Source organism: Mytilus californianus, unplaced genomic scaffold (assembly GCF_021869535.1).
Source record: "Mytilus californianus isolate M0D057914Y unplaced genomic scaffold, xbMytCali1.0.p SCAF_6, whole genome shotgun sequence".
NCBI lineage: Eukaryota > Metazoa > Mollusca > Bivalvia > Mytilida > Mytilidae > Mytilus > Mytilus californianus.
Genome location: NW_026262712.1, coordinates 12,035,605 through 12,107,693, shown reverse-complemented (window position 1 = coordinate 12,107,693; position 72,089 = coordinate 12,035,605). Strand labels below are relative to the sequence as shown.

General features: G+C 33.0%; 1 protein-coding gene across 1 annotated transcript; it reads left to right on the top strand.

The window, feature by feature from the left end:
- Nucleotides 1-34,606: 34,606 nt before the first annotated feature.
- LOC127704909 (probable serine/threonine-protein kinase roco5) lies at nucleotides 34,607-47,616 on the top strand. The gene is made up of 7 exons (XM_052209142.1): nucleotides 34,607-35,077; nucleotides 37,654-37,760; nucleotides 38,255-39,499; nucleotides 41,416-41,449; nucleotides 44,810-45,081; nucleotides 45,996-46,023; nucleotides 47,428-47,616. The coding sequence occupies exons 1-3, from the start codon at nucleotides 34,666-34,668 to the stop codon at nucleotides 38,813-38,815; spliced, it is 1,080 nt and encodes a 359-aa protein (XP_052065102.1). The 5' UTR covers nucleotides 34,607-34,665; the 3' UTR covers nucleotides 38,816-39,499; nucleotides 41,416-41,449; nucleotides 44,810-45,081; nucleotides 45,996-46,023; nucleotides 47,428-47,616.
- The last annotated feature ends 24,473 nt before the right edge of the window (nucleotides 47,617-72,089 follow it).

The window sequence follows — 72,089 nt, the reverse complement described above, 5'->3', positions numbered from 1 at the left end:
GGATGGATTGTATAAAACAAATGATAGCAATATTGGACCACAATGACTACAAAATTTTGTTCGCATCAATTGAGAGTGCCAAAATGTCCTGTTTTTATTCAAAATATTGAATCGTAAACAAATATCAGTAGTTTTCATACCTCAGACTGACTTGTATAACAAAATTATTTGTCTGCATCAACCAAAACTGACCTAATTTGCTCTTTTTTATGTAAATCTTATAGTTGCATAGTAAATCAGTTATATTTTTATGTAAGGATGGATTGTACAAAACAAATAATAGCAATATTGGACCACAAGGACTACAAAATTTTGTTCGCATGAATTGAGAAAGCCGAAATGTCCTGTTTTTATTCAAAATATTGAATCGTAAACAAATATCAGTAGTTTTCATACCTCAGACTGACTCATATAACAAAATTACTTGTCCGCATCAACCAAAACTGACCTAATTTGCTCTTTTTTATGTAAATCTTATTGTTGCATAGTCAATCAGTTATTACTGTATGTAAGGATGGATTGTATAAAACAAATGATAGCAATATTGGACCACAATGACTACAAAATTTTATTCGCATCAATTGAGAGTGCCAAAATGTCCTGTTTTTATTCAAAATATTGAATCGTAAACAAATATCAGTAGTTTTTATACCTCAGACTGACTTGTATAACAAAATTATTTGTCTGCATCAACCAAAACTGACCTAATTTGCTCTTTTTTATGTAAATCTTATAGTTGCATAGTAAATCAGTTATATTTTTATGTAAGGATGGATTGTACAAAACAAATAATAGCAATATTGGACCACAAGGACTACAAAATTTTGTTCGCATGAATTGAGAAAGCCGAAATGTCCTGTTTTTATTCAAAATATTGAATCGTAAACAAATATCAGTAGTTTTCATACCTCAGACTGACTCATATAACAAAATTACTTGTCCGCATCAACCAAAACTGACCTAATTTGCTCTTTTATATGTAAATCTTATAGTTGCATAGTAAGTCAGTTATATTTGTATGTAAGGATGGATTGTATAAAACAAATGATAGCAATATTGGACCACAATGACTACAAAATTTTGTTCGCATCAATTGAGAGTGCCAAAATGTCCTGCTTTTATTCAAAATATTGAATCGTAAACAAATATCAGTAGTTTTCATACCTCAGACTGACTCGTATAACAAAATTATTTGTCTGCATCAACCAAAACTGACCTAATTTGCTCTTTTTTATGTAAATCTTATAGTTGCATAGTAAATCAGTTATATTTTTATGTAATGATGGATTGTACAAAACAAATGATAGCAATATTGGACCACAATGACTACAAAATTTTGTTAGCATGAATTGAGAAAGCCAAAATGTCCTGTTTTTATTCAAAATATTGAATCGTAAACAAATATCAGTAGTTTTCATACCTCAAACTGACTCGTATAATAACATTACTTGTCCGCATCAACCAAAACTGACCTAATTTGCTCTTTTTTATGTAAATCTTATAGTTGAATAGTAAATCAGTTATATTTTTATGTAAGGATGGATTGTATGAAACAAATGATAGCAATATTGGACCACAATGACTACAAAATTTTGTTCGCATCAATTGAGAGTGCCAAAATGTCCTGCTTTTATTCTAAATATTGAATCAAAAACAAATATCAGTAGTTTTCATACCTCAGACTGACTCGTATAACAAAATTATTTGTCTGCATCAACCAAAACTGACCTAATTTGCTCTTTTTTATGTAAATCTTATAGTTGCATAGTAAATCAGTTATATTTTTATGTAATGATGGATTGTACAAAACAAATGATAGCAATATTGGACCACAATGACTACAAAATTTTGTTAGCATGAATTGAGAAAGCCGAAATGTCCTGTTTTTATTCAAAATATTGAATCGTAAACAAATATCAGTAGTTTTCATACCTCAAACTGACTCGTATAATAACATTACTTGTCCGCATCAACCAAAACTGACCTTATTTGCTCTTATTTATGTAAATCTTATAGTTGCATAGTAAATCAGTTATATTTGTATGAAAGGATGAATTGTATAAAACAAATGATAGCAATATTGGACCACAATGACTACAAAATTTTGTTTGCATCAATTGAGAAAGCCAAAATGACATGTTTTAATTCAAAATATTGATTCGTAAACAAATATCAGTAGTTTTCATACCTCATTCTGACTCATATAACAAAATTATTTTTCCACATCAACTAAAACTGACCTAATTTGCTCTTTTTTATGTTAATCTTATAGTCGCATACTAAATCAGTAATAATTCTATATCAGTATGGATTGTATAATACAAATGACAGCAATATTGGACCACAATAACTAAAAAATTTGGTTCGCATCAATTTATAGTGCCAGCATGTCCTGTTTTTATTCAAAATATCTAATCGTAAATAAATATCAGTAGTTTTCATACCTAAGACTGATTCGTATAACAAAATTATTTGTCTGCATCAACCAAAACTGACCATATTTGCACTTTTTCAAGTCAATCTTTATAGCTGCACAGTAATTCAGTTATATTTTTAGGTCAGGAGGGACTGTATAATACAAATTACAGAAATATTGGACCACAATGACTAAAAAATTTGGTTAGCATCAATTTATAGTGCCAAAATGTCCTGTTTTTATTGAAAATATTGAATCGTAAACAAATATCAGTAGTTTTCATACCTCAGACTGACTCGTATAACAAAAATACTTGTCCGCATCAACCAAAACTGACCTAATGTGCTCTTTTTTATGTAAATCTTATAGTTGCATAGTAAATCAGTTATATTTTTATGTAAGGATGGATTGTATGAAACAAATGATAGCAATATTGGACCACAATGACTACAAAATTTTGTTCGCATCAATTGAGAGTGCAAAAATGTCCTGTTTTTATTCAAAATATTGAATCGTAAACAAATATCAGTAGTTTTCATACCTCAGACTGACTCGTATAACAAAATTACTTGTCCGCATCAACCAAAACTGACCTAATTTGCTCTTTTTTATGTAAATCTTATAGTTGCATAGTAAATCAGATATATTTGTATGTAAAGATGGATTGTATAAAACAAATGATAGCAATATTGGACAAGAATGACTAAAAAATTTGGTTCGCATCAATTTATAGTGCCAGCATGTCCTGTTTTTATTCAAAATATTGAATCATAAGGAAATATCAGTAGTTTTCATACTTCAGACTAACTGGTATAAGAAAATAATTGGTCCGCATCAACCAAAACTTACTATATTTGCACTATATCATGCTAATCTATATAGCTGCATAGTAAACTAGTTATATTTTTAGGTCAGGAGGAACTGTATAAAACAAATGACAGTAATATTAGAAAACAATGACTACACAATTTTGTTCGCATCAAGTTATAGTGCCAGCATGTCCTCTTTTTATTCAAAATATTGAATCGTTAACAAATTTTAGTGTTTTCATACCTTAAACTGACTCATATAACAAAATTATTTGTCAGCATCAACCAAAACTGACCATATTTGCACTTTATTATGGAAATCTTTATAGTTGCATAATGAACTGTCACTAAAGTAAGTAGTTCGGGATGGTTTGTATTTAAAACAAAACTATAATATTTAACGGCATCATCCAACACTGACATGACTGATTAAAGTAATTTATAATGAAAAGTACGAGTTGACATGTATTCAAAGTATGAGAAGTTCTCTTCTTGGAAAAGTGTACTGTAAATATATTATGGCGGCTGATTGATTGCGTTTGTAGCCTAACGTCCAGGGGCAAATATTTTTTTTCATGTTCAGAACGAGTATATTTTTCGGACGTCCCAGATATCATTTATAATCGTTATGGATAAGTCTGTCTAAATTGACGAGATGGTACAAATGTACATACTTATACAACACCAGATCAATATCCCTATATATACACTGAACAATTTTCGATCGAACATTTGGCAAAACAGAATTTTAAATCATGTAAATCCAAGGCAAACAAGGTGAATTACGATTAAAAATCCATGTATTAAATGCATAGAGTTATATTTAGGAAGAGACTGTTAAAAATGGGGAACGAAGCAACGTAAACCATGATGTTTATATCCCATCATATACAAATATTTTTCCGATGTGTTGGATAACCTTTCTATTTGCCTCGATATTTGTACATATAACTTTTGAAAAGAAAATATAGAAAATCTGCTACTCGGGAAAATTATTGGAACTGATTTTTTGTAATTAATAAAAGTTAATATTTCGAATTAAAAGTGTTTTTGAATTGTTCTGGTTTGAAACACTTGTACATAAAATATTAAGATACAAATCGTTTTAATTAAAAATAAATGTACAAATGAACACGAAGTTTATTTCTTAATTTACACAATCAGTTAACGCGAAAAGTAAACGCGCGTTTACTTTCACGTGCACGTAGAAATACACTTGTGAAATCTGTAGTAAACGCCCGTTTACTTTTAAGTGCACTTAAAAATAAACTTGTGAAATCTGAAGTAAACGCCCGTTTACTACTGACTAAACGGACACATAGTAAACGCCCGTTTACTCGGGTAGACATTAGAAATTTCCATTTTGACCGCGTTAACGTAATTATAGTAAACGCGCGTTTACTAGTAAACGCGAAAATTGAAGTTAACTAACGAAATATGTGCACGCGGCGTTAACTTGCGTTTACTTTATGTAATGCTTGGTCTGCACCCAACTGTAGGTGTATTTGCGTCTATATTGGGTTTACAGACTATAATATACATGGGAACAGAATCGAAAAATGGACAACAAGCTGTGTGCCAGAAATATCGACTTTTAATTGTAGCCAACAAAAGACACAAATCAATAATAAAATTTAACAAGATTAATTATACAGTAGTTTACAAGAAGTATTACACAAAAAGAAATGTCAACTTAACTGTCAAAATATGAGTCCAATCTTTTATCTTTTCTTTATCCGGAAATCTTCACGGGAATCCACAGAATATTACGTCCAATAGGGCACAATTTAGTATGATGTTGTTAGTAAATAAAAGTGTCAATCCAACTGCTGAGAATGTTGATGTCAATCGATGTCTAAGTCTATGTCTATATCTGTGTTTAACTTCAGGGTCTGTATTTAAATACTTGTAACGGAAAGTTCTAGATAACTGTAGATGTTTAAATTACGCATCTTTTGTAATGATCATTCTGGAAACGTTATGTAAGTGAAATAGAAAATTCTAATCATTCCATGAGTATCAATGGATTGTTCCAGTTATTTCTAAACTGCATAGTTGTATCACAATGTGTATTATTTTGTACACAATGTAAACATATATAATAGGCCACACAAAACAAATAAGGCCAACTAAATAAATATGATAGTTACAATATTATAACACCTCCCCCCTGAAAAAAAGTTTGAGTGTAACACAAACTTTTCATGAATAATATGTACAAAAATACATAGTATATACACAGTGTTTTAATAAGTTCTAGATAAAGCATCTGCTATTACATTATCTTTACCTTTAATATGTTTTACAATAACATCATATTCCTGTAACAATAAACTCCACCTAGTCAATCTCTGGTTCTTGTTTCTCATTTTATGTATGAAAGTGAGGGGATTATGATCAGTATAAACAAGAATAGGATGGACAGTGGGATTTAAATATATATCAAAATGTTGAAGTGCAGACAACAGTGCAAAACACTCTTTTTCAATAGTTGAATAATTTTTCTGATGTTTATCTAATTTCTTAGAAAAATATGATATAGGTTTCTCAACATTATCATCTGTCTCTTGATATAAAACAGCTCCAACTCATACATCGCTTGCATCAACGGCAAGTTTAAATTGTTTTTCAAAGTCTGGAGTGATCAGAACTGGACTATTAATTAAAAGTGATTTGCTATTTTCAAAAGCGTTTTGACAATTTTCACTCCAGATGTATTAAGAATCTTTCCGTAAAAGATGAGTCAATGGTTGAACAACAGTAGCAAAATTTGAACAAAATTTTCTGTAAAAACCAATCATGCCTAAATATCGCATAAGTTGTTTTTTATTTGTAGGAGGAGGAATTTAGTAATTGCGTCCACTTTAGCCGTAATAGGATTCACTTGACCTTGGCCAACTGTATGCCCTAAATAATCAACAGTGGCCTGGCAAAATTCACTTTTACCAAGATTAACAGTCAAATTTTATTGTGACAATCTATCAAAAGTATCATATAAATGTGTTAAATGCTCTTCCCAGCTATCACTACATATAATAAGATCATCAATATAATCATAACAACAGTCTTAATCTTTTATAACATTATTGATCATTCTTTGAAATGTAGCTGGAGCACTTTTCATGCCAAACGGCATTACAGTATATTGAAATAAGCCATCTGGTGTGAAAAAAGCTGATATTTCTCGAGCTCTCTGTGTCAATAGGACTTGCCAGTAACCTTTCAATAAATCAAATTTGCTCACAAATTGTGCTTTTACAATGTTATCAATGCAGTCGTCTATCCTTGGAATCGGATAGGAATCAGATTTTGAAACAGAATTTACTTTTCTGAAATCAGTTACGAAACAAAAGGTTTTATCTGGTTTGGGCACAAGGAGACAAGGAGGACTCCATTCACTGTTACTCGGCTCAATAATATCATTGTCAAGCATACATTTAATTTCTTGTCTCAAAATTCAAGTTTGAGTGGATTGAGCCGGTAAGGATGTTGCTTAATTGGAGAAGCATCACCTACATCGACATCATGACAAACATCAGTGGTTTTGTTTGGCACATCTGGAAAAAGATTTTTAAAAGAAAATACCAAAGTTTTTAATTTTTCTCTTCGATCAAAAGTCAGATGTGCAAGTTTTTAGTCTAAATTTGACAAAATTTCTGAATTTTTCAATCTAACTGTCTCTTCCATAGTTTTAGAACTAAAAGGTGGTTCAAATACATCCGGCTTGTCATGATTGTTCTCCAATTTAACCATGGCTAAAGTGGCAACTGGTTTACTCTCACCTTCAGTAGTACGCTCAAATATGGTTTTAACATATTAATGTGACACACTCTTTTTTGTTTACGCCGACCTGGTGTTTTTACAATATAATTCAAATCATTGATTTTACTCTCTATGGTATAAGGACCACAATATTTAGCTTGTAATGGATGTCCAGGAACTGGCAAAAATACAAGTACCTTATCACCTGGCTCAATATATCTGTCCCTGGCATCTTTATCATACCATATTTTCATCTTATTCTGAACAGTTTTCAAATTGTTCTGAGCAATTTGACAAGCAGTATACCATTTTTCTTTAAATCTAGATACATAGTCTAGAAAATTCAAGTCAGTCTTAAAATCTAGATACATAGTTTAGAAGATTCAAGTCAGTGTGTTCAGTAAGCCATTTTTCCTTAATCAATTTTAAAAGTTCCCTTACAGTGTGACCAAATACCAACTCAAAGGGACTAAAACCAAGGGATTCTTGAATAGCCTCTCGGACCGCAAAAAGTAAAAAGTGAACACCATCATGCCAGTCCCTGTCAAATTGAAGAAAAAAGTTCTAATCATGTTCTTCAATGTTTGATGAAAACGTTCTAAGGCACCTTGAGATTCTGGATGATAAGCACTTGACCTATACTGAGCAATCCCTAACTGGTACACGACTTGCTGAAATAAACCTGACATGAAATTTGAACCATGGTCGGACTGTATAGACTTTGGAAGTCCTACTAGGATCAGAGCCTTGACAATAGTAGGTGTCTTGATATTCCTTAACGGAATAGCCTCAGGAAAACAAGTGGAGGTACACATGATTGTCAATAAATAAGCATTTCCGGTCTTGGTCTTCGGTAAAAGTCCAACGCAATCAATTAGTACTCTGCTGAAAGGTTCTTCAAAGGCTGGAATAGGCAGAAGTGGTGCTGGTGGTATTTTCTGGTTTGGCTTACCAACAACCTAGCATATATGGCATGATTTGCAGTATTCTGCGACATCACTTCTAAGTTTTGGCCAGTAGAAATGCTGTAAGATCTTAAGGCAAGTCTTCCTTATACCTAAGTGTCCAGCCAAGGGGGTGTCATCGGCAAGACCAATAATGTCTTGCCTATAGACTTTAGGCACCACCACTTGGTATACCACTCTCCATTCCTCCTCTGGGGTAGCATCAGGGGGCCTCCACTTTCTCATTAAAATGCCGCCTTGATGGTAATAGCATTCGTCCACTTTGTCTGCTTCTTCCTGTGGTTGAGCCCTCTTGCAGAGCTGAAGAATCTCAGGTTCTTTAGTTTGTTCTTCGACAAATTTCCTTCGGTCTAATGAATGGCTGTTTACGTCTGGCCATGGCATAACCACATTCTTGCTAATACTAGGTGGTCTTACCGGAACCTTCACTGTCGGCTAGAAAGGTGTCAGAAGGTCCATGTAATCAAACTGGTCTTCTTGCAAATCCTCATTTTGTTGTTTTCTAGCCATCGCCCTAGTAACGACACAAGATGGATACAGTTCAGCATCATCTTCAGGTGATTTGACATCCACCATCGGTTCACTGGTAACAGTTGGTTCAGCAACCACTTTGTTCCTAGCTAGATCATTTCCTAGCAATAATAAAACACCCTCAACAGGGAGATTAGGACGAACACCGACAACAAGTGGTCCAGTAATCAAATCTGACTTCAGATAAATACGATGGAAGGGAACGTCTATACAACCTAACTCCACACCTTGTAACAAAACGGAGGCACCAACACATGCAACAGAAGTCCACTTGGACAAAGGCAGCACACCATCTAACAATACAGACTGAGAAGCTCCAGTGTCCCGTAAAATCTTAATAGGCTGAGGAGTAGTATTATCAACAATAGAAACAAACCCATCAGACATAAAAGGTTTATCATCCTCCATGTAATCACAAAAACTGGACTTTAAAGCCTGACTCGCAGGACATTCCAACGTATTGGTAACACGGGGTGTCGTACAAGCAGTGGTCTTGGGCTTATTATCTCTTTCATTCTTCTTCTGGAGTCTAAAACAATCAGCCATCAGGTGACCATTCTTCTTACAATAAGCACAAGTCAGTGACTTCTTCTCAAAAGTATCAAATTTTGGACTAGACATATTATAACTAGACTGACTATTATTCTGTGCAACAGGCTTACTATCAGTACGCTCAGTGCTTTGATTCTTGTAATTTCCACTCGAAGTATTAAAATTTTGACCTTTGAAACTTCTTTTATGTGAAAGAGTATAATTATCCGATATAATAGCTGTATCTTGTAATGTCTCAACAGTTTTGTCATCTAAATGTGTTTTTAATTCTAAATGAACACACTGCTTGAACTCTTTCAATAACATCAATTGTCTTAAATTATCAAAATGTTTATCTATTTTCTTTGACGTAAGCCGTTTATCAAATAGATCTTCTTTTTCCCTAGCAAATTCAACATAGGTTTGTGTATCAAACTTTTCATAAGACCTCAATTTCTGTTTATATGCTTCTGGCACTAGCTCATAAGCTTTCAAAACTTCCTTTTTAACCGTGTCATTATCAGAACTTCGTTTGGATGAAAGTACTGAGTAAATTTCAGCGGCCTCGCCCTCAAAAACACTTTGCAGCATCGTAGTCCAATAAGGCTTTGTCCATTTCAAATTATGAGCAATTTTCTCAAACTGTGGAAAATATTTATCGACTGTTTTTTCACAAAATCTGGGAATCAAACGTATATGTTTTGCTGCATCAAAATGTTCTGATTTAGATACTACTTTAGTGTTGCTTTCTACTTTGACCATTTCAATTTTTATTTTCTCCATCTCTAACCTTTCCCTCATTTCAGGCTCTGCCTGTTTTAATTTAAAGTCATCTTCTTTTTCTTTCTCTTTTTCTTCCATCTTCTCCATCTCTAACTGTTCCTTCATTTGAAGTTCTGCCTGTCTTTCTTCTTTTTCCAATTGTTTTATTTTGAGTTCATTTTCTAATTCAAGCTGTTTTAATTTGATAGCGTCAACATTTTCGACTTCAAGAGCCTCTTCACCTAAAATTTCTGCGTCAACTAATTTGTCTATTACCAAATTTGTTATAAATTGTTTTCTCATAGATACTCTACAGTCTAATTTCAGATGTTTAGCAAGCAACACTAATTCCTCTTTCTTTAAGTTATCAAATCCTCCAGGTCTGGCGTTTTCAAAAATTTACCGGCATCAAATGCCATTTTGTAGAATTTTGTTGGCTAGTTCTAATAAAAATACTGAATTTTTTTTTAATAAGATATTAACGTTATCGTTATCCCCGACACGAGCCCCCAATTTCTGTTACGCAAGAAATATTGACTTAATTGTTGCCAACAAGACACAAATCAATAATAAAATTTAACAAGATTTATTATACACTAGTTTAAAAGAAGTATTACACAAAAAGAAATGTCAACTTAACTGTCAAAATATGAGTCCAATCTTTTATCTTTTCTTTATCCGGAAATCTTCACGGGAATCCACAGAATATTACGTCCAATAGGTCACAATTTAGTATGATGTTGTTAGTAAATAAAAGTGTCAATCCAACTGCTGAAAATGTTGATGTCAATCGATGTCTAAGTTTATGTCTATATCTGTGTCTAACTTCAGGGTCTGCATTTAAATACTTGTAACGGAAACTATTAGATAACTATTAATGTTTAAATTACGCATCTTGTGTTATGATAATTCTGGAAACGTTATGTAAGTGAAATAGAAAGTTCTAATCATTCCATGAGTATCAATGGATTCTTCCAGTTATTTCTGAATTGCATAGTTGTAACACAATGTGTATTATTTTGTACACAATGTAAACATATATAATAGGCCACACAAAACAAATAAAGCCAACTAAATAAATATGATAGTTACAATATCATAACAGCTGTAGTATATGTTTACAGAAGAAACGAATTTAAATATTAAATGTAATGCAGAATATCCTCTATTATTGCTTATTAATGTATTTAATTTCTTTCACGGCACAAAGTGAGAAGAAGAAACCAAGCCGATGCATCTGTGAAAATTGTGACAAACTTAACCATATGTTCCAAATCGGGTTCTAATTGCTTAGTTTTAATTAAGTATTTGTGTGTTATTCTTTGTTCCTTATTTGTCATTTGAATTTAAGTCATATTATTCTTTCGCTGTTATATTTTGAGTTTCATTTTTGTTATTTTCTTACTTTTTTGGAAATTAGCCAATTTTTATCTCAATAGAATGTGGAAGTCATTGCAAGTTTTGCACACCATTTAATATGACCTTCAAGCTTCTATCTGAACGTGCATGTTAATGTAAATATTCAAACGCACGCCAATATCAAATAATTTGATACCTTTAGCTCGGAAATAATGATCTTTGACCATCCTTTATTCATTAACATTTATTATAAACATGAAAATTAATAGCGCAGTAGTAACTATACAGTTGTTTTAGGTGAGTTGTTTATATCTCTTCGGCGTTTTACAATTTTTGCCGATGACGATAAAAAACAATCTAATGAAAGGCCATTGAGCGTTGATTTGTCGCTTTGTCTGACCTCTCCCTAGATTCGTTGATCATGGTAAAAAGTAAAATAACAAAAATACCGAACTCCAAGGAAAATTCAAAACGGAAAGTTCTTTATCAAATGACAAAATCAAACGCTCAAACACATCAAACGTATCGAAATCAACTGTCATATTCCTGACTTGGTACAGACATTTCCTTATGTAGAACATGACGGATTAAACTTGGTTTTATAGCTTGCTTAACCTGTCAATTATATGACAGTTGCATAGAATTCAATTAAATTGACAACAATGGGTGAGCAAAACAAACAGAAATAATAGGTACAAATGTCAAAAATTGGAGTACAACAGTCAACATTTTGTGATAATCTGAATCACTGTGAAAACAAATAACTATTTCAACATAGAAAAAACAAATTGTATATAGACATTCTATAGACAAAGTACACATTAAGCAAAAATGAAAGACAAGAATACAAAAATGACCATAGCATAATAACACAAAGTCAGAATGTATAAATACGGTTAATTGTTCCTTAAATATCATCTATCCGTTAGTCAATAACCATAATTTGTCACAAATTTAATTTTTCTTTCTCATGTGAATACAAGGATGTGAGGTCATTTATTCTTAAACTAGGCTAATGAGCAAAAGCAAGGCCTTACCATTTACTGTGACCGTTGTTTGTCAGGTTTTGAGTTATACAATGTAGCTGTCGTAACTAACATCAAATAGATATACGCTCGTACGAAATTGGTTATCTTATTCATTTTCTTTGTTTTAGTTTCGCGCCTTAGGTAAGTAAGATCGTTATGCAAATAAACAATATAACACACATTAAAATTAAACGAAAACTTTATCAATGCTGGCTAGAATAATTGATATAAGTCAGGATTTGATTAGTTTTAAAATGTTAGTTGGTCTAAATACTGTGGATACATTTGATAGCCTGAAGTGTAAGTTTTAAAGTGTATACTCATCTACTACCAAAGTACGCCATATGTTTACCAATTTTAAGGTAGAAAACAAACATTTGAAAAAGCAAAACACAAAATTTTAGGGCTTTTAAGGTGGTACCTAACACTACAGGGAGATAACTCTGTAAAAATCAGCTAAACGTTTTAATTACGTTGTATTGTTAAGGAAATATTAAGCTTCTCAATGATCAAAATTAGTGTTTGTCAAACTGCTATATAACCAATGAAATTTTTCTGATAAAGTGGTTGGTTCAAATGTTTTGAAATTTTAATATTTTGGAAGGCTTAATAGGGTTATAACACAGTACATGACGAACAGTGACAATTAGATGATTAGCCTTGCAAATCAGCTGTGTTTGTCTGTTGTAATGGATGATTATAAATGCACGTACCATGCAGTCACATCCTTATTATTTTGTGTCTATATATATTAATCCCTACCACCACAAAAATGTAAAAAAAAAACGATTAAACATTCGAAACCCAATTTAGTTGTCAGTGTGGTCTTAATAGACACAATCTTAAAAGTCAGAAAATCTGACTTTTATAACAGTCACTATAATACGAAATGCTCAAATATAGGAATGAATGCTAATGTGTATTAAGGTTTGATCGCTTTAACACTTTTAGATAAAACTGATATATGCGACAGGATACCTTAAAGAAATGTCGAGGGGATGTTTCTAAAAACAGTTTAGAATTTGAGCTTCAATATGATATGATTATTAATTATACACATATGTAATACCATAAATGTCAAGCAAAGATACGCCAATATTATTAATTTAAAGATAATCCTTTACGAGTGGTAGTATTTATCATCTTAAGCTTCCTATGATATATTAGATGAAACTAATCACTCAAATGTGGGTTATTGAGTGAAAGGACATCAACAGCATATCTGAAAATGAAACTAAAGAACTTCTCAAGACGCTTTACTTCTGTTTGAGAGGATGCTTTATGAATTCTGTATCATATGAGTACAAAGACAAGTCGGTCAGTAGACATGCATATTTAATACTCATTGGAATACCGACTGTCTATCGAAATATTAATCCACCAAAACATATACACGTTCACAATCATTAGACCCAAACAAACTGACAACGCTACGGCAACAGACAAATACGAATCTACAACACTTCCTGCTCTACGCGTGGTACTGTCGTGTTGCTCATGTAATTACAAATTCGGTGATCAGGTGACGGAATGTGGTTACTACAATTTGAACAAATCCGTGTTCATTTTTGACACATTTATTCCATGATGGCCAACCAACTAGTGATGACGTCCGTAAAACTTTCAGAAGGTTGACTTCAACGTAACCACCTAACACAGGAAATGCAAGCTCTGGACATATATATATATACTCCATATTATGCCACCGCTTAAGGAATGTTATATATTGATTTAATATTCACTGAAGTCATCTCTTTTGTCGTAAAGTTTTGGTCTCATTGTTAAACATAGTCACTACTCTGAACTATTTAAGTCAGAGGACATCATATATATAGCGGAACATGACGTTATAGAAAATGCTAGCTTCTTTTTGTTCATTACGAAACGCTACTGTATTATCATATGGATAAAAGAAGAAGAAATCGATAGGAAGAGAAGCACAGTTGTTATCCATAGGAATGCCGATTGTATCTTAAAAACATGTCCTACAAATATAGCATATTTGTTGCCAATAAAATATCTTGATGATGTAACTTCCCTTCAATCTTTTTTTACAACATATTATTCATCCCTTTACAACTAGCTATCTGTGGTCAGTTTCTTTTCGGCAAACCTTACGCAACTTTGGATCCTCAATGCTATTCATGTTCGTACTTTGTTTTGCCTTTTTAGCTATTATGATTCGATCGCCACAGATAAGTCTTTTGTTGACGAAATGCACGTATTGCGTACAAAATTTTAATCTTGGTCTGTCTTTAAGTTTATTATGGGGAATACTAGTGAAAACGGTTGAAAAGTCAAATGACAAATGTGTTTATCAATGTGTATACTATTGCAAGAAAAAAGAGCCTGAGAGTGCATATACTCTTACACATGAACGGATGTTGTAGTATCTACATCTGATGCACAGCGCTCCTAGAGTAGGTAGTTTCACAGTCTCTCTGAAAAAAAATATGCAAAAATACCGAATTTCAAGGCAAATTCACGAAAGGGGGAAGACCATAAAAACTGACAAAATCAAACACTATCGATCAACGGAGCAAATGGAAAATAACTGTTATATTCCGGACTTGGTACAGGCATTATCCAATTTGTTTGACGTTTTTTTTATAGTTTCGTTATATTGAAAAAAAATGGTTGAGTATGACTTTGATTGCAGATAAAAATTGATGTTACTAGTTTGGAAAGGAGTTTTTTGTTGAACAGACAAACAAACTAATGTTGTTTGAATGTACACTTATGTAAACTGTTACAACTAAGGAAGAACATGTTTCGTCTTTTTTAAAATACCAAAGGAATATATAACAGACCTTTATTTGTTCAGGATGTCCTCTTAGTAAGCATCGATTGAATTAATGTTGAGTAGGTTTCCTAGTGAACTACGTAATTCCTTTATCTGAACCTGAATGACCTGCTGCCATTTATACAAAAGCCGTTAGGTATTCATAAAATTCTCACAAAACTTTATTCATTACCCCTTTCAAAATTTTATTCTCTGTACAACTTATGTTTGGAAACTACTGTTACAAACCCTCATTCAAACCAATACAAACTTACAGCTATCATTTCGGATATTGCAATTCACGGACGTTTCTAACCAGTTTGCATTGGAAAAGATGAAAAGGAGAAAAGATCCTTTCTTAAACTTTCCTTTGCCAACAAAGGTCTCGATGCCATCAACTTAGGCAATATCCTTCATCATGAATCAGTTCACTCAATAATACCTCCTTATTTTAAAGATTAGTCTGTACCTATCATTTCTTGTACCTATACCAAAACCAATTGCAACTAAAATTTTCAATTACAAACACGTGTTGCAGGATCTCAATATTGACGACTTCAAGTCTAAATCTCCTATTGCACCTATGCTAGTTCCCCATTCATATATAATCCGTCTGACCACGGTATTACTGGTGACCTAAATATTGTCAATAACACTTCTCGTCTCTTATGTGTTATCCAAATGCCCAAAATATCGTGAGCCTAAATCCATCAATTGGGGGTGCAATAACCACCAAATCATAATACGTCACATCCGGTTGCATAGGAGAAAGAGTCGAAAAAAAAATATCCCCTTGAATTTGACAGTTGTAGGAAATTAATCCTTCATGTCATTGCAGTAAAACATTTCTGACTCATAAACATATATCTTGGGTGTTTCTTTTTTATTTGGTGTTTCTATTAAATATTTTTTAATGGAAACTTGACGTTACATGGTTTCTAAAGCTTGTAAATAAGAAAGGAAGGGTATGGAAATGTGATTTGTTAATTTCCAGTGATGGTTATTATCGTATATGCAATGAAATGTGATGTAAAATTTTGTCTGTAGTACTGGACAGGATAAAACTTTACTCATACTAAGTATTTCCTCATTTGAAATAAAGATAAATTCTGCACAATATTTCGAAAAGTTCAAATTTAACAAAAACTTATAGGGGAAATCAATGGTGTTATTACACCTGGAAACACAACTTCAAAATACTGATTGATTCAGTCGAGTATTAGGCCAAGCAATGGGTTAAAGCGAGAAAGAAGACGTAGATACTCTTTCCGAATGAATTTATGCTGTGAGGTCGTTGATACAAATCAGAATTAAGAAACTAAATGGGTCTATGAATACCCATGCTACATCAATCTTTAAAGACCAAAATGTTGCAAAACACTTGTCCTACCTCCATGATAAATATGTTGTTGTCCCCGCAGATAAAGCACTAAACAACATCGTTTTTGTGTGTAAATTACGATACATAAACTGCTTGATAAATGTATAAGGTATTGACAATTCACTTGGAAACTCAGCATATACCCTCATGACACTTACCAAAGAGGAAATCCTGGATAAGCATAGGTTTGTTCTATGTTCATTTGGAATTTCAACCAAAGATGAAAAACTTGATCTTCCATCGCTGTATTGGTTACCTAATCTACATAAGTGGCCTTTCAAACAACAACAATCAAAGCAGGGCTTCAACGTTATTGTGAAACTATCTATTTTAGCGGTGGCGTGAATCAGATGTGAATATTAAAAATTCCAAAGATCTTTTAGAGTACATACAATCTAAGACTATTTTATTTTGCTATAATATTTAAATATTTGACTTTTTACCACTTTATACAAGTATTCCCCATTTTAAACTACAAGACAAATTGAAAGAGTTGGTCCTTCTTTGTTTCATAAAAAAAAAGAATGGCCAAAGTAGATACAAGTACCTTGTCTTAGTGAGGGATAAATTCTTTTCTGTAAAATCACTCTGATTCAAACTAAAAATTCTCTGAAATTGACATTATCAAGATGTTTGATTTCCTAATTGATAACATATTTGTTCCGTTTGGAGGACGTATTTTTTTAACAAACAATCGGAATTCCCATGGGAACCAACTGTGCCCCTCTTTTTGCCGACTTATCCCTTTATTCATTTGAGGCTGACTTCGTACAGGAACGTCTTTGGAAGAAAGAAAAGAAGTTAGCAGTATCTTTTCACTGTTTTTCCACTATAAAGATGATGTTTTCTCACTAAATAATTCAAAATTTGGTGACTTCTGTAAACTCAGAAATTATTGCAAGGTTTTTAGTAATGCAAATAATACGACCAGTTGAGTTTCGCAATAATACATGTAAGTACTCGCTTTTTGATATATGATACAAATATCTGTATAAGGACTTTCGTGAAATGCAATAATTAATCTCGCATTTTTGTCCATTCTTTAAAAGTCGCAATAATAAATGCACTCAATGATTTCTGAATTGACATTGAACGCATCTATCCAATCGAACTTGAGATAAAGGATACAACAGATACAGTTAAGTCTTCCTCATATCTTGATTTACTTCTACAAATTGACAATGACGGTAGGTTGAAAACAAAACATTACGATAAAAGAGATAATGTCAGCTTCCCAATTGTGAACTGTCCATTTCTATGTAGCAATATTCCAGCAGCGCCTGCATACGGAGTATAAATATCCCAGCTGATACGATATTCCAGGGCTTGTATTTCCTATCATGATTTCCTTGATAGGGAGATGCTGCTCACAAGGAAGCTGTTTAACCAAGGGTTGCAAGTGGTGAAGTTGAAATCATCTCATTTTTAATTTTACGGACGGCACCACGAGTTGGTTGGCCGTTATTGAATATCTGCCTAGCAGATAATAGCGGATATGTTCCAACTGTCGTAACTACAATCCCGTCCCCTTTTCTCCGAATGTGACCCATCGAATAAGACTCATTACCGGGTTTGTATTAACATGAGCAATACGACGGGTACCGCATGTGGAGCAGGATCTGCTTACAATTTCGGAGCACCTGAGATCACCCAAGTTTTTGGTGGGGTTCGTGTTGCTCAGTCTTTAGTTTTCCATGTTGTGTTTTGTGTACTGTTGTTTGTCTGTTTGTCTTTTTTTTCTTTTTAGCCATGGCGCTGTCGGTGTATTTTCGACTTATGAGTTTGAATGTCTCTTTGGTATCGTTCGCCTCTCTTTCAGTCTGAACCTAAAATCGTTAAGTCTTGTTGAGAGTTTAATTTATTGTTTAGATATTGTCTGTTGGAAATTCAGTTCTGTTTAGACATGTTGCCTTGTAAAGAATACTGTACTGTTTAGACATGTTGCCTTCTAGAGAAAACAGTACTGTTTAGACATGATGGCTTGTAGAGAATATAGTACTTTTCAGTAACGTTCCAGACAATTTAGTATGTGTTTTGCTTGTACAGAAAAATACCAACAACTTAATAATGTGAACAGTACTGAATTTACTGGAATTGACTAGTCTGGAAATAACTGAAAGACTGAAAAATGACTGAATTATTTATTGGGAATACATCAAACTTCTAGTTCTTGGAGTTCATATTCATTTTCAAAGGGGTTCTGTTGCTTGAAGGTATACTGTGATGATTCTAACAATGTATATGTACTGGTCGTAACTGTTTAAATGTATGGCATCGATTTTCGTCCCAATTTGTTAATGATAATGTTGTCCCCGCAGATAAAGTCCTAAACAACATCATGTTTGTATGCAAATCATATTAAATTAACTGCTGGTGTATGTTCCTTTATAATTTCAACCAAAGATGAAGAACCGGGTCTTCCTTCACTCTATTAGATACCTAAATTACATAAGTGTCCTTACAAACAACGTTAAATTGCTGGGTCTTATAATTGCTCCACGAAACTTCTTCCTTGTTTATTAACATCATTTTTATCAGCAATCAAAAACGGGCTCAAATGTTATTATAAAACTACCTACTCTAGGGATGGCATGGATCAGATTAGGATACTTACAAATTCGAAAGATCTGTTACAGTATATACAATCTAAGACTCTTTCCTCTTGCAAAAGTATTAACGCATTTGACTTTTCTACCCTTTGCGTAAGCGTCCCTTATTCCAAACTTGAAGACAAATTGAAAGTATTGGTCTTACTTTGTTTCATATAAAGAATTGCCAACGTGGATACAAGTATCCTGTCTCAGTGAGGGATAACTCGTACTTTGTAAAACACACACTCTGATTAAAGCGAAAAATTCTCTGAAATTGACATTTTCAAGATGCCTGATTTCTCGATTGACAACAATCGGCATTCTATTTGGTACCAACTGTGCTCCTCTTCTTACCGACTTGTTCCTGTATTCAAATGAGAATGAATTCATACAAAAGCTTCTAAATAAGAATGAATAGAAGCTAACATTATCCTTAAATGTCGCATTCCGCTATACAGATGATGTCCTCTCACTAAATAATTCAAAGTTTGGTGACTATGTTGAGCGCAGTAATCCCATCGAACTTAAAGTAAATGATACAACAGATACAGTTAAGTCTGCCTCATATCTTGATTTACAATTGACACTGAAGAACGGTTGAGTACAAAACTTTTCGACAAAAGAGAGGATTCCACTTCCCAATCGTGATTATTCCATTTCTATGTAACAACATTCCGTCAGCACCTGCATTTCCTGTCATGATTTCCTAGAAAGAGGATTGCTGCTTACAAAGAAGCTATTAAACAAAAAGTTCCAAGTGGTGAAGCTGAAATCATCCCTTCGAAAATTTTCCGCACGCCATCACGAGCTGGTTGACCGTTATGGAATATATGTTTCAAATATGACGACGGATATATTCCAATGATCGTAACCAAAATCCCGTCCTCGTTTGCCCGAAATGTGACAATCCGGATTAGACTCATCACCGGATGTGTACTTACATGAGCAACGCAACGGGTGTCACAATGTGGAGCAGGATCTGCCTTCCCTTCCGGAGCACATCAGATAACCTCGGTTTTTGGTTTTTTGGCTGACCATCAACAGACATGTTTACGAGTTGTTTTTTACAGTTTTAAATAGTAAAACGGCACCCTCTCAATAAATAGCACTCACATTTAACTTCCCATACTGACTGGATAAGGCTGCATATTTATACATCTCAAACATTATAATGGTCTCCTTTTTAAGCATAGGTTGTATGAAATGACAATATCTATAAATCGGAAGTAATCTTCTGGTCACTGGTATCGAATAAACTGTGTTGATGAATAAGGTTTTAAGGGCAATAATAATATAATTGACACTGTCGTAGATCTATGATGTCGCTGTAAAATCTGAAATCATAAAGATAAACTCCTTCTATTTGGGTCTTTTATTAGAGTTCCAGTGTAAGTGTTTTATTCTTGCGTTAACAATCAACCTCAAATGTGCTTTTAGCTTTATAAATTATTTACAAATGAAAAGAGGCATCATGAAGATTCGGATTCAATGATGTCATAGAGGCGAACTTTGGCATGGAATTGGGGATGAGACAAATGAAACATTCTCGTGGATATTTATGATATTGTTATCTAGTCATATACTTATTCAAATGTTTAGTTACTCATATAACTTTGGCTTTCAAATTGTTGGGTTTGAGTGTTTGTGATGGCATGATTTATAACACATGTTTTTAATTCTTTGTTTATCAACCCATAAATAATTAGGAAACACTAGTAACGGTTTTTATTACTGAAACGATCATTTTAAACTGAACAACTCTTAAATGCCGGAATTTACCGCAAGGACAAATTTCAAGATCTTTTTCAGTTGTTCAGAACATGTTCAGTACACTAACTATCAAGAGCGATTAAGTACCAGTCAGTACTGGTTAAGTTAATTAAGAAAAAACGCCTTGCGTTTAATCCAGTAGTTTTAAGAACATTTAAGTACACCTCAGTTCATCGATAAAATAGTTGTTTGTGAATTTTCAGTAGCGTTCAGTACCAGGTAAATCTATCAATTTGGACATCAAATTGTTTGTGCAGATTTAAAAGGTTTGCCTCCCTTTATTTAAGCTTGTCTTTAATAATACCCTGATTTCTCAATTATATTCATCTCCTTCCGCAAACATTTGTTTGCTTTGTTCAATTGTCCAGAATAAAATATTTCTGACAGTTAAATGAGCATAATTTACAACTTAAATGAAATATGTTTTCGAAATTGCCTACAAATTTACCTAGCTTTAACGGCCGAGAGTGGCTATTGAAAAATTTTAAAACTAGCAATCATATCTTTCGGTAAAATTGGAGGTTCTTTAATTTTATAACCTTTAAAGAATTTATACTCAATTGATTAAATCGGACATGCCAATTAGACTTTGTTATTTTTTACTTCTTTTTGGAAAATTGTATTTATAAAGATTATGTTCCGTAATGACAGAAATTTTTATTCGAGGTCTGTAAAAATACTAGGCACACACTATTGTTAATATTTCGTTAGCTAGCAAGTAAAAAACATTGAAATTTATAACAAGTAACGAATATTATTTATACAGCCTAAATATAAAAGGTCTTCATCCGTTGCTGCATAGTAAGTCGCTAAAACACGACCTTTTTCAAATGAAATGTCCAAATATAGTTGTCAAATCCGTGAGTAAATACGTAAACCTTAGCAACAAATACCATTTATTGTGTATTCTATATATTTTCAAGTTAACTAATATAAAAATGTTCACCCCAAACAAAAACACAAAAAAAACATGTAAAATAGCTTTTAATTTTTTAATTGTGTATTATTTGTGTATTGGTCGACTTCGTTCTCTATTGTGTTTTCTCGTGTTTTTTTTTTTGTTTTTTTTCTTTCTCTTCACTACTGATAAATGAAGAAAGTGTCCAATATCTATAACCTTGCGTAGACAAAAATTTTGTCCCGTATAAAAGCTCAAAATCTGTTAAATTACTTTAATACACGAGTATTCAATTCATGTCCATGTCATACAAAAAAGCGCCCGGGAAATAGCAGTTTAAAAAGAGTATAAATTCGTATATGCCCGGCAAATAATGACAAATACTAAATCCAATTATTATGTGTACATGTATGTATATTGTATAATCCTCACAACTGTATATTATAATATCATTCAACAAATTTCGACAGTCCAGGTGATGTTCACAGCACGATTGACACGTTATCACTACGACCGATCGATAATATAAGTCCAATATGCGTGCCGTGTGCAGAATATCATCCCTCCTCTATCAGTGGACAAACTAATTTATATTTCGAATCAAACAACATGAAATCTCAGATTTTCTATAGAACAAAAATTAACAATAAAATTGGAGTACTACACGTATTAGGGAAAATGTCAACACACAACGATGTTTCAATTTAAGCCGTTACCGGTTAAATATGAGGGTTTGAATAGGGGACTTCAAATATTTATTTTTATCCTTTTTGTCCATAATTTGATTTCCTTTCTTTTATATTTAAGGACCATTTTAAATCTCTATTCTTTTAAGTTTAAAAAAATACAACTTCACAGGAGATTCATAAATTTCACAAACATATATGGAATTTGGTGTGACCCATAATTCTTCAATAAACTATATAGCCTTTTCTTCTTCTGTGTATCATTGTTGGTCATTTGCCCACACAAATTTAGAAAGCTCTGTATTGGCAACAATTATTTCATTAAGATTAAACAGCAAAATAGGTACACAAGGTACTAAAAAGCATTATATATATAGGTTTCCTATATAGGCTAACATTGAAGATAACACAGCAATTGTACTGTTACAATAGTTTCATTTACAACAAAAAATAAAAAGTAATTTTAGGCAAAAATAAAACCCAAACCTGTCTATTTAATGTTATTTTGTATTATATAGCGTGTATAGGGTAGGTAGAAAGGAAATTTTCTGAACTTAAAATTCTCCTTTAGGATGGTAATTTTAATATAGGTGTCTATTTGCGGGCAATCATGATTAACAACAGTAAAGTGTGCACAAAATGGTGTAGGACAGGATATTTTGGGCACCAAAAATGATTTGTAGCAAAACCTTAAGGTGTAATACCACCAAATCATAGTACGTCACATCCGGTTGCATACGAAAATAGGTCGAATAAAAATATTCCCTTGAATTTGACAGTTGTAGGTAATTGATCCTACATTTCATTGCAGTAAAACATTTCTGGGTCATAAACATATATCTTTGGTATTTCAAAGCACCTTTGTTTTTTTTATTTGGGGTTTCTTTAGAATATTTTGGAAACTTGAGGTTACATGGTTACTAAAGCTTGTACACAGGTTAAAAAAGGAGGGAACATTTGATTGGTTAACTTCCAGTGATGGTTATTTTTTATATGCAATGAAATGTTATGTGAAAATTTTTCTATAGTACTGGACAGGATAAAACTTTACTCATGCCAAGTATTTCTTTATTTGAAACAAAGATAAATTCTGCTCAATTTTCTGAAAAGACTCATAGGGGAAAATCAATGGTGGTATTACACCTTAAACAGACAAGAGTAAAGTGCAGTTTCTATACTGGTCTTTATTCTATTTTCTGTTATGCATGTTCTGTTAATCTACTAAGATTAAAAAGGGGGAGATCTACAAAAGCAAGTTTAACACCACCAAATGTCCATGTAAATGTACCTGTCCAAAGGAAGGAACCTCGCTAGACGTAGTAATATGTTATATCTTATTTTTTAACTAGTTATTTGGAGTTAAAACATACCTTTACAGAATTGAGATGATGTGGTATGATTGCCAATAATTTTATTTACAACATACATGTACATATATATTTAGATCTGTTTGCATAAAGACCTGTCAGTTGTTATGTTTGAGGTTGCCCTCTTGGGACCCATCTATTTTTGAAACATCTAGATGTCTTGGTTATTTTTCTCATTTGATTGATATCTCAGTTATATATACCCTACATATCATTTATTTCTATTCGTTATATTTGGAATTTCCCTATTCTATTTCTATCTTTAGACTTGTGGTACAAGTTTGGCTAATATGTAAATCAGAAGTGGTCTGATGTTACTGTTGTTTTCTGCACGAATATTTCGAGGGCGGTAGTACGGGTGGGGTTTTATAGGCATATATAAGTCCTGATTACGTTTGATTATTATCGATGTGCTCCAGTAACTTTGATAGACGAAGTTAACGTTAAGCTCTGCATAATATGTCCGAGGAAGGCTCCGACCATGATGAACGCCGTGCTACTACTCAACATGCTGAAAATAGTAACGAAACAGAGTTAAGTACGGACGGGGCTATTTCGCTTTTCACTTCAGCTTTAAACAATGCTTTAGAGAAGCAAAAACATTCCTTGATTAATCATTTCGAAGCTCGTTTAGGAAAAAGTGTTAAAGCAACCGGTGTCGACCAACCAGAATTTGTATTCCAAAGTGAGGGAATTAAAGTGCAACATTCGTTTAATACCGAGCGCCTGGAGAGGCTTGCTGCCGTTGAAAGTTGTATAAAGCTTGGAAACGCTTCCGAAGTTAGTGAAATTATTACCCAGGAAAAGGAAATCATCCGTAAGCGTAACAAAATTCAAAAGATAGCCGACAAGCATGGATGGGACACGGTTAAAGAGTACTTGGATAGTCCGTTGGCCGACAATAAAGAAGATGCTAGTGATTTGCGTGCTGCTATTTCCAGGGCTTCTCGTAAAAGAAGTTCCAAGCCGTACAGTAAACCAGAATCTTCCAATAGTGGTTCCGGAAAAGGAGAATTCAATTCCAGGAGTTTTTTTCGTGGCCATGGCCAAGTCAGTGATACCGAGTTCTCCAAAGCAGGCAAGTCAGAAAGTTACAAGTGTTTCTATTGTAACCAGCCCGGGCACTTTGCAAGGAACTGCCCCGAAAAAAGGATTCCTACAGCGACAGTTGGTGCACCAAAGTTCCAGGAACAGAACACAGGAAAGACCCAGTAACAAAACAGATACAGACATAGATGAAGTTGAGTATTGTTTTCAATTTGTTAACAAGTATGAGAAAAAATCTTGTCAAAATCTTATAAATGTGAAAGGAAATTTAAGAAAACATGCATTGTTTTGGAAAAATGTACTTAACGCTAATGATTTTATAATGAATGTTATTAATTTTGGTTATAGAATTCCTTTTCTGAGTGAACCACCGACTATTTTTATAAGTAATAATAGATCCGCGTTAAAACACTCAGAATTTGTGGAAAATTCTATTGAAGAACTTTTAACTAAAGAATGTATAAAAGAAGTAAATCGACCATTTGTCGTTAATCCACTTACTGTGTCGGTAAATAGTACGGGTAAAGAAAGATTAGTCTTAGATTTGAGACATGTTAATAAATTTGTCGAGAAAACTTAAGAGAGTACGTAAAACCTATGAACTTTTTTACAAAAGGTTCACAAGAAAAGAGTATATTTGCACAGAGACCTTTTAACAGTAATGTATATGTTTTGTTGTTGGATTTCTCGAAGTATTGAGATTTATGCATTGAATGTTGTATACAGACTGTAGTTGATTTAGTTTTCTGCGATGGTTATTTGCCGCAGTTATCAGATATGAGACTATATTCGTAAGAATGTTAAATTTAACATTGTGATGTTTTAACTGCAACAATTAGATATGTCATTGTTAACATTGTTGATTAATTGTTTATGAATACAGTGAGGGTTAATGCCACTGTATATATATAAGTATATGACTTTTTTAGATACTGTGAGGTTGAATGCCACAGTAAGTGTGCGAGGAAAATGCCGCATTTATTTGTTTGCGAGGAAAATGCCGCACTCATTTGTTTGCGAGGGAAATGCCGCATTCATTTGTTTGCGAGGGAAATGCCGCATTCATTTGTTTGCGAGGGAAATGCCGCACTGGGCTGTTTGCGAGGGAAATGCCGCATTCATTTATAGTAGTAATGTTAATTATATTTACTTTGTTTATAGTTATTACTTGGTATTCATTATTATATTTATTTTACAGATCAATGGAAACAATTTGAGTGTTATGCCAATGATTCGAGATTTGCCAGTATCATACGAGATTTACCCTCTTTTGTCGAATCGTCTAGATCAAATTCTACAATTAAGAAATACAAGTGCTATTTTAAAAAGTTTGAAAAATGGTGTGTTTCATGTTCACTTGAGTGTTTACCAGCGACAACTACTACGATTTCTATGTATATAGGTGGACTCATTCAACAGGGATCCAGTGTTGCGATTTTAGATGCAAGTTTTTATTCAATAAAATGGTTTCATGACTTTAATTTCAAACATAATCCTTGTTCAGACAAATTCCTTGGTCTTATTTATGAAGGAGGAAGGAGATTGCTAAGTATACCTATAAACAAAAAAGAACCTATTACGCCAGATATATTAAGGAAAATTGTTTTGAATTTCGGAGATCATAATAATCTCAAAAAATTGCGTGTAGTAGTATTGTTTCTGTTAGGATTTTCTGGATTTTTGAGGTATAGTGAATTGGCTAACATTAAGATGAATAATATTGAGTTTCAAGTCAGTCATGTTAAAATTCGCATTGATAAAAGCAAAACTGATTTATACAGAAGGGGTAATTCTGTTGTTATAGCTGCAACAGGTACAGATTTATGTCCAGTTTTTTGGTTAAATAAGTATATCAATTTAGCTGAATTGAGCAAAAATTCTGATAGCTATATTTTCAGAGCACTGTCTTTTATGAAATCGAAAGATGTTTATAAATTATGTAATATAAATAGTCCATTGTCCTATACCAGAGCGAGAGAAATTTTGTTAGAGAGTTTATCAGATATTGGTTTAGATAAGCTTAAGTTTGGGCTTCATAGTTTGAGAAGTGATGGCGCTTCTATGGGGGCTAATAGAGGAGTCTCTGATAGGTTACTTAAAGTTCACGGTAGATGGGCTTCTGATAAAGCCAAAGATGGGTATATTAAAGACAATTTAAAATCTCAAATGGCTGTTTCCTTGAATCTTGGCATATAGTTCGTTCTCAAATTATTTATTCCTTTGTTTTATCGAAGTTACTGCGAGCAAACAAACCTAAATTATGACTTGTCTCTTATTTAGCCATGTATTTAGTATAGAAATGTTTTAAATTCGGACGAATTCATGAGGGAGAATTTAAAATGATTTAATTTCACACAGTATTTTTTAAATATCAGAAAACTTGCTTCCCTGGTATACACATGAATATATTTCAAATATTATGTCAAATAGTGTGTCAAACTATTTGGAATTTATAATACATGTAGATATTTAATTTAAAAATGAGGAGGAGGAGGAGGATACTTTTATTTTTCGGAAAGAAGTGTTTGTTTTGGATCATATACATTAGACATTTGAATTTTCAACATTATCAATTGGCGTATTGTTATCCAAGATTTAAAATGCAACATTTTAGTAGGGACACATTTGATCCGGGACTATGAGTGGGTTATACATGTATATGTTAAAACATCCCAAATACAAAAGGGGACGGTGTTATATGCACCTGTTAAGTTCTTAAATGCTGTAAAATGGTATTCGGATTCAGCTTGGAAGGAGGGGCGGGAAGTGGGAGTCAGGGAAGCGGGAGTCAGGACGGGGACCCTGGCAAGAAGGGCAGTAAAATAGAGATAATTCTGGGAAAAGTTTTGACCTATTTTCCTGGTCGTCCGTTTCAACACTTAATTATCATTCAAGGAGTTATTTCACAAATCAAACAAACACTCTCGTACAGCTAGGAATGTATGTCAATACATCAAAACTGTCAAAACATCTTCAATCAATATACTTACTTTACTTCAATCAGACACTACAAATAGTTATCAAATGACAAATGGCGCACAATCATAGCGTAGATATTTTCGGAAGATATCGGGATTCTACTCAATTCTAACATTTATACGAATGAGCTACTGCCGACTATTCTACATACAGTCTTCAATATGTTCAATATATATATTACGAAACAATATTAAAAGAAATTATATTTTTCATTTGGTTATAGAAGAATATTATAACAGTTGTTATTTTTATTAATTTATAAAAAAAAAAAACGAAACACATGTTAACAAAAACATGTATACATCCAATACAGTTGCCGATTTTGTCTATAATAAAAAAAAAGAGTATATTTATGTATTTATTTAATTATTCATCAATTATTTTTTGTATTTCGATTTCCTTTTATTGACTCTATGCTTACCAAAGGGAAGCAATCCGCATAGTATTTTGATACACTGAACACTACTGGACAACAATTCTATCGATGAACTGACATGATCTAAAACGTACTTAACTCTACTGATTTGAACGCAAGGCGTTTTTTTCTTAACTACCTGAACCAGTACTGATCGATACATAATCGCTCGTGGTAGCAAGTGTCCTGAACATGTACTCGACAACTGAAAAAGGTCTTGACATTTTTCCTCGCGGTAAATTCAGGCATTTAAGAGTTGTTCAGTTTAAAATGACCGTTTCAGTAGTAAAAACCGTTACTAGTGAAACTAAGATGGTCTTTGATGGATTTGGCAATTTCGTTTTACTTCTATTTTTGTTCAAAAAGCTTGTTAAGTGAGAAAGAACTTATACATCAATAGCTTTCCATGTTTTGGGTTTGGTAGTTTTTGGTGAAGGCAAACCCAGAAAAGCGTTTCCGACGCAGCAAATTTATTAATTTTTATTTATTAATAAACGTTATAGGACTGTATCGATACCTCTGCTCATGGACTGGTTGTTCCTGGGGCTATCAACTGCTCCGTTATCAGTGCGTCGGTACTGACATGTTTTGTTAAATATCTGTTTGAAATCTCCATTGACAAATTAAAAAAAAATTAAGAAACTTACATCCAACCAATGTCATCTAAAGTTGACCTTATTTTAATTTGACTATTTAGGTCCGTCTTTGCCATTTAGCTATTCACGTGTTGGAGTTCCAGATAAAAGTATATCCAGGCAAAGATTTGGAACCATCAAAATTATAGTGTTCTTCTTTTCAGTTTTGGTATGGTTTAGTAAGTCCCCACTTTGGTTTTATCATGTATATCTATTATATAGTCATTTTATAATATTTACTGTTTGCAAAATTATAAATTATTCTAAATAATAAGGATGTTCTTGTACCAGGCAGAAAACCCTGGCCGTGTTAGGCGCAACTTTTTGGAAGTTTTGGTCCTCGGTGCTCTTCAGCTTTGTACTTGTTTTGGCTTTCAAACTTTTTTCATCTGAGCGTCACAGGTTAGTCTTGTGTGGACGAGACGCACGTCTGGCGTATTGAATTTTAAGCCTAGTATCTTCTGCTAGCTATTATTCGTGTGTCTCTTTGTCCTATATGTTCTCCCATTTATTTGTATTGTGGTCCTGTCATGTGATGTTGTCGTTTTGGTGTTGTGTTTGACGTTGCCATAAAAGCGGGAGGTTTGGCATGCCACAAAACCAGGTTCAACCCACCATTTTTTTCTTAAAATGTCCTGTACCAAGTCAGGAAAATGGCTATTGTTATATTATAGTTCGTTTCTGTGTGTGTTACATTTTAATGTTGTGTTTTTGTTGTGTCGTTGTTCTCCTCTTATATTTGATGCGTTTCCCTCAGTTTTAGTTTGTAACCCGGATTTGTTTTTATCTCTATCGATTTATGAGTTTCGAACAGCGGTATACTACTGTTGCCTTTATTTAGCCATTCCTTTCACAGAAACAAGACCTCTACCAATCAACTATTCTATAATATCTTGTTATCGATTATGATTTGTTTACATTCAACTGTATTATTATAAATGATTTAAGGTTTACCACTTGAAATCAGAACACTTGATAAAGATTCAGCAAAAGTGTTCACTCATTTACTAGAGGAAGAAAGTTACCCTCATTTCGAATCACGAGTAATTTTAGCGGGCGAACAAGGGACTGGCAAAACAACTATTGCTCGATATCTGGTTGGCAAGGGACCAACAAAAGTGAGAAAATCAACCGATGGAATTGGTCTATATACAGGTTTGTCGTATATAAACAGAGAAACAGATGAATGGTTGGAAGGCAAACAAGGTATATGATTATGTTGATTAAATTTATTTCTGCTTAATTAACGGATTGGTTTATATGTTATGAAATTAGTTATTCAATTTCACAAACAGAGCATGTGGATGATGGTGTATCTTCTCTAATTAAGAGTAATGACGTAAGTTTTCAATAATTAAAACAATGTCACAATATATGTATTTGAGATAAAGTACAATCCTTTGGTTTGTAAAGTCAAAATATACAAGATAGGATATGCTATAAGAGTAATAGCTGTATCCTTTCAATTCATTGTAATACACCACTCCAAGGAGGTGGTTTATACGCCTTCTCTCTGTATGCCACTTCGTTGGATCGTGTGTTCATATGTCTATTACACATTGTTGTCGTTTTTTACTCAGCAACGAACGTAATAACGTAACATGCCAATGATATTAGTGGATATCAATGTGTGAGTAATAAATTGATGTAACTTGTTTGTACTGATGTATGCAATGTGAAACAAAGTGAAACTCTACGTATGGAACAGGATCTGTTTACCCTTCCGGAGCAACTGAAATCACCCCCAGTTTTTGTTTGGTTCATGTTGCTCGATATTTAGTTTTCTATTATGTGTTTCGTGTACTGTTGTTTATCTGTTTGTCTCTTTCTTTTCAGCCATGGCGTTGTCAGTGCATTTTCGACTTATGAGTTTGAATGTCCCTTTGGTATCTTTTGCCTCTCTGAAGATATTGCAGGATATCACCAAGTTTTGTGGTTACAATTATACATATAATTCGAATGTTCACTGTGCATTGCATATACCAAACAACTACATATCTGAAAATAAAATAATCCCGATATACTCTTGATGACACATACTAGACATCAAATATTCACCATGAATTATTCAGCATCAAGATAACTGTAAACATCTAAAGACCTTTATTTGAGCACAGGAAAAATGAGAATAATTGACACAGAAATCAAATTACAATTATTATTTTTGTTGACAAATTGTCAACCTATCAATCGCACATAATATCAAAATTTGGTATATACATGTAGTGGTGGATAAAACATTCCTTAAGAGACAGAACCATTACGATAAGACTACAGATCACCATGCCTATTTGTATACGTTTCATCTTTGTCGTGTACTGCAATTAATGTCCATTTGAGAATAACCTTTTGATGTTGTTAGGTGCATGCAAAATTCGAGTTCAAGGCCGCTGAATTATTCATTGAAGTAATTGTTCATGATGATAGTATTTGTATTGCATCATTGCAGTAACTTCAGCTCTTATAAAATTAATGGATGTTAGTTGTCCTCGCATTTTGAACAGCTATGTCTGACTTGTTTTATGAGTCGCGATGAGTGTTTTATGTATCAAAGTATAAGCTTTATTAGGCCGTTGGTTTTTTTCAATCGAATTGTTTCATATTTTCATGTTGGGGCCTTTTTTCCATTCGTTTGATGTTTTTGAGCTTTTGATTTTGCCATTTGATTAGGGATTTTTCGTTTTGAATTTTTCTTTGAGTTCGGTATTTTTGTTATTTTAATTTTATAGCCGTTTATAAGGTATGGGTTTTTCAAATTGTTTAAGGCCACAGGGTTGCCTACAATAGCTTACTTCCAATTCATTTGAGCTTTGGTGCACATTGGCAATCATACTACATCTCCTTATTTTCAATTCATATCGTAGGTGCCTTTTACCGACAACGGGTCGATACCACCGCTAGCGGGCGTTTTGTCCTGTCATGTATCACCAGACAAGTGGTACACACTCTGATGCGTTTATTTGATATATTTGATTCTGTAATTTGTGTTTATAAAGGAAATAAACATCTAAGACACTTAGGTTATGTTTACCCCAAACAATGCATGGCCTTCAAATAAATCTTTTAGGCTTGCCTGCTGCTTAATTGATTTGCTTGTCGTACTGTGTCTTATTGAGGAAAAATGCGTATATATGGGTTGGTTCGTCCTCAGAAGTATTACTAGCCAAGTAATTGCTATTCTAGTTCTGACTTTTGATATTATAAATGCGGTAATTTAAAACCAATAATAATTTCTAAATCCTTAAATGCTAAAATGATATAAGAAGGCTAAGGTTTTTTAAATCAAAATCGTATATGATCTTAACAGAAATTGAAATTACCCCGTAGAAACATGTTTGTAGAGAGGATCGGCTAAGATCACTTCTTTGCCTATTTGACATCGAAAATCTAATACTGTTATAAATATACGAAATACCTTCATTCAGAGGTTCATAATATGCTGTTCAGTCAGATTACAGTATTAATTTTGTTAATTGTGTTAATCTACAGCCTGTTTCATTTGATGCCAAACTCCAACCCTGCATCCCTAGAATTACACTGTAACTCTTAATGTCTTATATAGTCTTATAGTCTATATGCACAGGATGTTTTTGTTTATACACAGTTTTGATTTAGAAGAAAAACCGACATGGTTAGAAAATACAAATAATAACACCATTACAAACACAATTCCATTTGAATGTTATTGTCATGGTTAGAAAAGACATAAAAAAGCACCATAACAAACTCAATCCCAATCTTATACTCTTGTACATGTCTACAATAAAACAAATTTATTCTCAGAAATTTACCTGTGATAATATAAACGTCACAAAAAATACGTCACGTCTTGTGCTATTGATACATTCGTGTGACGCACAGTTTATAATTCGATTGTGGTGTCCGGGTGTACTGTCGTAAATTCATGGGAGGTGTCCGTTATTATTCTGTGGTTTACATGTTGTAATGTACTATTATAGTATGTAGTTATGTATTTCTCTGTCCTGAGTGTTCTTGCGTTAATTTGTATTGTATTCCTGTCACGTAATTTTGTCATTGTAGCGGTATTTTAAACATTGCCAGGATAGGCGGGAGGTTTGGCTAGCCATAAAACCAGGTTCAACTCACCATTTTTTTCTAAAAATGTCCTGTACCAAGTCAGGAATATGGCAGTTGTGATCAGATAGTCCGTTTCTATGTATGTTGGCGTTTGTTTTTTATAGTGTTCCCCTCTTGTAGTTGATGTGTTTCCCTCGGTTTTGGTTTGTGACCCAGATTTATTTCGCTTAATCGATTTATGACTATTGAACAGCGGTATACTACTGTTGCCTTTATTTAATAAACATGTTATCTTAAGCACCTTTTGGTTTGTAAAAAAATGTTAAATTCATTCTTAATTACTAAAATATTGCCTTTATCAATCCTTCAATTCTAAAAAATTACTTGAAGTCGCGTTAGGAAATAACTGGGAACATCGATAAAAAAATTGCAAAACAGTCGAACTGAACAATTTCTCTTAATGACTTATCGCCTACTGAACGAATGCTGTCCTCTAGGACAAAATGTTCATCGACTGCTGATGTCCCAAAACACAACAAAAGAAAAATATACGAATCTTTTTTCAAAAGCAGTCACGTTCACAACAATACATCTAATAATTCAATATTCTACAGTTGATATTATATTGACGTTAATTCAACAACTTAAAATTCGTTGAAAAAACAAAACAAATGTTACGGATGGATTTAATTTTCTATCCATTTGTCGATCATATAGTACTAAAATAACTGGTACAAAATCATCAAAGGTCTATCATCTGTTTCACTGCATGCGCTCATTCCTTCTACTTTCTATTTCCAGATTTCTCTTTAGCAGAATTGACCATCAGCAGGTCGTTAAGACAGAAACCATCTGATATTCCTACTAGCAGTCTTTCAACAGGACAATCCACTGATTTAAGCAAACACTGCAATGAAAGTCTGACGTCAGGTCAAATTGTCCGATCTAACGAGCAACACGTAGTTTAGGGAGAGAAATAAAATGCAAGGTGTTCCAGTCGAATCAGAAAAGGATAATAGCAAATCAAGAGAACAAGGTGTTTGGAATAATCCAACGCAAAGTAAAGCAGACGACAGAAGAATCACTAATGTTCTTCTAGATCTACCTAACCAACAAGGTGATCCAAATGACGGAAGACCAGTATCAAACGTCCATCTTAGTCCAGTTAAAATAGAGACCATCCTCCTGACGAAATACCAGTGCAAAATGTACATCTTGATTTACAAAAGCAACAGGACCATCCTTTAGACCAAAAAACAGTACTGAATGTCCCTCTTGATTTAGATAAAACAGGATGTGATTCCAAATACGAAAGAAAAGTGTCATATGTTCCTTTTGATCTACACAAACAACAAGGTGATCAGAAAATGATTGTTAAAAATGTGCTTCTGGATCTAACAAAACAACCAGATTATCCGCTGGACAAAACTTCTGGGCCAAAAGTCCTTCTCGACATAGATAAACAACAAGTGCGTCCTTTACACGAAAGACCAATACCAAATGTTCAATTTGATTCAGATACACAATCGAGGAAATTTCAAAATAAACCGTTCTTTTTACAAGAACAAAAAAGAGATTATCACAATTACAGGGCAATGCAAAATATCGTTTTTCCTGAGAATAATCAAAACCAGGTTTTGCAAGACGACGTTCCATAACACAGAGATCCATATAACACCAGGACAATGACAAGTAATCCATTAATTTCAAGTGATCAACCTAATTATTTCCATGAATACATCCAATGCAAACAATGCGAAGACGTCATTAATGATATACCGATGCCTGTTCACCAAACTTATGTAAATACTACAACAGAAAATGAATCACAAGAACATAGGCCAAAAACAAAAAAAGGATCGCCTTTGGTTCTAAGTGGTACAAAGCATACCAGTTTTCCAGAAGATTTGTCTATGCACGCTTCCAAAGAACAAATTAAAACATTGACTCAATTATCTGAAGTAGAGCAAGCAGCATCTGGTTTGAAACATTCTGTAGAAACTGTTTCTAATCCTGGAATAATAACAAAACTTAAAAGATTCTTCGGAGTTTCCAAAGAAGTGAAAAAGATAAAGGTTTCAATTACAGAAGAACACATTTTAAAGCAATCATTAAGAGTAGGAAAGAAAAAGTTAAATCAAAGACATATAGCTCCCGTAATAATATGGGACTTTGGAGGTCAAGATATCTTTTACTCCACGCACCAAAGTTTCCTGTCCTACCGAGCCATCTATTTGATTGTACTGGATGGTAGTAGGACCCTTGATGAGCCATGTCAATTTGAGCATTATTTACCAGGGAAAAGTGGACCGAAAACTGCAAGAGGTATAATAGTCTTTAGTTTTCTATGTTGTGGTGTGTATACTGTTGTTTGTCTGTTGGTATATTTTTTTCTAAGCCATGGCGTTGTCAGTTTATTTTCGACATATCAATTTCAATGATCCTTTGGTATCTTTTGCCTCTCTTGTATGATAAGTTTTCAAAACGTACTAAAATTGTATATGAATAATATTTTCGTAAAGATACAAAAACTAGGAAGAGTTTACGTCATGTACGTCTTTTATATGTTTACTACTACACATTAAAAATAATCATAAATTTCAAACGAACTAGACATCAATGAGATGGGAGCAATCTCTATGGGCCCCGCTGTAAATAACGTGTGGTACGACATTGGGTTGTCAATCGAAACCAAATTTTTTTACCTTTGACCAAGGAAGTTGTACATACATTATGACACACCCTCTGGTGTTGGTTAATATACATGTCAATTATAAAGTATGAAATCATAACGGTTCTCAAGATGTAGAGCGGACATGATCTGTACCATATGACATGGGGTTGTCAACTGAAACCAAAGATGTTGACCTTGACCTTTGACCCAGAAAGTTGTACATACATTATGACACACCCTCTGGTGTTGGATAATATACATGTCAAGTATAAACTTTGAATTCAAAATGGTTCTCTAGATAAAGAGCGGACACAATTTGTTACGGACGGATGGACGGACAGACTGTTCACTAAAGGATGACCCGCCACTAGGCGGGGCCCTAACTAATCACAGTGCAAATTTTGGAAGTCATTCCAATATAGTATCAACCAAAAAAGGAACTTGTGTCTTCAGATCGCACGTGGTCGCTATCTATTTATATGTATATGTTAATGTTTATATTGGTTATATGACCGTCGGCAGTCTTCGGAGGTTAATCTCAATGATTAATTAGATGACGACTAGTAAAAAATACACACAAAATAATGATACATATTATCGAGTCCACGTAATCCTAATTGTTTATTTTAGACTTTTTGTAATTCGGATATACGTTTAAGTATGTTATAAATCAATAACGATCATTTGAGTCAAATTAATTCCCCTTTAACATTAATGTATTCATTATTATTCGTTGGATACTTAACTTTATTGATTTCATGGGTACAGGAATTAAATGTTCAAATAATTTCAAATGTTCTATTACAAGTTACATGAGTTGCTTATAACCCCCTTCGAACCCATAGGCGTTAAGTAAAATCAGTAGGGGTCATTTTGAACCGTTTAATGAATTTAACGCACACGGGACTTTTTCTTGCCAAGTTTTGTATAAAAATATCATTAATAGATGACTTAATCATTAATAGCAGACTATACTTAGTCATGAACCCCCTATGAAATCTACTGACCCCCATACGAATCTACAGAGGTTCACCGCGTGACGGCGTTAAACCAATTACAACGTCACTAATTTACCCGAGGTGCAATAAAAGGTTGTATGCAGATTAAAGCAAAACAAAGAATCAAATATCAACGCAACTACAAGGTTTTTTGAAACAAAGTCAATTGGTACCAACCGAAAAAAAAAATGAATCCACAGTACCAAACAACATACTGTTAGATGATTGCCAATAACATAACTATAAATTGGGGACCATGATACAGCCTGTTAAAGCTTAGTATCCGGAATAGGTTTTGTTAATTGTTGAAGACCGTCAGGTAATCTCTAGTTTGTTACTTCCACATCATTTGTATTATGATACATACATTTGTAGTTGTCTCATTGGCAATTATACCACATCCGCTTATTACTTTGTGTATATCATGTTTATAAGAATATGTGTAAATGCAAGTGACTCTCAAGTGACAATGCAAAAATTATCAAACTATATTTAAATATAAATGCATAGATTCATTTTTGAGACATTGAAGAAATTATAGGATTTATTGGCGATTTGATTTTAACATCACCTGAACAGTCTAAACCTGAAGACGATACATTTTCAGATATTTTCGTGTTGTACATTCAGTAAAAGAGAGGCAGATGATACCGAACACCACCCCCCCCCCCCTACCCCCCTTAAAAGTAAAACAACAAAATTACTGAATTCCAAGGAAAATTCAAAACGGAAAAGACCCTTAATAATTGGCAAAATCAAAAGCTCAAACACATCAAACGAATGGAAAACAACTGTCATATTCCTAAATTAGTTCTTTGTCAGTTACCTTTAACATATCTTCGTAGAACAAGAAGAGTTGAAAATGCAGGCATCATCAATAAGAAGGCAAAGACAAAAGACAAACAATGTATGTTTGGTTCGTGTGACTAAACGTTTGCCTTCCCTTTGAGTATTTTTGGAACAATACATTGCGTATATTGTTTGTGTTGTTATTATTATTCTATATTGAAACGGTGTTGTATCTCGATCTTGAACTAATGTTTATTTAACGTGAAGAGCCAGTTGTAGTTGACCATATATATAATGTGTTATTATGATTGGTAAAGTGTAATTTTTGGGAGCTGCGAAATAATTGGAACTGAGCAATATTAACCAAAAAATGAAAATATCTATATTTCAAAATAGTGTTCACCTTTTCCCTCGATTATTATATACTTCATTGTAAACAGATTACCTGCGATTCTGGATAAATACAATTGTGACCTACTGCAAAGGGAGCCAGCATGGATTTCCCAAGATTATGATTGTTTTTACACATAAAGACAAGCTGAAGCCTGTGAGTACACACATCATTAGTTTATGCACTAAATGAATACCAGATATGGTTTATATCTTACTGATGTATTTCCTTGTCTCTGTCTGTAAGATTATATTCATTGTCATTGTCTTTTGGTTAACTGTTACGTAAAAATGTGTTAACTATGAACAAAGAGGTAATATTGCTACTTTCTGGATATTTAAAATATGCATGTTTTATACCTTTTACTGACATTATTATAAAAATGTCAACGTAAAGGAATTAACGGTACCAATTTTTCTGAATCAGATGCGCATTTTGACAATAAAATGTCTCTTCAGTGAAGCTAGAGTTCAACATATTTGAAAATACAAAGCTTATTTAAACAAGGAAGCGCGTATCAACCAAAAAAGACCCAAACATATAGCCAAAGTCTGGTAAGGAATGAAGATTGTTTTTCAAACAATTGCATGCAACATTAAGATTTAACCTCAAATTGAAATTAAAACGTGTTTAATATGTCACATTTTTAGAGTGAAGTTGAAAAAACAAAAGAACAACTGTTTGGAGATGTAAAGAGCATATTTCATGAATCCCCACTGATGTCACATTTGGTTATTGAAGACAAAATATTTGTAAATGCTAGAAACAAAAATGATCCAGAAATGGCAAAGATCAGGAGAGGTATTATCCGAGAGTCAAAGCTCCAACCAACATGGGGACAAAACTTTCCAAAATGCTTTATCCCCCTTGAATTTGAATTCGAGAATCTTATCCGAGAGAATATGAATGTAATTACATTTGACGATTTGAGAAAAATAAACACTCAGCATCCTATAAGACCATTATCAGATGCTGAACTCAAGGTTTTCCTGAAATTTCAGCATGCTATTGGAAAAATTCTATACTTTGATGAACCGGGATTGGATACACATTTAACACTACTGCCAACATATCTCATTGATGCTTTCAAATCAATAATCACCGATAAAAGATTCTGTAAAGGAGAAAAACAAAGAGAGCATTTATGGAATCTGATGAGCCAGAAAGGGGTCATCTCCAAGAGCGCAATAGAGAAACTTTGGAGAAATTAGAATTATCGGAGATTTGAACAACACAAAGACTACTTAGTAGCAGTGATGACCCACCTTGATATTTTAGTAGAACCAAAGAGATATGACCTCGAGCGCAATCGAATACCGACCGACTTTTACTTCGTTGCTAGCATGGTCCAGGCTAAGGATGACACTGGTTACCTTCAGTCTCCATTCCTCACTGACAGAAACATTGCCATAGCATTTAGTTCTAATTCTGCTATAATACCACCAGCTTTGTCATTCAGGTTCATCAATCACTGCCTCAGTATTTTTGATGTGAAGAAATACGGCGATAGAAAGGACGACATGCTGTTCCATAGATCTGCAATATTTACAATTGATCCATCTTTAGAAATTCATATTCTCTGTGAAGATGAACGAATTTTTGTCCGTCTTGTTCATGCTAAGAATAATGTTTTGATATTGAAAGACCTTGCTTCAAGTATCTGCGATTGTCTGAAATCAGCCCTGCAGAACATAAGTCAGCTTTATATCAAAACCAGCAGTGATAACTCTGAACTAAGCGTAGGGACTTTTGAAATGAACTTAGGCTGTAGTTTTGCAAAAGATCCATGCCTGCTATCCATTGGAGAATTCAACAAAAACGATAGTATCTGGGTATGTCCCGGACACAAAGTGGACCATGAAAAATTTGTGATGTGCTCTTGGATAACAGAAAAGGTAATTTAACATTAGATAAGAACATTTGTTTTCAAAATACAACTTTGTGCATTCTGATCCTTTTTTAAACATGTTAAACTTTATATTTCAATGGCATACATATGTTACTGTAGATTTATCATTATTCTTGGATTCCATTTTTCGTGGAATTCGCGGTTGTAAGTAAACAAAGAATTTAAAATGTTCTACGTGTCATTCTTTTGCAAATGAAAGACAATCTTGATAGGACACATCAGTGACGTTCGACACAAAACAGTTTGAAAATCAACTAAAATGCAACGCAGTAGAGCATGAAAGGCCAATAGTTCTTCACATCCTTGTCGTTTTACCTTGGTAGATTGTTGTCTCATTTTTTTTTTATTATTGAGAAAGACACGCTTACATGATTTACTTGGTCAAGCCATTACAGAAACCGTTTACACAACATGTACCTGGTGATATATTCCACTGGTTCAATATACTGTTGACTCGTTGAGTTTCATGTGTATCATTTTTTGTAGATTGTGGGAAAAATGTATGTTTGTTGATATTTGATTTTGAGGTTTTTCAAAAGTTTATATTCATTCTTATAGAAAATAAATAACCATTGAACATTTAGATTCATTGGTCACCGATACCACCGAAATCCTGAAAATTGATATTGAACAAAAATGTGAATCCACAGTAATGCGTTTGATGTTAGAATCGTTTTACATTGTGTTTAGCCCTGAAACCTGGTGTTTCATGTAATTTTGCAATCACTAACGGGCGATAGAAACAAAATAGCATTTATTTACCATACTCATCTTGTCAACACATATGGTTTAATTCCACTTTACTTCATACAAATCCAACTTTTTTTTATCCTATATTAGTTTCTGTGTTTATTGGCTGTTATTTATTCAGCTTGCTTTTCTTTTCAAGCATTCGTAATGAAAACTACTCAGAAAGCATTGTGTGTTGATGGACATCGTATCATTCATGTGTTTTCTTACATTTTTGTAAGTTGGGTCACTGCCGCTAATGATTGGCTATCCGTCAATGATTCACCAAGTAACCAATCTTGTTTTTATAATTGAATGATTGATATGATACAATTTGTCGGTAAAACAGACCGAATAAAGATAACAAATGGATACATTACTTTGGTCTTGTTTAATGTGAGTGTCACTGATGAGACGAAACTCGCCTAATAAATCATCATGTTATGAACATGGAATATTTCATGAGTCTTATGCTGAAAAAAAACTGAAAATTTAGCAGCAGACATCCTACAAAAACGAGTTTTTCATTAATGGTACCAACTTTACTGCATCAGTTGCGCATTCTCATAAATAATATTTCTTCATTTATGCCTGAGGCTACAATATTTTAAACCTTCTGTATACTTTGAAGGGCTGAATCAGAGCTTTACATGACGGTGATATATCTCGCAACTTGAAATGATTCTTAAAAACAAAGACAGCAACTTTTTTGATAAAACAATATTAGATATTCCCTTCCAGTACCGAAGTACTCGCTCACTGGCGGTTATTACCCTTATTGACTTACGGTCAACCCGAAAAGGTATCGACCCAGTGGTATTTATTACATTAACAGTATCAATTTTACTACAAACGATGCGCATTGCGACAGTCCATCAGATCTTTCATACATTCATATTGATTTTAACTATTGGAAACTGTCGATGGCACACAATGTCGGAAAAAGATATATTACATCAAGACGAATGTGAGAAGCATGTCATCCCACAAATCATTTTAGGCGGTGTAAGTTGACCCCTTTCCGAAACAATCAAGTAACACAATGTATTACGAAACTTGTAAGATTGATGACTTATCTGATATATTTGGTGAATATTTAATATTTAGAATTTTTTTTTAAATCTTTTTCAGTATTTTGTACAACAAAAAATATGAATTACATTTGTTTTTTAGGAAATAATGAAGAAGTGTGAAATTACCTGTCCAGGTAGGAATGTATTATTTATCAGGCATTCACTCAAAAGTGCATTGCAACTAGTTGTCCAGACGTGTGAAACTAATAATAAAAAATAATTCCAATAAATAGCTGACTTTATTGCTTTGATTGTCTTAGTCCCTTCCCTGATTCCAATAAATATAGTATAACATATAATAATGTATCATTGAGTCAATTTCCAGAGAAGAGGAAGACTTTAGTTTCACACAGCTAAACGGTTTGCATTATAAAGAATATTTTGAGGTTTAATTGTTCAAACAGGCTGGCATATTTCCTTCACATACACAGTGAAAAAAGAAAAAACAGACAAACAGAGATTCGAACTAATATTTTATGAATTCATCTACTCTGCATTGACACATATCCTCGTAATTAACAATTTCTATAAGATAAAATATACCTGATTATTGAAAGGAAATCAGTATAAAAGAAGCGGAAGATACCAAAACGACTATCAAACTCACAAGACAAAGACAAACTGGCAAAACACGAACATCGACAAAAAAACAAGCAGTTTACAAAACACTACATAGACATACAAAAAATGTAAAACAAAAATACCGAACTTTAAGGTAAATTCAAAAAGGGAACAGTCTAAAATAACTGACAACATCAAATGTTCTCAACCAACTTAACTGACTTGGTACAGACATTTTCAGAAGAAAAATGGGGCTTTAAACCTAGTTTCATATGCAACGTGTATGATAATTGTTTATAGTTCCGTTGACACAATTGGGTAAGCAACCCCAACAGACATAATACGTTAATATGACAATAATTGGGATCCATTAGCAAAAACTGTGTAAACCTATATCACAGACATGCAAACACATCTGCTTATCAAATTCAAAAAAACAAATAAATAAATCTAGCAAAGCTGCCAACATAAAGGTTGATGTACTTGATACTTTGACAATGACAAAAATGTGTTTGTAGTTGATATTATATTGACAAAGACGCCGATAAAAAGTAAAATAACAAAAATACAGAACTCCGACGAAAATTCTAAACGAAAAGTCCCTAAGCAAACGGCAAAACAGTTTTTGTAGTTGATTAAACATACCGTACAATATACACTCTTCTAATAAAGTACACAATAAGTGAAATATAAATACAAGGGTAAACAGAATAGAAACAACACTGCAAAAACCTCTTGTGTCCGAATCCCACCTCATGACCAACTCCTGTTGCTCCGAAAGGGGAAGCAGATCCTGCCCCACATGTAGCACCCGTCGTGTTGCTCGTGTTAATACAAACATGTGGATAAATCTAGTTTAGTAGGTCACATTTGAGGAAGAGAGGATGGGTTTGAGATTACGACAAATGTAACATATCCGTCGTCAACTGTGAAACAAATATTCATAACGATAAACCGATTCGTGATGGCGTTCGAAAACTTTTCAAAGGAATGATTTTAATTTCTTTTAAGAGTTCATTTTAATATGTCAAAAACAATTCTTTTGACTAATGTTTGACTACAAGTTTTGAACACTTGTTGAATAATAATTCTTCTTTTGCTTTATATGTATTCATAATAACTAAGCAATACAATTATGCAAGCGGAAATACACTGACGAAATATCAATTTGTTAGATTTAAAATCTAAAGCAGTGAAAAAACACCTACATTCGTTTTTAATTTCTATCTAATTTTTTAAAATGTTGTTCAATTCCAAACTTTGTTAATTTATGCATCGAATCAAGAAACCATATTTTTGTTTTTCTCTTCCTCAATGCAATAAACTGTTTTCTCTATATTTGTTTATTTCTTGTAATTAAAACTTTTTTCGTAATCTAAACTCTGATACTACCTAAACAATGTTAACATACTGAGTATATTTCATTTTAGAAACATATATATTTTACCACTGCATCAAGTGTGTTACGATATTTCTCCACTCGAGGCAGTTTGATTTTAAAATTTAAAACGCGAGGATTGCCGACCTTTTGTCGAAGTTTATGCTTCCTTTTAAATAATTTCAGAAAATTGTGTTTTCTGTACATGTGACGTCATCAGGCATGGTCGCCTTTTTGCATGACGTCACGAAAGCAACTTCAGAAGACAATTTGACGTCGTAATTGAATTTCGACCAATCATTTGCCGAGAACAAAGTTTTCACTAGAGATGAGAAATATTATCTCACACCGACCGAAAAAATTGAAAATAAATTGAAAATTAGAGAAAAAAGTGTTTCGAATACTTTAAAGTATAGTTTTTGTATACGCTGTTTGATTTTAAAACAATGTGAAAGAATCGAAAAAGTTTTTAAAATGGTATGTGGCAAACAAAATTATTAATTATTCGTATAAATCTGATGATATTATCAAGATCTCAGATGTCAAACATAGTAAGAAATGATATATCAAATTTAATTTATCACACAGTTTTAGACAAATGGACATTTTGTTTTAAATATGGACTATTTAACTTTCTATAGGTATTGTTTACATCAAATTGATGATAATCTGAACCAAAACTGAACAAAATATCTTTTTACTTATATTTTTCCTTTTGTCATCACCCATTTTCAATTGAAGACGTATACAGAACATGATGTATGACTAAGTTGTAATTTGCTTTACACTAGAGTTCCGTTATTGCTTCTTTTGTCCTTATATTAGTTTGTTTGTATGCTTCGTGTCAATCTAATGCGTCAACCCTCAACAGATATATCAAACCTGGGATTTAGTACACCTGATGCACTTTCCATTTACAAAAGACTTATCAGTGACGCTCGAATAAAAATTGTCGTTTAGACAAATGACCTTTGCAGTAAGGATGCATTGCAACCAAACAATTCCGACAAATTGTTTCAAATACGGCTAATTATTTCTCTATATGGGGGTGCAAACCTTAATGTTTTGAATAATTTCAACATTTACGAAATAGTTAACTTACAAAATAGTAATATATCAATGATAATTCATGTTAGCAAAAAAGTGCTGACTACCGGGTTTGTGATACTCTAAGGAACGAAACATACATCAAAAGCGGCATCGTCCCAGTAGTTGTAAACACTTGTCAAAGATACCAAGCTATTAGTTTAGTACGATAGACTAAGCAGGGTCGCTCGATTTTAGACAGCTGAAAGATTACATCAATTAAAATAGCATTGAAACAAATAATTTAAAAAAGTGTTTTAAATCTGGCTTAGGCTGTTCATGCCTCAAACATTTCTAAAGTGTGGATGTACAATTAATACACTATTTTGCTTATTTGTTCATACCTTTGGATTTACAATTACATTCTATCGATAATTCAACATAAAAATTAACCTCATCTCAAATCTGGATACTATTCACAATGAATAGCTTTCTGTTGACATTAAATTATTTCATTCCTTTTCCACAGTTACGAATGAAGATTTTCTAAGTGAAGATTTGTCAGCACTTCACCTTCGTCGACTTTCAATCCTTTACAATGTAGATGAGATTCGCCAATTGGTAACACATCTTGAACTACCATACACCAAATGGAAAGACCTCTTCATCGTAGAACCTGAACCACAGCTACTGAAATTCAAAGCATTATGTCTTTGTCACGGGCAATCAACACTGACCTTCAGAAAAATTAAAAAAGCTGTAGAGGAAGGAAAGATACAAAATCCACACACTTTGTGCAAGGTAAATGTTTTTTATACAACAAAATTTGATAGTTTACTTGTTTAAGATGTTGTTGAACTGCTTAAATGTATTTCTAAACCAAATGGCCTTTCTTATCTAAAGTAGTTTGAAATAACACTTCTACGTAGTGAATTACAAAAGAATATTATCGTCACATGAAGTGTCATTTCTTTTTATTTGAAGTTTGCTGTTATAAAACAAAACATTTAAGGTCGTGTTTATTCATGTTGCAATAGTTGGATTAAATTATGGATCCAAGGAAAAAGTGGTGTGTTATAAAATATCTCTGCTTTTGTCATCCATTGGTTGAAGTATCATATAGGTTTTATTTCTCATCTTAGTTGTCAACATCGTATTGAAAAACGTGTTTCTGTGTAAAGGACATAGTGTACAACAAAGTGATGAGCACATAAAGCATTACACTAGATACAAACATACCCAATTTTTTTTTTCCAGCAGTATTTGACCTCATTTTACATGGTAACATTTTTTTAACCTTAATGAAGCTGAAAATAATGAATATTCGACGTAACTAGCTGAATGTGTCTTGTCAGTTCGTTGGCGAACAAACACTTCTTTGAGAACACAGTCGGAACAATATTGCAAGAAGTAGACTATCTGTATTGACCAGTAGTCGCAACAAAAGATAGATATATTCACGTTTAACTTTATGAATTTAGAAAATTCCCGATATTATTGTGGACATGTCATTGGGTCGATCTAAATACAAGGAAGCAGACTTGTTTGTGTCATTATTCAGTGTTGTAAAAAAATGACGAAATGACATCAAATTGCTAAATAGTTGTCTTACATTGTTCTATAGAACGACGTGTTAAGAAAAAGGGTTCTCATGAATTGTGGTGGTTTTAATTGCATTGTAAAATATTAATCATAGTTACATCTGCGTTGTACAGGTAATGAGAGGCGCATTTGTGGACTTTGGTAAGCATATTTTTTCAATGACATCGTCTGTGTTTATTGTATAGAATAGATAATGTGTAGGTATAAACTAAAAGAACATAAACTATACATAGTATTAATAATTTGTTTCTTTTCACACTAGAAAATCATACGAAAAATTATTATATATATAGGTATATTGCATATAATCCATCGCATTATTTAACTTTCATTTCTTGGTGGTATTTGGGTCATTTCATGTACAGAAGCTAGCAATTAGATTGTTTTAATAAAATAACAAATTCCTATTAATTCAATATAAGATGTACTTTTGGAAACTATGCAAAACAGAAGTTTGGTTATCTAAGTTTACTATGCATCCTCTACAAAGCATTGCTTTGACTGTGTGCAAAGGGTTCACAGTTTTCATTAGTGTCATGTGCATATGTGTGGGATTATGGATTTCTTTTGGGATCTTAAAGTGATATGATTCCAATTTAACCCCTCCTACTTCGATGACAGTTTTTTGTTCCGTATGCAGTGACCTTAACGACAACACCACTATAATGAAATGTTAATGCACATAATATGTAAACAACTTTTTAACCAAAGCTTAGTTTACAAATGGGAACGCACGAAAAATATGAAAAACACATTAACATTGCTCTATCATCTGACTATTTTTCGTGTGCTCCATGAGCTTGTGCATATTGTATCAAGGTTACAACAGCTTTTATGTGTATATGTGTGGGATCATGGATTTCTTTTGGGGTCTCTGAGTCATATGATCCTTCCAGTTTAAAAAAGTTGATTGTCCCTTTGGTATCCTTCGCCTCTCTTTCTGTGTGTAATGATTTGAACCATTACACCTCTTGGCAATTGCACAGGGCAAGTTTGAAGGAGGAAAACGTGATGGAAGAGAAAATAAACAAACGTAGAAGGAAAATAGCTATTACTGATTCTGTAAAAAAAGAAATACATCAAATTATATAAAAACTGTTATGACGAAATTAAAATGACCAATTGGGAGCGCATGGAAAATATACCCCCCCCCCCCCCCCCCCCCCCCCACAAAAAAAAGCAACACATAAACATGGCTATATGAAATCACTTATTTTATACGGGCTCAAGATTCTAGGTTGAAAGTGTATTTAGGTCACGATCTGTAAATTTTGGTTTCAAACTCCAACAGTTAATTTGCAGCCAAAGTTTCGATCATTAATTCCTGAATGACATGTGTGTAGTCCATACATGATGGATTCGCAAAACATGCAAAGAAGCAGGAAAAAATCTAAAAAAAAATTGTAAATTATATGTGTCCAAAGCACTTTTCTGGATTCACCTTTATCAGGAACGTTCAAAACCAAATATTGGAAAGTCAATGATTAATAAGGATCGAAACAGTAAAGATAATAAGGACACTATTGTTACTTCATGCTATTTTAGATACTGATCCAGAGAAATGGGATCTGGTTCCTTCGGATGTAGACATTGATAGAATGGCACCTTTGATTGGAAACAAATCCTTATTTTTTCTGGTTGAACTTGGTATGGACCTCGAGACATGGGATATCATCAATCACTGGCAAACGAAACGAGATTTGGTGAAACTAAACAAGGATATTCTTGATGAATGGAGGCTTATTTGTAAAGCAAAGAATGTTAGACCCACTATGCGGAAGATTGCTCAAGCGTACAAAAGTATTGGAAAAGACATTCAAGTTCTTGAAAATACTCTGTTCAACTGACCAGAGACACTCTTTTTGCTCTCTGGTGTACCTGATGTTGTTTAATGCATATATGTTTAACAGTAATATTGAGTTCACAAAGACGTTAATTGTTTTTTGAAAGATCTGTAAGAAATCTGAAATTAAGAAAGATAATAAAATTGATTAATAAAAGGAGTAAAATGCCAAACAGTTTGAAAAAGATTGGCTATGAAGATCTAGCCCACATTGACTAGTAATGTCAACAACATTGCTGCAAATTGATAGAAGAAAACTTAATAAGTTCCTTTGACTTGTTTTATTGTTTTACTCAACTGATATTTTGCATATCATACAAATGAAATACTATACTTTTTAAATAAACAAAACTTTTCCCCGAAATGAACCTTATCTTATACGCTAAAACCCAAAAGTTTGAAAAGTAAAAAAATCGTTAAATGTTTAATCCAAAAGACCTCAATATATAGTCAAAATAAATAGGTAACATGTAAACATTAAAAACATGCAATACTATTCAATGTGTGTAAGATCTTAATAGCCACTTCTTTTGCATTGAACTCCATTTATTAATTCATTTATTATGGTCCGATTTGGTATGATTATATCCTTTATAAAATCCTTGGGACATCACACAAAACTGAGTAAAATCAAAATTTCTAAGTATTGGAAACACGATGCAGTTTTTTGTTTTGTGTTTGATTATTTTTCATTTACTACATCATACATGTAATATGTCTTTTTTTTTATTACCTATATTGATCTTGTATATACGTATGTTTTTATTGCAAAGTTTTTATTTCAGATATATAGTTATATTTTATTGATATAATTTTTTTCATGGTCGGACATCCCCTCGTAAGTTCTACGTATTCGAAATTCAAGAGCAATTTTCTGAAAAGGATTCAAGATAAAATGAACTAGACGATGATATCAACTCACCTCGCTTTCGCTCGAGATAAAATAATAGAATATAAATACTTAACCCATGGTTAAAGAAAACAAATCTACGGCTGCCATGAATTATTTCTTTATTGATCTATGATAACAGAGTTATAAGTATATGCTGTATTTCAATTTTGAATTGTTATTTTATAGATACGAGAACCAGTCTTTTGAAGAAGCCTTTGAAATTTACCAAAAATAACAATGTCCTTTTTTATTCTTATGAAATGAGATAAAAATAAAGAATTTTGCAAATGACCTATTGTCATCTAATCCTCTTTATGAATGGCAAACATGCACTTGAAATAACAAATGGCTGTGAGTTGCTTATAATGTTTTGCTTATCATCTGGTATCATCTCAATGATTAAATGGAATCCGTATTTTGATTGCGTTAGGTAATTGCGTCAGCTATCATCAGAATAAGAATCAAGGTGTATTGATAATTTGTGCACATTAAACACAGTAGAAACGTTGCACTTTTGCAAGTAGCAACATACTAATTGTCAGGTTTTAAACCCATTTGTTAAATATGTAGGTAGTTTATGGACAAAGGTGTCGTGGTTAAGCTTAGAAAAATATATCTTCAGATTGAAATATATGTGTACACATGATTTATGATTAGAAGGGAGGCGAAAGATACCAAAGGGACATACAAACTCATAAGTCGAATATAAACTGACAACACCATGGCGAAAAAGGAAAAAGACAAACAGACACACAACATTACAAAAAACACAACATAAGACTGAAGGGTAAGCAGATCCTGCTCCACGTGTGGTACCCGTCGTGTTGCTCATGTTAGTACAAATCCCGTGATTTGTCTAATTCGCTAGGTCACACTAGTGGAAAAGGAGACAAGATTGTAGTTTCGAAAATTGGAACATATACGTTGTCATCTGTGAAACAGATATTCCATAAAGGTCAACCAACTCGTGATGGCGTCCGTAAAATTTACGACGGGACGATTTCAACTTCAATTAAAACTATTAGTTTAAAAGCTTCCTTGTGAACAGCAACCCTCTATCAAGGAAATCATGGTAAAGGAAATGCAAGCCCTTGAATATGGTATCAATTGAGAGATATATACTCCGTATGCAGGCGCTGCTGGAATGTTGTAACATAGAAATTGAAAGTTCACAATTTGTAAGCTAAAATCATCTCTTTTGTCGTAAAGTTTTGTTTTCAACAGATCCTCATTGTCAATTTCTAGATGTAGGTCAAGATTTGAGGCAGACTTAACTGTATCTGTTTTATACTTTATACTTTATCTCAAGCTCGATGGGATAGATGCGTTATGTTTCAAGAAAAAGATTTTTGATATGATATAATACTTCGATAGATGTGTATTCTACTTCATGCTATAAATAATTTTCATCATTTTGCTGATTTTGTGTTGTACATTTTATAATACGTGTTCTTGTTTGTGTTTTATTGACATTTCGTATGTTTTTATGTGTATATACCATTACATTTTTGACCAATATTAAAAGGATATGGGTGAAACACAAAAACTAGTTTCGATGAAATGTAGCCCGCCTCATGAAACTTCACTAATACCAAATAAGCAATATTAGCATTGAAGCTGAAATTATTTCTTGAGGTCAATGTCTTTTTAAGAGAATAATGTTGATAGCCGGTCACTAAATGGACTTTGTTTGAATAACAATATGCTTAGACAATGCATTGCTTGTATAATGATTAATACATTCACTTTTTGATAACCTTTAGTTTTTTAGGGTTTTTTTTCATCTCGTATTTTCGTCGGGGTTGCTGTCATATTGACCATCTCTTTTTTCAATGGTGAGGCTTCAAAAATGAATTCAATTTATCCTTAAGAACCGTGGATACATTCTTATTCGATGGTTACTTTTTTGATGGATTATCTTGGTAGATGTTCGTCAATACTTTCAGGACTCAATCCAAGAATGCAAGTTTCCTTTTTTTAAATTAAAAAGGGTAAGTTTTCATGAAAATACATTTTGTTTTCACTGGACGAAGAAAGGTACCCACGAGAGTAAATGAAACTATATGATTTTCCTATAATTTGATAAATTTGACTCAAATAGTTTTTTTTTTCTGCCCTAATTATTTGTTTACCTCGAAGCTTTATAACTTATACAATCACATAATATACTGGTAATCAATTGTGTGTTTAGGATAATAAATAATTGTAGTCACACGGAAAAAGAAATTAAAAGGATTGTCAAGTACTGCAAAATCTAACAAACTGGAATGATTATCTCGTTGTATAACCTCAGTGTGAATTGAAGTTTTATAAAATACACTGTGATTTAGAAAACACATATATTCAACGCAGACTTTTGTATCAACACACACGTGGCTGATGGTAGCAAGATATCATTTTCTTTGTTATTTTTGTTTTCGGAAACGTTTTTAATTATTAAAACACTCGGATAACGATTGAATCAACCTAACTTTAAACACCTAGTTTCCATAACCTTTTTCAACACAAACAGTTATCTTTATGTGTCATTTTACCTTTTATTTTCTAGCGTGTTTGTTGTTTAGATTTATTATTAAATAACATGTTGTTGATTGATGAAGCTCTATGCCATTGTATTTTTTTGTTTTTTTTTTTGCTTAAACAAATGTATCATAACTGCTTTCAAAATAAAATAATCAAAATAATTAGGTGTATTAATTTCCTTCCTTTTAATAATTGTGTTATTTTCGACAAATATTACAAATACATTTCTATCAATACAGACGTACACCATTCCATGGTACAAGGAACAGATTTAAATGTACAGTATACAAATAAGGAGATGTGGTACGATTGCCAATGAAACAACTATCCATCAACGTCAAAATAACGGAGATATTAGCTGTTAGTCACCGTACAGCATTGAACAAACCAATACTGTATAGTCAACTACTATGCAGACAAAGGGTCATACGAGCGATCAAGGGATACGGCAACAAATCAGAAGATACAGTCAACGTACAGCGATAGTGAAAAGAAGGCTCCTATATACGATCAGTACATGCAATTGACGTTCCCTAGTACACATGAGACACAATGTGTTAATCAAATTGAAAAGTTATAGTGAACAGTAATGTTTTAACTTTTATTGAAGCGACACTGATGAGTCTTTTAAAGACGAAACGACAGTCTGGTGTGCAAAATTGTAAGCCTAGTATCTTAGATCAGTCTCAAGTACCTGTTTACACGATATAAAATCTAAGACTGGTATCTTTACTTGCTTCTACAAATCTTGCTTCCTTTAGAGTTTAAATGTCAGAATTTTTGTTCTCATAGTTTATGTACGAGCAGAAACAAAAAACAACCAGGAGAAAGAAGGAACATTTGTGGAGATCCTAACACAGGTTATAGAAAGTACAGGTGTTCTATAAACACATTGAATTGCATATACAGAGTGTGAATACCTTCCGATTCATCATGTTGTATTTGCAAACAACGAAACTATTATTTGATTGTTGCTATTTCATCATGTGTCCAAAATAGTTTAAGAACTAGCTGATATTGAAAATAATATCAGTATTCAAGATGGGTCCGGAAGCTTCCCTAGGCATCGTGATGGTGGACCATTAAAGGAAATGTTATGGCATAACTATCCAAGCTCAAGTATGAATATCATTTATTGTCGCTCGTGTAAGATTTGAAACAATCAGTAAGGATGCATGATCGGTAACCTGTTTACATCCAGTGACATCTTTTACTTCAATAGTCAAAACTATCTTCCGGTAAACTGCGAAATATTTCCGAATATACTCCGGTTATTCCATGTTCTACCTATGTAATTTCCTGCAATGTTCCAATTTAGTGACATGAACTTATCATAACTGTTCATTAAGTTAGCAAACCAGTAAAGTTTTATTGTTTAAAAGATTTTCTCTATTCTTCATGCTATTTTCACATTTCTCGGTCAGTGTGAGAAAAATATTTCTCATCTCGATAGAAAACTTTGTTCTCGGCAGATAATTGGTCGAAATTTAATAATGGCGTCAAAAAATCTAATTTCTTCTGAATTTCCTTTTGTGACGTCATGAAAAAGGCGACCATTCCCTATGACGTCGCATATAAAGAACACAACGTTCTGTAATTCTTTGAAAGGGAAGGATAAACTTTGTTTGGATATCGTCTAAAAATCTTTAAAGAAACTGATTCTGCCTCTATATCTCGTGTATTACGATATTTCTCCACTCAAAACAGTTCACATTTAAATATATAAAAAGCTCGGTAAGCCTCGCTTTTGAAATTTTAAAATTTAACAGTCTCGAGTGGAGAAATGTCGTTACACACTTGATGCAGTGGTGGAATCTATATTTCTATTATTAATTTTAAGTTGATTGAACATTTTAAAATTATGAACGCGAAATTATGTTGGAATTCCGTTTATAAATATTTGTCAGGAAAATATAATCAGTATGTAAGTGTGTTACATGGATAATTAGATATAAGCATTAAAGATAATCTGAACATGATCCCTTATTTGACGGTTTTATCTCTTATTGGAGCGACAAGCATTTTTAGCGAGCAAAGTGAAAGATACAATTTTGCTTAAAATTGCCATTACAATGATTATAACCATATTTAAATATGTATGCTGTCATGTGCGTTATCTCTATTAGTTCTATTATTTGACACAATTGTTTTGTTGGTCCTTTTTGCAATATGAATTAAAGTTCTCCTAAACACATCCATTTCAATAGTTAATACTATTAGTCTATTTTATTTGTAAGACAGACATTATATAGATGAGTTGAATGCGGAAAAAAAATAACCTTACGAGAAAAAAAGTTTTCTTTTTGGTTTATCATATGGCTTTATTTAATGTTCATAGTTGGATAATAGTTAGAGCAGTTTTGCTTCAGCAATATATTCGGAATAAATGTCTTCAATGTTTAGGTTATGCTATTGTGAAAGGAAACCGATTAAATAGTGCTGAGTAAAGTTTATATATTAGTTTATCCATGCACAATATATACAGGTGAAACTATTAAAAATACGTTAATTCGTCGTTTATTTACACCTGAGAGGCGAAACGATCTAGTCAGCTACCTTTATTTTTAGATCGACCCCTTGACGTGTTCAGAATCCACTCGAGATTTTCCAAATTCCATGGCGATCAAAATGAATTCATCCATCTTTTGTTGCTACTACTGACCATATTTTTAAGACAATAAAGATGTTTTATTTCCTGCAATGTTCTTCCGAATGTGTACTTAAACGTTTAAACCCTCTTTATTTGTATGCACCTGTTCTAAGCCAGGAGCCTGTTGTTTAGTGGTTGTAGTTTGTTGGCGTGGTTTATAAGTGTTTCTCGCTTTGACCTATAATTGTTTACTTTTTATACATTGTGACTTGGATGGAGAGTTGTCTTATTAGCACTCAATACCACATCTTCTTATTTATAATTAAAGAATTGTTCAATTTTTTCATCAATATCCTGATCAGACGCATTAAGCTAGATACGTCGAATACTTATTATTTTCGTTTTCATTGAGGTTTTAAAAACGTTACCCTGCATTATGTGGTCAAATATATCTGGAAACATTTTTGTTATATGTTATGTTCTCTGCACTCGTATTTACACTGTGTTCTCTTTGAAATACATGAAGACGCGTTTTACAATATCATGCCGGCAAGGAATCTCAGAATTAAACCTATATAAATTCCTTAAGCTAACGGATTTAATAAGCTGAGACCTGTTATAACATATCATTATATCCGACTTTAAACCGATTGTCTCCTTAAACATTTTTCCGAAGTAACTATGTACCTGTACCCTTATACACTGATGAAACCTGCTAAAGTAGGATATAGATTCAATGGGACTGAAACGTTTGTGTGTTTGTTTATCGGGACAATTCATGACAGATCTTGATCACACTTTTCTCAGACAGAGAGTAAAAACAGAGAGTAAAATATGACATGACTGCTGAAAAAATGATTCATAAATATTTACCGCAATAAGTACAGGCAAAACGCAAGTTTTTTAGAAATTAAGCTCTTACCTGGAATTTAAAAAGGACCAAGCACATACAGAAAATTGTAACCCTAACAATAACTGTACTAGGCTTTGCTCTATTTCACTCTTGTTCACCCCATTACAATTTATATGCAGAGCAATATTCCGAATGGATGAAAATGCAAAGCAAAAAAAAATATCAACATAATAAGCTAAAAAGAAAAACCGCCAAGATTTTTAGAAAAGCTATAACTTATAGCTCTATTGCTTTCTATCTTAAAATCAAGCATATGTGGCTATTTTGTCTTAAGTTCAAATAAAGTGACACTCTTTTCATGTCAAAACTATATCTTGTCCTGAATTGTGCTAAATAATTCAACATATCTTTAATGCATATTAGAGCGCACTGGTTTCCGGAAGTTTGTTATTACAAAATCAGGTTCTTCTGATCTGAGCAACATGGCAAATATGCCCTTCTATTCAAATTTCATAGATGTTTGTAATATTTGAAAAAGTAAACTAACAAAACTACCGAACTCCAAGGAAATTCAAATCGGAAAGTCCCAAAATCAAAAGCTCAAAGGTTTCTACGGTGCTCACAAGTCCTCAAGCTTTTTTTTAATATCAAAATTACCCAAATACTTTATTTATTGACAAGGTTACCGATATGCATAGAAACGATTTTGTTCAAAATATTTACTGCTTTCTTGTTTGTTTTTTTTAACCGGTCTCGAATTAGTGGTTCTATATATAATGTCTTCCAAAAGTTTGATGAAGTCGGAGAACAAAAACATTTTTTATTTAAGCGTTTGTAAATTATCATTACTTTGTACATGTTGTAATTATATTTTTTTTTTCTTTCTCTCATTTATGAATTTTTTTTATGAAATAAGAAGAAAAATGTTGCGTGCATGTGTTATACAATGCAATAGGCAACTGATGTTCTTGTAAATGATCAATGACCGTGATATAGCATTTTTGTGCTGATGCGGCGTAAAGCAATCAACAATCAATCAATGTAAATGATCAGCCCAGAAGTCGACAATGACATGCTTTATAACATATCGTGTTATTCTCTGTCGTTAAGTATTGAATTTTTGATAGAAACTAATATTTCATCTCCATCGGTCATCAAACAGACTTAAATGGATTTATCTTTTTGTTTATGTTATATTGCTCCTCAAGTATTAAATTAATGATATATCGTTAGTTTTTTTATTGGTTTCAGCGTTTATACGAGTTTACATATAGATAAGCGCGTTCAGACGCATCAAATTATAATAAATGCTATTGTTGATTTAAAGCACTGTATCGATACGGCTGCTGGTGGGCTATAAGTACCATAGAGTGTCATTATCGCAACGATTTGTGCTTCGGCAACAACATGATTTATTACGTTTCTTTCTTGCATCTTTTTTGATAGATTAGAAAATTAACTAGATGATAACTTCCTCAGCCAAAGATCGCATCAAATTCATTTTGTTCATTCGTTTTAGGTCTATGTTGATCGTCTATCTTCTCACGTTTTCAAACCTTTATACATCACATGCTTCATAATTGTTAGGTGAGCACATCTTTAAGAAAAACAATTCCTCTTTCTAAATGACTGTTTAATTTGTAAAGCATCATAACTTCCACTTAGTAAGTTATAACTTATATGCCTACTTTCCGAAAATAGAATGATAAAAACATGCATTTACTCAAGGGGATTTAATAATAAAATAAAACAATTTCTTATATAAACACTAGTAAACGGTCTCCCCTCTTAATCGACACATAATTGATTGATTGGTTGGTTTACTGATTAAACCAATGGTACCAAGCAAAAAAGGAAGACAAAGCCTGGATCCCCTATTAAACACATGGGACCGAGTCTCTATGAACTGACGAAAAGGAAGGGTGGACATGGATCCCTTATTGTAAACATTGTGTCCTGGACTCTAGGAACACACGGAAAAGAAAGAAAGAACATGAAATCCCTATTAAACACACACGGGATCGGGTCTCTATGAAATAGCAAAAAAGGAAAAGAGAGCCTCAAGCCAGTATTTTAAAAATACATGGGACCGGGTCTCTAAGAATAAACGTAAAAGGAAGTGTTATGAGATTGTAATTATCATGATGAATTATCTCGGCCTAATTTGTTTTGTTTGGCCTTTAAGATGTTTACCTAATTAGATTGTGAACTGTTTATCGTTATTTCCAAACTTGTCTTTTTATAAATTTTGAAATAATTTAGAAACTAAGGTTTCAACTCCAGCAGGCAAAGTTGACCTTAGGTGGATTTTGCTATTATAGGTTATATTTGGTCGTACAGCTCTTCAACTGTTTCGGTACTTATATATCCCTGGCTTTCAAATATTTGGCTTTAAGCGTTCCTGATGAAGGTAAATCAAGAAAAGCGCTTCGGACGCATGAACTTTATAACGTGTTGCTCTCCTGTTTTACCAAAAAATTGTTATTGTGTAGTTTGAAAATCACTGGAACTATCGTTGTTACTGACGGAATGATTAAAACTTTCTATTTGACTTGCATAATGATCATAATCTATGATGCGTAAATTGAAGTTAATAGATGGTGTTCTGGAAGTTACCCTTTTACAGATGTCTAGAGGTTTCCCTTCTACTGATTTCTAGAAGTTTCACTTACTAGTATACAGTAGTCTAGAAGTTTCCATGGTAACTATATATACAGACACCAAAATTAGACTGATTCAGAAATATACAAGTATTCTTAAAGGATCTCTAGAGTTGTTTATTTGTAAATTCTACAACATCATACAAGTTTGTGAACTAATTTGACATAATTTTCCTTTTGGATTCCGCAACAATTAAGAAAAGAATTCCGGATTAAGAAAAGACTAGGATCGGACATTCAGATATTTTAACAGTTAACTTCACATTTAAATTTGTATAATCTTTCTTGTCAATTTGTATCATAAATCTTGTTGAATTTAACATTGATTTTTGTCTTTTGTTGGCTACAATTTAAAGGTTATTTCTGGCCGTAACAGAAGGGAGAGCCTGAATGCCTTATCTAACACATGATACCAGGTCTCTAGGAACAAATTGAAAAGAAAAGGCAGGGCCCGGATCTATTTGTCTGTGCAACAAATTTATTTGTTTTTAAATAACGATATTTCTATGAACATGCACTGATTTAAACACCCTTATTAACAAAATATCCTTGCATTTTCCTTTATCTTCTATGAATAAGATGCACATGAGGGTTTGAAGAATGTCTTAATTTTTAATAAGGTCCCCCGAGATTTATTTTATATTGATGTGTTGTATGTGCATTTTCTTTCAATTTATGAGGTAAAATTAAACCTACTAGAAAATCATAACTTTTGTTGAATTTAGTTGTACATTTCTAATTCTATTCGAATCTGGAAAACCCTGTTTTTATTAAATAGCACGTGCTAAAGATGGTGTGCAAAAATATAACAAAAATACCGAGCTTCAAGGAAAACTCAAAAAGTGGGAGTCCATAAATATCGCCAAAATCAAACGTTATCAACCAACTGATCGAGAGAAAAAAAACACCCTGTCATTTTTCTAACTTGCTATAGGCATTTTCCGAATAAAAATGGTGGGTTAAACCTATTTAATAGGGGATGAAGTCTCTCCCCGATTTTGACGTCACGAATAAGCAGATATAGTCAAAATGATAGTCTATTTAAATTCTTTCTAGATGGAGCCGTCATAAAGACCAGACACCCGTATAAACATGCATTGTGCTAACGGATTTAATTTTTCTTATCTCTACAGCTAAATTGAAGGTTGATCCCTTAATGTTCGTGCAATCCATGCCTGTGTGAAATTTAAAAGTTTGTAATTTAACAACACGTTTATCAATCTGCAAGAAAACAATTAGGCGGAAGAAGATAGAAAAATAAAAATCATAAGAAAATCAAAAGTGGAAAAACCTAATTAAAAATCAAATTGTTTATACAATGATTGAAGGTCTTTCTACCATTAAATTTCTAAATAATTCATGAGAAGCTACTTCCGGTTTACAAAGGCAAATATCTATTTTCACATTCGATTTTGATCAAATCGTAGGTTTCCTTATTCTGATTCAAAAAGTATTATGGTTTCAAAGACTCTTTGGCTTTATCGTGTACCAAGTTGAACAAGCAATCAATTAACCTAAGATTAAACATGTCAGTTTCAATAACTCCTATAATATATCATTGAACTGTTGAAACTTTTATTCTGCGGTAATACCAAATTATAAATTGTTGCTTTGAACCGTATGATGACAAATGAGCCAAAGATCAATATTTTTTTTCATTTCAAATCAAATATATGCACTTATAATTGACAAAAATCTACTTCCGGTTTACTAAAAGTATATTTTGACGTCAAACAGTATGTTTCTTCATTATTATACCAGCTTATGGACATACATAAGCATTACACATACTGTGGATTCAGCCATTAAAAGAGATACGAAAGATACAAGAGGGACAGTCAAACTCATAGATCGAAAACAAACTGACAACGCCATGGCCAAAAATAAAAAGACAAGCAGACAAATAAAAGTACAGATGACACAACATAGAAAACTAAAGACTAAGCAACACCAACCCCACCAAAAACTGGGGATGATTTCAGGTGCTCCGGAAGGGTAAGCAGATCCTGCTCCACATGTGGCATCCGTCGTGTTGCTTATGTTATTAGTGTTGTATGTATACCGACAAAAGGAAATATTATACCATTGTATGTAAACCGAATGAAAACAGTTACCGTTGTATGTTTATCGACAGGAAAACAATAACTCATGGCATGTCTACCAATAGGGAAAAAATAACTCATTGCATGCCTATCGAAAGGTAAACAATCATTCATTGTATGTGAACCGAAAGGCTGGTCAAATAAAAAAAAAGATATTTGTAGGGTATTTTGTAATTGTATGATGGTTAAATGGACTGATGTTTATATCTTACAGGTAAAAAATATATTGATGGATGAATAGATATGTGAATGAATAGAATTACAGTAACAACATGAGACCATTTGTATTGACAAGAAATAAATAGCAGTCTTTGCACATAGCGTTCTACCAATTTATATTCCATATTTGGTTCCAAAGCTAGGCACACAAAAAGCCGATAATACTGATAACAATATACTCCAGAGTTGATACATGAATAAAGAACGTGATTTTTTTTAATCCTAGACGTGTTGTATAATTGGTAAAATAGTAAACAACTCCAAAGAAAATTCAATTCGGAAAATCCTTAATCAAATGGCAAAATCAAAAGCCCAGATTAGATATTATCTTGATATTATGTATTTGGATTAGAAAGATGGAACCGACTTCCAATGTATGCAACTAGGTGTTAGAATACCGCGACAACCATTTAAATATGTGATATTTCTAATCAAGTTCGTGAAATTAAAGACAAGGAGTCTTGTTTAACCTGTACTGATTCATATTTTAGACCCAGGATGCAATTGATCACATAAAAAATATCATATAAATTAAGGTGCGTTTGTTTTGCCTTTTTTTTATTTTTTAAAATACTTCAAATACATACGCATATATATTCTACAGATAAATGCATTATTTTATAAATACAAATGTTAGCATTAACATTATTTAGTATTTAACACTTTAGTCAACACTCAGTTATTGTTGGGGATCGTGTAACTAAGTAATATTTGATGTTATTGTTGTTTGAATTTTTGTCCTTTTTTGTGTGGTCATGTTATTTTTCTTTTTTTCTTTTTTAATAATGGTTTGTGATTGTTTCCTTCGTATTGTCTTACTCTTTTTATGCAAGTTGCTTAATGTAATAACGTCCTGCTTGTGTCAAAATATTTGCCAATACGGTCGTCGTTCCGTTATTTCTAAAAATAGGACAATTTGCAAGCAATACATTCTTTATCTACATAGCTTCCTGAAGTATTTTTATCTTATATGTATATTATATTAGAAACATGTCATGTTTTTTAACAATTAAACAAATTTAAACCTAACTAGAGGCAATTCATTCCGAGCGTGTCATGTTTCATGACCTGCTTAAGGTTTGCTGTCTAATTATCAATTCTAGCTAAGTTACTGTATTTGAAACAAGGGTACGTTCTGGTCGTCATTACTACGCATATGAAAACACAACATGTGGTGTCAATGAGACATCTACTGAACTGTTAAAAAAACTATGAAAACAATCATAGACATAAGTGTACAAACTTTCAATATCGTATGTCTGGGATTAAGTGTTTATATTGTTCTATTTAAAGGCTACATTTTCCGGAACATCACCAATACACTCGCGGTCGTCAGTTTTGCCAATTAGTTCAAAACGGAAAGACACGTGAGACTTCCTAAATACTCATAGTTAATCAATTACAACATGTTCGCGTAAATGCAAACTCGACATTTTCAATATTCTTATCCAAATAATAACATTGATTTTACTGAAAGAGATGCACATTACGACAAATATGTTTTCATTAGTGTTGCTTGAAGAGACAAATAACAGCAACAGTAGTATATCGGTTTTCAAAAGTCATAAATCGATAGAGAAAAAAACAAATCCGTGTTACAAACCAAAGTCGAGGGAAACAAAAGAACAACAGGAACACCGAAGTGCAACAAAAACAAAAGCCAACACACATAGAAACGACCTATTTTATAACAACTGTCATATTCCTGACTTGGTATATGACATTTTAAGAAAAAATGGTGGGTTGAACCTGGTTTAATGGCATGCCAAACCTCCCGCTTTATGAAAATTTTAATAAATATCGCTTAAGCACTACGCGCAATACAGCACAAACACACGCAAGAACATTCATAACAGAGAAACGCACAAACAAATAATATAATAGTCGACACAGCATGCAAACAGCAGAACAACAAAGAACATATTTCATCAACGACAAACACCACAGGATATAAAAAACTGTGACGCGCTTACGTAACTTACATGCAATCTCGAACTTTATATAATTATTTTACAATATTCGTCCAATAATTGTCACGACAATGATGGTATTAAAAGGCAATTTTAAAATTATTTTGACTACAAACGATAACACATAACAGATTATCCAACCGAAACCATAAAGATCCAATAATTAGTACAATCTTTTTAGAGATTATGTACACGAAAGGGACAATAAAAGTATAGACTATCCCGGTTTAAACTTTAAAAGGTTGAAACTAAGATTTGCTGAAAAATTACGAAATAACATTTTCATGATTATACTTTTAATTGAGGAATAGTATACTTAATATGTATTGCATTATTTTACGTATCCAATTTGTCCAAACGATGACAAATAAGAAATAAATGAATGTTCCAGCTCGCCCTGATAGCACAGAAAGCTTATTTGATTACAAGTAAATCACGTATGTCCAACTTGCTGTCTTCGACCGCTGCCACCACATATATACTGTCATCGGAGGTAAAGGGTGTGTGGGTTGGATACGATACTGTACTGTCGGAAAGGCGAACCTCGAATGACAATTCTAGACAACCTATACTATGATTTAGCGCTTAACTTTGTAGCTTGAAATTATCATCATTAATATTACCTAACAGGTAATAACTTACTGATTGTCCAATCTAATTATACATAAAAATGTTTTGATTTAGACACACGTGCTTATAGTAAACAAATACACGTGTTCCCGAGTAACCTTTATAAATACATTTCAATAGTGCATTCGCTACATATTTTAGAAACGTAAGTTTTGATACCTATACATCCTTGGCTTATAGATATTTGGCTTTTTAACTTTCCAGATTAAGTTAATAAAATATATAAATAAAAATACCGATCTCCAAAGTGGGAGTCCCTAAACCTGACAAACACAGGACTTCACTAAACAACTTGGTACAGGCATTGCAGAAAAAACGCTTAGGACCCCTTGAATGCATACATAGTAATTTTTAGTAATCATTTGACAGTCGGTCACAAAAATAGACAATCATATTAAGTTAAGGCACTTGTAGATACGCTGCCACGTCTGGTTTGTGTTTTCGTTAAATGTTTTCTGTTTTGTATCGATCTAACGAGTTAAGCCCTTTTTAACTGATTTTGATAGTTGTTCTTATGTTGTACCGTTACACCACATTCTCCTGTTAGGGGAGTGTTTAGCTCTCACAAACATGTTTAACCCCGCCACATTCTGTCAGTGTATGTCTCAATTCAAATGGTTGTCGCTGGTTCATGTCTGTCATATTTGATTATCGTAAATTGTTTTGTCATAAATTAGGCCTTAGTTTGCTTGTTTCATATTTTAATGTCTGGGCCTTTTATAACCGACTTATTTTTAAAGGCCATACGGTTGCTTATAAATCCTAATATCCACTTTATTTCAATGTCTCATTGGCAATCAAACCCCATCTTCTTATTTTTACATTAACCGTTTTATCCGAAGTCGTTACTTAGGACATCAGTCTTTCATAAGCCTTTATCATGTAAATATCCGAGAATATTACATTTTATCCGAGAATATAACAACTAATAGTAGGTAAATAAACATGAAGATCTATGTGGCTAACTCTCTATCTTTGTGGACTAGCATAACATTCATGACAAAAATCTCTTTTTTGTTGATCCGTGATCTAGTCTTGCTGATCATTTTTGCTTATTTAAGTTTCGAATATATTTTTTCCGACAGTTACCAACAACATAAAAAAAAAGGATAAAAAATTACATTCAAGAGAACGAATCTAAAACGTGGTCATCAAACGATTTAAACCATGTTGAATTATTTGAAGATCTTGTCTTGGTGAAAAATTTTGCTTATTTAGGTTTATATCTATCTATTATAGTTCTGATATACGTCAAAAACGCTAAAAAATAGTCATGATCATCATTAATGGGCAATCACTCCAATTAAGGAGGCGTCGGACGATTTCAACCAGTCAACTCTTTTGTAAATCATATTTTCTTAAAATGTCCTGTACCAAGTCATGGAATATGGCAGTTGTTATCTAACTGTTCGTTTCTATGTATGTTGCATTGTCGTTTGTTTTTTTGTTACACTTCAGTGTTTCTGTTGTTTCGTTGTTTTCCTCTTACAGTTGATTTGTTTCCATCGGTTTTAGTTTGTAAACCGGATTTGTTTTCTCTCAATCGTTGTATGACTTTTGAACGGCGGTATACTACTGTTCTCCTTATTTCCTAATCATTTTTGCCTTTTCAAGTTTTATCTTGCTATTTTACTAGATCAGAAATTGGGCAAAAACACACAGAAAATCGTAAAATTCTTCCTTCAGGGTCAATCACTCCAATACGCGGCCATCATACGATTTCAACAATGTTAATTTTTGTGTAGAATTTATCTTGTTGATAATTTTTGCTGTATAAACTAAATTGTCATAAATTATATCAGTATTTTCAGAGAATAAGATTTTTGTAAACGACTGACAATGAACGACGGACGACGGATGCCAAGTGATGAGACAATCTCACATTGCCCGGAAAAAAAGTAGATATAAAACGTGATGATGACGAACCAGGTAATTCCGAAATGTTGAAATAAGTTAGAGAAAATACAAATACAATAATTGTATCATTTTAAAAGTTTTGCTACACAATAAAGAATATAACATGCACAGTACACACAATTACTCATAGTAGAATAAGACAGAAGTAGCGTTTATCAATTGTAATTGGATATTCAATTGATCCAAACATTTTGGGGTAATTTTCAAAACGAAAAAATGGCTCAATAGTATCGTTAAAGCGTGTTCACCTCGTGTGCGGCTGGTTGTGGCTCTATAACCGGCGGGTTAATTGATGTTTTACTTCAAATTACTTTTATTCGTATGCTTCCAATTTTCGTGGTTTTCGTGGATGATTTTATCCGTGGATTACTTCAAAAATAAAGCTACACCTGTTATTTCTTATACTTACACCAAGTCTATTGCATCCAATATTTTCAACCACAAAAGAGTTTTGGAGGCCTTTAACCTCAAAGATGTGAAATCCAAGCCTCCGGATTGATCATGTGCATCGTCACAATACAAGTATAGTCCAGCTGGTCATGTTATTACTGGTGACCTTGGCATCGTTACCAATGAACAACTAAGAGAGTTGTTAGCCAAGGGACCAAAATATAGAATTCCCCAGCCCATCAACTGGAAAAAGAATTTCAAGTTACTGATGGATGCAGTTGAGGACTATGCAAGAAAATGGGTAAAGCGCGAACCAGACGAACCAGAACTGGACACTTTGTCTGAATGGATCAAAGCTATTCGATCATGCATTCAGAAGCACATTCAAAAACTACGATGAAATATGAGCACAAGAGTTACTAACCCTTTTTGTGGATGCTCTATCCTCTTTGCATGACAAATATGTCGTTGTTCCAGCAGATAAAGCCTCCAATACTATTGTCTTCATATGTAAAAACCATTATTTGCAATGTCTCACAACAGAGCTTGGAATAAATAGAACTACTAGTAACCCTACATATTCTATAACATCATTTACCAAGGACGAAATTTTACAAAATCACACATCTGTCCTTCTTTCTTTTGGTATCAACATCAAAGAAAACGAAGAAAATTTACCATCATTATACTGGATACCAAAACTACACAAAAACCCATATAAAGAACGATACATAGCTGGGTCATCAAAATGTTCGACTAAACATCTTTCTAAAGTACTGACTACTATTCTTTCTATAGTTAAAGATGGGCTTAAAAAATATTGTGATGAGATATATATTCTAACAGTGGTGTTAATCAGATGTGGATTCTCAAAAATTCGAAAGATCTACTGCTTAATCTTCGATCACAATCTTTGCAATTTTGCAGCAACATAAAGACTTTTGATTTTTCTACGATTTACACTACTATTCCCCATGCTCAGTTGAAAGATCGACTTCACCATCTCATTAAACAGAGCTTTTTCTATAAAAATAGGAATCGTAGATACAAATTTCTTGTTTTGGGTAACAATAATTCATATTTTGTGAAAAACCACACTGAATCTACCAGAAAATATACTGAAGATGATGTTATCAAAATGCTGGACTTTTTGATCGACAATATATTTGTTGAGTTTGGAGGATTTATATTTCAACAGACAGTCGGTATTCCAATGGGAACTAATTGTGCACCCCTACTGGCCGATTTGTTTTTGTACTCGTATGAAGCAGAATTCATTCAGAACCTTCTTAAAGACAAAAAGAAAAAGCACCTTGCGAAATTCTTTAATTTTACTTTCCGATATATTGATGATGTTCTATCATTGAATAACCCATATTTCAGCCAATACTTACATATCATATATCCCAGTGAACTTAAAATTAAGGATACCATTGATACTAGAAGGACTGCTTCATACCTTGATCTTTTCCTCAATATTGACACAGATGGACGACTTCACACGAAAATCTATGATAAACGGGACGATTTCAACTTCCCAATTATCAATTTCCCATTTATCAGCAGTAACATACCCTCTGCCCCTTCGTATGGTGTTTACATATCTCAATTGATACGTTATTCTCGTGCTTGTTCACACTATACGGACTTCATATACAGGAGTGTGCTCCTAACGCAGAAACTGCTCCAACAAAGTTATGAGGAGGACAGATTAAAAATGACACTCCGTAAATTTTACGGACACCATCACAAATTGGTTGATCCATACGATGTGTCTTTGTCCAAACTATCTAAGGACATTTTTACCACTTGTTAGATTGTGGTTTGTCATTACGTCGTCTGATCTTTTAATTACCGAACGTGACTTATTCCCGGTTGTGACTGTTTTGCTGAGTGTGAAACCGCATTGCTATAAGACGTGTCACGGTACTTTTCTATCCCAAATTCATGTATTTATTTTGATGTTATATTTGTTATTCTCGTCGGATTTTGTCAAATGTCTAAACGTCCTTTCTGTTATATTCGTGTGTTATGGTAAAGATAATTAATCACCCCCTTCATTTATTAGATTTTAGTTTGGTTCAACGAAATTTATACGATATATTTGGTTTACAGTTTGATTCAGAAGAAACACCGACATAGCTAGATAATACAATTAATTATCTAATTACTACCACAATTTGATATTCATAGTATTGTAATTTTCATTGTTATTAATAAATGTAATGTCAGTATTACAAATCTAATCTTGAATCAATTCTAATTCTATCTTTGTTTTGGGAAATATTTTTACAAATTCAAATGTGACGTCACTTTGTGTGCTTTTTTTTAGAATTTCAAATGTGACGTTACTTTGTGCGTTGAGGCTTTGGCTAACTCGACTGTGTATTTTTATGTGTTGGATTAAGTTGTTTTATGTAATGTATCCGTTTTTATTCTGTAGTTAGTCCCCACTTCGGTTTTATCATGTATATTTATTATATAGTCATTTTATAAAACCTACTGTTTGCAAAAGTATAAATTATTCCTAATAATAAGGATGTTCTTGTCCCAGGCAGAAAACCCTGGCCGTGTTATTCGCAACTTTTTGGAAGTTTTGGTCCTCGGTGCTCTTCAGCTTTGTACTTGTTTTGGCTTTCAAACTTTTTTCATCTGAGCGTCACTGGTTAGTCTTGTGTGGACAAGACGCACGTCTGGCGTATTAAATTTTAAACCTAGTACCTTTTGTTAGCTATTATTCGTGTGTTTCTTTGTCCTATATGTTCTCCCATTTATTTGTATTGTAGTCATGTCATGTAATATTGTTAATTTAATGATATATTTAACATTGCCATAAAAGCGGGAGGTTTAGCATGCCACAAAACCAGATTCAACCCACCATTTTTTTCTTTAAATGTCCTGTTCCAAGTCAGGAAAATGGCCATTGTTACATTATAGTTCGTTTCTGTGTGTGTTACATTTCAATGTTGTGTATTTGTTGTGTCGTTGTTCTCTTATATTTGATGCGTTTCCCTCAATTTTAGTTTGTAACCCGGATTTGTTTTTATCTCTATCGATTTATGAGTTTCGAACAGCGGTATACTACTGTTGCCTTTATTTATCCACTAATTTAAGTGTCCAACGGAATATAACAATTATTGTCCAATTCAAGACATGAAAAGATACCCTGTAGGTTTGGCTACATTGATACAGGCATTTAATCTAGAGAAAACATAGAATATAAGCAAATCACTATTAAGGGAGCAACCATTTAACTACAAAAAGAGGGGGGGGGGTCACTGAATCAGATTTTTGAATTTTTATTTTCTTTTAATGTAGCACTATAAGGTATGTGGTGGGTCGAAATTCTTCACCAATTTTTTTTTTTCTTCAGAAAACAAAATTAAGAACCCACGAGCATGTAACTTTTGCTCAATCAACGAAAATTGAAACCCTTGAATAAAAGTACTTTCACAATAATACTTTTTAGCAGCATGTATTAGATTCTTTTTCTTGCCTTCCAATCATACTCGGATAAGTAACAAGAGCTAGTAATGGCTGTCACCAAGTCACAATATCTAGTCTCAGAAGGGCGACATGTCTTCCTGTTCCACTGTGATCAACGCATGTAAAGACAGATTCAGTGTGTTTTGTACAACACGTCGTGTATTCTTTTAGCTTAATATGATATTGCTCTTGATATGCATGTTTTATTTACCACTGGACGTTAACCATTGTCTATTATCATTACTATAATATGAACAAAAGCTGCATGTTTCGCTTAATAAATGTATATCATGTATATAGATAACATCTATATGCATGATATAGTCAACGAAAGAACGGAAAAGTAAAAATTAGAATGTTTATAAAAGATTTTTTTCAAATATGTCAGTTTGTTGCGGTATTGTATCTCCTACTAGCTTAATGTGCATGTCAAGTTGAAAACTTATTGAACAATAATTACCCATCCAAATCGCATCACGCCATGTAATCGTAGACGGCAGTTTATCAAGAAATATTTGTCTAGCACTGGTCCTGTGTTTATGTCTCAACTCACCAGCAACATTTTCTCGCGGTCTTAGATTTTAGACCCAAGAAGAGCGTCGGATCTGAATATCGATTTTGCCCTTTTTCCTTGTGTTATATTTTTACTAATTAGGAGTTCACATGACGGAGTGCCTGTATAGCAGGAGACGATTGCTATTACCTTGTTATCGCACCCGGTCCTGTGCATTATGGTGTTCATGCGATTTCCAAAGTTGTTGTTTTTTTTATTTTGATCTGTATTTTCTGAATGAGATTATGAAAAATGAACATTGATGAACTACTGTTGGCTGTAATACTTACTTACTTAATCTTCTTCGTACGTATTTACTTATTAGGCCACTACCAACGCCCTCCACTGTAATAGCTTTTAATGAAAGGATTGATTAGTTTTAGTATTTTTGCCATTTCAGGGACCAAATTATAGCTTTTATTCTATCATCCTTTTTGACGAGACAGTGTCGTAAATGTAATCGTATTGTATCGTAAAAGAAATTTAAGTTGAATATTAAATTAGTGAACTAAAACACTAACACTAAAAAAAGCTAGAATCTCATCTTCTAAAAAGATAAAGTAGAATATTGAGACCCTGCCTTTTCTTTATACTCAATTTCAAAAAAACAATTTAAATAAGCAAACGACTTACTGCCAAAATTCAGACAAGTGGCGTTGTGGTACTGAAACATTTATTCCAAGCTATTAAGTAACTAGTAACATTCATCTAACATCATATCTATTTTTGAGACGACCCTTGACTTTTTACCCATCGGTGTCGTTGTAATCTGAAGTTGTATTCAGCTACTGGAACAGGATTATGAAAACAAGGTCTTTTAAAACAAATAACAAACAGAATTGTGCATGTTCAGTTAAAGATACTTTAACGAATATGGTGTATATGACGCATAGCTTACCAAAGCGTAACTTATTCAGATATATGTTTTCATGAACTCAAGTAATCAATCAAAGATGTCAACATTACTAAGGTAAGGACATTTTTGAAAATTCATCAAAATGTTTAATGTATAGATATATACATGACATGATGGAATCTTATTAAGACATACATATTAATCCTTTTTATAAACATTATACTTGTATACCCCAAAGTTTGCTGATGTTTGAAAATATGGTCATCTGGAATTCAACCACTCCGGCAGTAAAACTCTTGCTAAATTTCCGTTTGGATGTGCAGGATATTTGCAGCCTAGTCCAATCAGAAGATTGACTTTTAATTCGATTAATCGTGAATGTCGACTGCCACACACTCTGCATGTTAAGTACCAATTGAAACACCTATATGTGGGGTTAGTATATGGCCCGATGCCAGGCTCCAATCCACTAGCTACAGTTTATATATCTCGCCCATCATCCTTGGAGAACATTCTTACACTTCGTAATAGAGATACGAGATTTGAACATCACGAAACTACTGACATCTTAATTTTTTTATCTTTTTTTTCTTCTTGGCCTCGTCCTGATTATGTATAACAGCATTAATACTGGACGTTAAGCAAGTAGCGAACAATCGATTATTTATATGTATATACAACAACCGACTCCATCGAATAAACTAGACATAGAAATACATACAAATAACAACAAACAGTACATTGGCCAGATAGCCTGAGCTGATACAGGTCGACATATTGAAATGTTACCACTTTCACATGTGCACAAACCTCTCCCTCTGACTATCCAAATCGTATGTAGCAGTAACAAAAATCCAATCATACTCAAGCTGGATTTGCAACATCTTGTAGAAGGATATACAATACGGTACATTACTTTTAAAACTTTGTTATCATGTTACATCTGCTTATATGTTTTACAATAAAACGTACTACAATAACACAAAAATATTGTCGTTAGATTTATCTATTGCAAGCATACCACATAAAGTATGTGATGAAAATATTGCGCAATTCTTCTTTATAAACAGCACAATGAAAAGATTGTGATATATTATACTGTGCTTTTGGAATTCTAATAAACACAGTTTGAAGTGTAAAAGAGGTCGTTATGAGTTTTTTAATACCGGTTGAATTTTTTTCTATTTTTTTCTACTTTTTTTTTAGATCGGTTTTGATATTCCATATTCATGGTTGCCATTGGAACGTATGTGCATACATCGTTTGTTAAGTCACATACATATACGACAAACATATAAAAGAAACTAAAATTAACCGTAATCTTGCATATACTCCAAATGAGTGAAACTGGCTGTTTCGACAGGATGAAAATAATCCGTCATTCTTGATAAAAAGTGAAATCGTTACAAGGGTCTTTTGTTGTACCTTTGGCACCACCTTACTTTTTCATTGACACATTGTCTCTGTAAGCGTTAAGACAAAGGGATTAAGATACGAGTTTGAGACGGCTTTTTTGAACCATTTGATTTCAAACGCATACATTCTGTTGTATCGGTACAGAAACATGATTGAACCTGATGTTTTGAAACAGTTTTAATAATTTTCTTAAGGGAGTACAGAACACCTAAGGGAGTTTACTCTTAAAAATCACCTGAACGTTTTAATCACATATCATTACAAAGGAGAGATCAAGCTTCTCAATTATAAATGTTTGTGTTTGTAAACTTCGATAGATCCAATAAAATTTTTCCGAAACACATATGCTTTATACCCCGTTACAAAGATAACCTTCTTAAGATTGTTTTACAACCTTAAGAAATAATTATGTTTAAATCATCATGCCTTTCATAATAATTTTTATTTTACCATTCAATTGTTTTTATTTATGAGTTAAAGTAAGATGCTAATATTCATAATTCATCTTTTACAATGTATGTAACAATACCGTAAAAAGTGGATAGCTGTAACAATAAGGCGCACACAATGATTAAAACGTAAAAAAACTATATTTAATACCAACCATATTCCGGAACACAAAAACACTTTGGATTGAGTTATACTTTTAATATCAAAAAACCACGATAAAACTCCTTCGGGAAGGAAACTGTATCATACGGACTCATTTAAATATACGGTTTTACTCAGTTATATCCTTGTTCATTTGGAATTTCAACCAAAGATGAAGAACTGAATCTTCCATCACTGTATTGGATACCTAAACTACATAAGTGTCCTTACAAACAACGGTATATTGATTTGTCTTCCAAGTGCTCCACGAAACCTCTTTCTAAATTATAAACATCTATTTTACCAGCAATTAAAACCGGGCTTCAAAGTTATTGTGAAACTACCTAGTCTAGGGGTAGCGTGAATCAGATGTGGATACTAAGAAATTCCAAATATCTTTTAGAGTACATACAATCTTAGACTCTTTTATCTATCAATGATATTAAAAAAATTGTCTTTTCTACACTTTACACAAGTATTCCCCATTCCAAACTAAAAGACAATTTGAAAGAGTTGGTATTGCTTTGTTTCATAAAAAAAGAATGGCCAACGTAGATACAAGTATCTTGTCTTAGGGAGGGATAAATCCTACTTTGTAAAGAATCACTCTGATTCAAACAAAAAATTCGCTGAAACTGCCATTATCAAGAAGCTTGATTTCTTTGATGACAATATATTTGTTACGTTTGGAGAACGTGTTTTTTCAAACAAACTAT

Coding starts and splice junctions, on each gene's coding strand:
- LOC127704909 (XM_052209142.1), top strand. CDS start 34,666: ATGCACGCTTCCAAAGAACAAATTAAAACATTGACTCAATTATCTGAA. Junction 35,078..37,653: donor TGGACCGAAAACTGCAAGAG/GTATAATAGTCT, acceptor CATTGTAAACAG/ATTACCTGCGATTCTGGATA. Junction 37,761..38,254: donor ATAAAGACAAGCTGAAGCCT/GTGAGTACACAC, acceptor TCACATTTTTAG/AGTGAAGTTGAAAAAACAAA.